We start from the raw sequence: 72,089 nt of genomic DNA on the forward strand, positions 1-72,089 counted from the left end.
AACCAAGACCCACCTCTATGAGATTGTAAATGGCCGATCAAACTATGAAGAGACCCTTGGGGGTGATTGAAGATGTCTTGGTTCGTGTTAATAAATTTATTCTTCTAGTGGATTTTGTCATCTTAGATTGTGAAGTTGATTATGAGGTGCCGATTATTCTTGGGAGACCTTTCCTTGCTCTGTGGAAGGCTCTTTGTGATGTTGAAGTCGGAGAATTTACCTTCCAGGTTGGTGATGAAAAAGTGATTTTCCATGTGTGTAAGTCCATGAGGCAACCAAATAGCAATGAGGTGTGCTCGTTTGTGGACTTGGTGACCGATGTTATTGTTGATGAAACAAGTGCTATGATCAATGTGGGTGATATGTTGGAGGCTGTCTTGCTCAACTTTGATGATGACGAGATGGATGGCTTCATGGAATGTGTGAACTCTTTGCAAGGAATGGGGTCGTACAACTATGCACCGCAGAAATTGTCCTCAGATCTTGAAAATAAGACAACTCCTCCTACAAAGCCTTCTATTGAAGAGCCTCCTACCTTGGAGTTGAAGATATTGCCTCCACATCTTTGGTATAAATTTATTGGTCCTTGTTCTACTTTACTGGTTATTCTTTCCTCTTGTTTGATTAACGTGCATTTGGATTCCATTTTGGCGGTGCTACAAAAGAGGAAGAAGGCTATTGGGTGGACCTTGGCAGATATTTGAGGGATAAGCCACACATTTTGCATGCATAAGATCAACTAAGAGGAAGGCGCCAAACCATCTATTGAGCATCAAAAGAGACTCAATGAGGCTATGCAAGAAGTTGTCAAAAAGGAGATTATCAAGTGGTTGATGAGGTTGTCTACCCCATCTCCAATAGTTCGTGGACTTCTCCGGTTCAATGTATCCCAAAGAAGGGGGGCATGACCGTGGTCACCAATGACAAGAATGCGTTGATTCCTACAATAAAAGTGACCAAATGGAGGGTGTGTATGGACTATCGCAAGCTCAATAAAGTCACAAGGAAGGATCACTTTCCACTTTCTTTCTTAGATCAAATTCTCGATAGGTTGGCCGGTGTGCTGTCTATTGCTTTCTTGATGGGTATTTAGAGATACAACAGAATTCTGATTGCTCCAGAAGATCAAGAGAAAACAACCTTTACATGTCCCTACGGTACTTTTGCTTTCAAACGGATGCCATTTGATTTATACAATGCACTGGCGACTTTTCAAAGGTGTATGATGGCTATTTTCACGGACATGGTGGAGGACTCCCTTGAAGTTTTCATGGATGACTTCTCAGTGGTTGGAGATTCTTTTGATGATTGTATTGCAAATTTGGCTAAATTGTTGGCAAGATGTGAAGAAACAAATTTGGTGCTCAATTGGGAGAAGTGTCATTTCATGGTCAAGGAGGGCATTGTCCTTGGCCACAAAATCTCAAAGAATGGAATTGATGTTGACAAGGCAAATATTGAGGTGATTTCTAAATTTCCACCTCCAACTTCGGTGAAGGGTGTGCGGAGTTTCTTAGGCCACACGGGTTTTTAACGGCGTTTCATCAAAGATTTCTCTAAGGTGGTGAACCCATTGTTCAAGCTTCTCAAGACGGATGCTAAGTTTAACTTCAATGATGATTGCATGAGAGATTTTGAATTGTTAAGGTTTAAGTTGACAACTACTCCCATCATCACCGCTCCAAATTGGAGTGTCCCTTTTAAACTCATGTGCGATGCAAGTAACGTAGATATTGGAGTTGTTTTGGGGCAACATATCAACAAGATTTTTCATCTGGTCTACTATTCTGGTAAGACCATGAATAGTGCCCAAGTCAACTATATCGTTACGGAGAAATAGCTCATTGCCATTGTGTTTGCAATTGAGAAGTTCCGCCCGTATTTGATGGATGCAAAAGTCATTGTCCACACGGATCATGTGGCGCTTCATTATATTATGAGCAAGAAGGACTCCAAAGCTCGGTTGATGATATGGGTGCTTTTGTTGCAAGAGTTTGATATTGACATCCAAGATAGAAAAGGGAGTGAAAATCGAGTGGCAGACCACTTGTCTCGTTTGGAGGAAGAGGGGAGGCCGTATGATGGCCTTAAAATCAATGGCTCATTCCCTGATGAGCAACTCTTGGCTATTTCAATGAAGAGGTGCCATGTTTCGCGAATCTAGCAAATTTTCATGCTTGTGGAATCATTTCGGATGAGTTTTTGTAACGACCCGACAAGTCGTTTTGAGCTTTTGCACTTTGCTCTCCAGTTCTCAGGCATGACTTGCCCCATGTGATGGATTATGACTTATGTAAATTGTTAGTTTTGGTTTTCAGGGTAATCGGAATGAATTTGAAAGAACAGTTCTCAGTTTGAAGCTTGAAATTTGAAAAGTTAGACCAAGATTTGACTTGTTGGTACATAATCTCGGATCAGAATTTTTATGATTTGGTTAGCTCCGTTAGGTAATTTAGGATTTAGGAGCATGATCGGAATGCATTTTGGAAGTCCGTGAAAGATTTAGGCTTGAGTTGGTGAAATTGAGATTTCGGCATTTTTCGATTGATAGGCGAGATTTTGATATAGCGGTTGGAATGGAATTCCGAAAGTTGTAGTAGTTCCGTTGTGACATTTGGGATGTGTGTGCAAAATTTGGTCATTCGGACGTGGTTTGGTTGAGTTTTTTATCAAAAGCGGAATTCAGAAGATTTTGGGAATCCTAGGCTTGAATTTGATGTGATTTTGGTGTTTTAATGTTGTTTTGAGCATTCTGAAGGTTAGGATGAGTTTGAATAAAGTTATGTGACTTGTTTGTATTTTTTGGTTGAGGTCCCGGGGGCCTCGGAATGATTTCGGATAGTTTTCGGGAAGGTTGAACTTGAGAAAATGCAGCTGATGTTGATGCTTCTGTCATATCCGCATCTGCGGATCGGGGACCGCAGGTGCGAGCTACGCAGGAGCGGAAGAAAATCGTAGGTGCAAGAAGGACCGTAGGTGCAGCTTGATAACCGCATCTGCGATACCGCAAGAGCAATGAGGCGACCGCAGATGCGAGGCCTGGTGACATATGTGAAATCCACAAAAGCGGATGTTATTCCGCAGAAGCGGAAGCGAGATGCACTTATGGGATCGCAGATGCAAAAGTGCTGGGTAGAATGTATAAAAAGGTCCCTTCGCTATTTTCAATCATTTGTTCATCATTTTTGTGTGATTTTGGAATTCCAAATTGTGATTTCAAGAGGGAATCAAGTGTCGATAGAGAGGTAAGCTGCTTGGGCTTTGTATCTTGGGTTTATGGTGATTATTTCATTGTTTAATCATGAAATTTGGGGGAAAAATTAGAGAAAGAGTTGAGAAAATTAGGGCTTGAAATTGGAAAGTTTAGATAGGGGATTTGTGGGGCCATTTGAGGTCCGATTTTGATGTTCTTGATATTTATAGACTTGTGGGAGGATGAGGATTATATTGATGTGATTTTTGTCGGATTCTGAGACTTGGGCCCGGAGGCCGGGTTTGAGCAATTTCGGTATTTGTTATCTAAATTGGATATTTTCGAGTGGGCTTTATTCCCTTAGCATATTTTAATGATTATGTATTGATTGTGGCTAGATTTGGAGCATTCAGAGGTCGATTCGTGAGGGCAAAGGCATCGCGGGCTAGAGTTTGGACCGGATCGAGGTGAGTAATGATTCTAAATGATATTCTGAGAGTATGAAATCCCGGATTGCATATCGTTGTGCTATATTGAGGTGACACACACGCTAGATGACGAGCGTGGGGTCGTGCACTGTTGAGGATTGTGACGTAGTCCATCCCGAATGACTGTTTTACTGCGTATTTGATTGAAAACAATTTGCTATCATCATGTTTTGGGCTGAATGCCATATTTGGGCCTCGTGCCAACTATGTGAACCCTTCGGAGATTTTTATTAATATTTTCTCACTGTTTTGACTTTAAACTTGTACTCAATCATGCTATATTCTACTATTTTCAAAACTCAGCCATGTTCACTCTGCTTTAATACTTGAAATGATATTTTAAATAATATTTTGGGCTGAGCATCATGTTTTACTGTTGCCCGAGTGGCTTATGCGATTTTGACTGAGTAAGGCCGAGGGCCTGTGTTGTGAGGATACTTTTGGGTCGAGCTGCACGCCCCAGCGGTGATACACTGATTATGATTATAAGGCCTAGGGCATGAGTTTTGTACGCCACGAGGTGGCTTGTTGATATGAGGCCGAGAGCCTAGTGATGATGCCACGAGATAGCTTGATATTGCGCTTGGGCCGTAAGGAGCCCCTCCAGGAGTCTACACACCCCCAGTGAGAGCGGGTACCCATTGTGATGTGAGATATAGCCCGAGGGGATGGTATTGTTCTGAGATATTGCCCGAGGGGCGGATTTGTTGATATTGTGCCCGAGGGGCAAACCTTTATGTGTTTATCTTTCTTATTTGCCTGTCGTCTACCTATTTAATTGTGTAGTTATGCCCGAGGGGCGGATTTTCTGTGCTTATCTATTCTAATTGCTTTGCATTCAATTGCTTAACTGTTAAAAAGTCATTTTTAAAGAATTTTAAACTGAGCTAAGCTGCTTTAAAAGATTTCACAGCTTTATTGCTTTCTTACTAGTTTTGTACTACTCTATACAGCACGTTGATGTATTTTTCGTGATTTTCTATCACTCAGTCTTTAGTTATGATTATTACTCACTGAGTCGGAGTACTCACTTTACTTCCTGCACCTTGTGTGCAGATTCAAGTATTTCTGAACCCGGTAGCGGGTATTGGTTGATCGGAGGCAGAGTCATCAGAGTTTAGCAAGGTAGCTGCCGGCGTTCGCAGCACTGCTTTTCTCCCTCTTGATTTCATTAGATTGTGTTTAGTATATTTCAGACTTTTCCATTGTATTTAGACCCTAGTAGATGCTCGTGACTTGTGACACCCCGATGTCGGGCTGTATTTATTTCTGCACTTGTTTATTTTGCATATCTATACTTGTTAGGGATTTATCCCTATAAATGACTTAAATTGACTTACTAAACTGTTAAAACTGAATTTGGGAATTGTGTTGGCTGTCCTTATCTTCACGAGAGGTGCCATCATGATCGGACCCGGTTTGGGGGTCGTGACAGTTTTCTTTAAACTAAAGAAAGAAGCTCAAACGGGATTGTCAATATTATTATTGATATAAGCCATACCTCTTCCAGATTTGTACAGATGGGGTGGTTAGAAGATGTGTACCGGAATAAGAGCAAGGTGAAATTCTTGGGGCTTGTCATTCTTTGCCATATGGTGGTCATCATGGTGGAGCAAGAACGACGTCCAAAGTATTTAGTTTCGGCTTATATTGGCCCACTCTTTACAAGGATGCAAGTGAGTTAGTAAAAAAATGTGATGAATGTTAACAAGCTAGTGGAATCTCAAAGAAAATGAAATGCCTCTCACTACCATTTTGGAGATTGATATTTTTGATGTGTGGGGTATTGACTTCATGGGTCCTTTTATGAGTTCTTGTGGAAACACTTACATCTTGATCGCGATTGATTATGTCTCCAAATGGGTTGAGGTCGTTGCTCTACCCAACAACGAGGCGAGAAGTGTGGTGGCATTCTTGAAGAAGAATATTTTCACAAGGTTGGTATTCTACGGGCTATTATAAGCGATGGGGGGTCATATTTGCAACAAAGCTTTCGACACTTTACTTAGCAAGTATGGAGTTGTTCATAAAGTCATGACTCCCTATCATCCACAAGCTAGCAGTCAAGTGGAAGTCTCCAACCGGGAGATAAAGAGTATTTTGTCCCGAACGGTGAATGCTAATCGGATGGATTGGTCTAAGAAGCTTGATGATGCATTATGGGCTTACCGGACGGCTTACAAAACACCTATCGGAATGTCACCATACCAGTTGGTGTTCGAGAAAGCTTGTCACCTTCCGGTGGAATTTGAGCACAAGGCCATTTGGATCTAAAGAAGTTGAATCTTGATTGTGATGTAGCCACTAACTTGAGGGTTGCACATTTGAATGAATTGTATGAGTTCCGGTACCATGCTTATGTAAGTTTTTCCCTGTACAAAGAAAAAATGAAATATCTTCATGGCAAATACATTTGGAACAAAGAGTTCAAGGTGAGTGATCTTGTATTGTTGTTTAACTCAAGGTTGAGGATGTTTCCCATGAAGCTAAAGTCTAAATGGAGTGGTCCTTTTGAAATTGTGGGTGTGACACATTTTGGTGCATTAGACTTGAAGAACGAAACAATGAAGTATTTCGAGTCAATGGTCACCGGGTGAAGCACTACTTGGGAAAAGTTGGAGATGCCACATTGTGGTGGTCATTCATTTCAGTTGATGGTATTCTGCGTCGTGTCGCGACATTAAATCAAGCGCTTCTTGGGAGGCAACCCATGTTTCTTTTCCTTTTTCTTTGATAGTTAGGTGTTATTTTTGTTCTAAACTGATTTGAAGTGTGCTACAGGGCTGAGTGTGACTTACCAGAATTGTGGACAAAAATCTAGCTAAATGTTGCAGGAATTGCGGACCATGCATTTATGGTTGCTGCAACAAAAGTGAAATGCGGCCACATAATTAGCTTACGGACCGCACAAATGAGAGGTTGAAAATGTCAACTCTCTGAAGTTTAATTTGTCAGAGAAAGGGTCGATGTGCAACCGCACAAGAAATCTGCGGCCGCAACATGAAATCTGCGGCCGCACATAAAATTTTGCGGACCGCAAATGGAAAATTAAAATGAGGCCCCAGGTAACAAACTACGGACCACACATGAAAATGTGCAGCCGCACTCGACATTCTTTCCCTTTTGTAGACCATAAGTATAAATATAAGAGTAGAGGCTAGAATTACATTTTTTTCATCTTCTAAACAAAAATTTGTGCATTGTAAAATAATTCCTTGGTGATTCTATTTGTCCACACACATAGCCAACGTAATCTTTCACTCATTACACTCATTCATCTGGTATGCTTCAATTTCTCGTTAATCTTTTTTTTTTAATTTGTAGCTCTTTAGTCATTTTTATGTCATTTGTCATTAGAATTCAATTGTGTATCCATGTGGGGGTAAATCTGTAATGGGTTAACTAATACATGCACTATGGGGACTGGGTCAACATATTTTCATGCCTTTATGATGTTACCATGTCAAATTTTGCACAAAATTTCAAAACCTATATAGAAAAAAAACTAGACTATTCGTAATTTTTGAATTCTGTGGTCGCACCTGAAATTGTGTGTTCTGTAGATTGTGATTTTAGGGCAACATAGTGAAATAAGGGATCTGTGGCCGCAAGATAAAATATGCGTACCACAAATTTCCCACCGCGGCCTTAGAACAACCCTTTTACTATCATCAGAGAGTCCACACTTTTTGACTTAAATATACGGCCGCAGGTCTAATTGTGCGGACTATAGAAAATAGGTTGCGACCACATATCAGCCAATTATCTATCATCAGAGAGTTGGCACTTTTTAAGATTCAAAGGTGCAGCCGTAAGTGAAATTATATGGACTGCACTTCAATTTTGCGGCCGCAAGACAAAATTTTGCGGTCCGCAAGTCCTTATGTGCGGCGGCGAGAAAAATTATGCAGACCGTAGAACATTCCCCTGAAAGCATGTTCTCATTGTGTACCCTCACTGTATCTTCTGGTTTATAGCTTACTTACATATCTCCTGTGTATGTCTGAACATTGAATTGCAACTAACAATCGCCTTTGATTGATACAGACAATGGTTCGATCTAGAGGACGCAGAGACACATATAAAGGAAGAGGTGAACCTTCTCGGGGACGAGGCAAAAGGGCCTTACATCTTGCCCAACAAAAGAAAATTAGAAAAAAGACTATAGCCGGGAGAGGGAGAGGTGCAGACCTCTCCGAGACGAGTTCATATGCCCTGTATGGGGAAGCATCAAAGGTCAATTCAGCCTCCTAGAGCAGTCGGCCGTACAGTCAAGGCTACAAGGGATATTTTAACTTAGGGACAAGCCATCCTCATATCACAGCACTTCCGAAGGATCAAAAAGTGCTAGTCAGGCTTTTGAGCCTTCGGCCGCACCAGTCCCTACGACACAGGATACACCCATCCAGGATATCCCCGATGATGGCAGAGAGGGAGGTACTACAGCTACCAGGCTTGAAAGAACAAAAAATAAAGAGGTTTGGGAGGACCGATTCGTTAGCCTGGCAGCTTTCACTAGCTTCTACACATGGTGGCCAGCGAGGTCGCTAACACTTGAGAAACAGTTCTTAATGATAGATTTGGAGAGGTACAACCCATCCGTGTTGAGACAGTTCGGGGAATGCAAGGGTGGATGTGGTTTACTCAGAGCGTAGTGGATGCCAAGGAGTACCTTGTCCGGGAATTCTACGCCAATATGGTGCATATCAAAAAGGGGACAAAGGTAACCAAAGTGCGTAAACTAAAAGTGAGATTTGATAAGCATACACTCAACACATACTTGGGGTTCGAAGATGTTGAGCCGAAGGAATATTTGGAGAAGTATGAAATGGGAGATGCAACCTGTCCTTGGTTAGCAGAGATTCTAGCAGCATCAAGGCCACCACCACCATGGATCAACGTGGGGGTTCCTATCCACCAGAACTAGGTCCGTTCAAAATCAAACCAAAATTGTTAACTGAACCGAACCGATAACTTATTGGCTTATTGGTATCGAATTATCGGGGTAATATATGATGAACGGATTAAGATTTTATAATTAATGGCTTAACAATTTGGGGGCGGATTACGCGATTTTCTTATCGGGTAATCCATTAACCTGTTAAGAATTTTTATATTTATACTTTTACTCCTATCTATATAAACTTGTTACTACATTGTTGCATAAGTAGTTTTATTTAGAATGATAAAACTGTCTGTAGCTAATGGCACTCCTCTTTGGCTTCCCGTGAATTATGAGTGGACATGAATTGAATTCCTCCCTAGGCCATTTTACTTAAGTGGGGTTTCTTTCATTACTTCACTTACAATTAGAGTTTGAAGTGTGTCTATAAGTGGGGTTTTCTAATTATTTTGTGGATAACAATGTTAATGGTATTGATTGTTCAAAAATTAACAGAGACAGTTTGAACTATGCATTTGGTCGTTTGGTATTGAATTGTTCAAAAAAATTTTATTTGGTTTAGTCGATAAACCGCCCGATAATCATTAATCAGTTACCAATCCATCTGTTGTCTTATGGATGGCTAGTGGATTACTATATTTGTAATTTGATATCCGATAAGCCAAACCGTTAAGCGTAATTATCTGCCTGATCCGCGTAATAAGCACCCCTAACCATAACTCCTTGAGCTTTGAGGCAAAGGGGTGGCAGACATTTGTGTGCAGCAGAGTAGACCCGAGCCAAAATGAGACTCACCTACCGATCCCTCGGGCAGTTTTGGTTGCTTCTATTATGGTCGGGTACCCTATCAATATAGGTGTCGTGATGTCGGCCAACATCTTTGTGATTGCTCAGCAAGATGACTCATCCTACCTGTATCCTAACACTATCACATAATATCTCACCGATGCATGGGTAGAGTCGAGGGATTATGATACAAAGGTGAGGCCAAAGAAGCCTTTCTCTTGGTACTTACTGATGGATGCGAACAACCCGAAACGTAAAGGTCAGACTTCTACCACCACAAACTAGTCTGATGAGCTAGCTGTGGTAGTAGCAAAGACAGTTGATGTTCTATCTACTTCGGCCGAGCCTTCCTCCAGTGCCGCAGCTATGCCTCCACCATCATCTACAGCCCTTACTACAGTTCCTTCCACAGCTTCCACCTCAGCTTTGAAGAAGGTGCACATGCCTACTGCCCCATTTTCTGCCCTACAAGTCTCCCAAACATTGGCGAGCCTCGATAACTAGATGCAGATAGCCACTACAAAGCTATTTGACTTGTCCAGTACTATTGCAGCATAGTTTTCTATTCAGGCACCTCAGTTTCCCCCGGCTGTTGAAGAGACATTGAAGAAGCTCCTAGAGAACCAGAACACTATTATGGCTACCTTGGTACAATACGGGTCAGTGATAGAAGAGCTGGGAAAGGAAGTAAAGAAGATGCGAAAATCCCAGGCCAGCAAGAAGTTAGTGGATAAGCTCCGGAAAGAGGTGCACGGAATTGCTACATCCGGAGATCTTCTATTTGACATGTTATTTGACTCGCATTAGTCAGCATCAGATCCTGCAGCACCATCTGCACCGGTAGCACTAGCTGGCCAGTCTGATGAGCCAGACCTTGCTGCCAGCACTGCTGAGGCATTGTGCGAGATGTTCGCCAACCCCACCACACCCAGAGTCGAGGATGATGAGATCCAGTTGGCTGAGCCAGAGGGTGATGACATTGCTGGGGACACAGAGATGTCCAAGGAGCTGTACGGAGTTTTCTTCACTCTTTCCTATCTTTTACTCTTATTTTGTTAAACATTAGGGACAATGCTTATTTTTATTTGAGGGGTGGAGTTTATTTGTTATATTTGATACATTTTGAGACATTTGGTCTGTAATAACTTGATATTATTCTCTCTTTTCTTATTATGTATATATTTTGTCTCTCTCTCTCTCTCTATCTCTATCTCTCTCTCTCTCTCTCACACTCATTATGCATATTCATTCTATCTTCAGTAGTTTTGCTTACTAGCTTCTTTATTTTTGTTTCGTTATTAGTTCTTTGTTTGATTTATGTTTTAGTAGATAATAAGCCTTTGGTTTTCTTAATATCACGATTCTTTCTAAAGGTAGTTATTGTGTGAATCGGGTGACTCGTCCTAACGATGGATGGCGTGATAACCTTCTTAAGGGAATGAGTCCGTTTTATGTTTAGGTAATAATAGTAGTAGTGAATAAAAAGACCTGATTAAGTCATGCTCGAAGAGTCAAACATACTTCATTTGGAACCAACACACTAACTACGTGCTTATGGTTAGAGACAAGGTTTTTAAAAGAAATAGCTCTAGTTAGTAACTTTGTGACTCTTATGTTGACTTTAGCAATCATTGAGTGGTTTAATTGAACCATAGTGATCTTTAAAATTGAATGTGGTCGTTGTGAGCCCTCGACTCTATCCTCTTTTACAATCTAGTTGCGTAAGGGGTGAGATAAATTGTTGCTAGTCCAAGTATCCGTGCGAAGGGTCTAGAACTTGACCCGAATGTGTTTTAAGGTGAAATCCTAAGTTTTGCTTGCTTTGAGAAGTGATTGTAGACTTTTCTTGGACCGTTTGAGTTTTCTATTGCCAACCAATGTCATTATCCCTAATTAACCCCTTCGATCCTCTAGCCTTTTCTTGGACCGTTTGAGTTTTCTATTGCCAACCAATGTCATTATCCCTAATTAACCCCTTCGAGCCTCTAGCCTTTCTCATTTGATAACCATGTTACAAGTCTTTATCTGTTTTATCGTGACCCTCTCTTGGCACCCGAGCTTTCCTTAACACGCTTGTGAAACAAATGGCTTAAAACGTAAGTTTGGGGGAGAGATGAGGAAGTTTAAAAAGGTATCAAGCATAAAAAGAGAAAAGAAATGACCACTATGAGAAGAGAAGGCAAGAAAAGAAAATAGCAAAAAAAATGTAAAAAGTGAATAAGTGAAAGAGTTGAATGGATTCAAAAAGAGGTAATGATCCTAAGCATTGAGAAATCAAAAAGGGGACACAGAGAATGAAATGATCAAGAAAGAGTGATGTTAAGTCTCTCTAGTTCCCAATGAAAAGCAAGTGCCTCTAAGAATTGGCAAGTGTGAGCCGAGAAATGAAAGATGGAGTACTTAAGGAAAGGTGTAACCACTTACCCATACTGTATCCGACCCTAATCCAAAAGCCTTCATTATATCCCAAAAGAATTCCTACTTGATTTCAAGCCGAGTGAGCTTATATTAGTGGCGATCTACATGAGGGGCAAACCTATAGTACTTGAAACCGTACTTGTGACATTCTCTTGTGAGGGATGAGTGAACCCTTCATAAATATTTGGATTGAGTGCTAAATTTCTTAAGTGCGCTTGGAAAATGGAAGGTAGAGGGGGAAGAGTTTGGAGTCCACCATGGCCTACATGATAGATCAAGAGTCCTTGATGAGTAAAGTCAGTTCTTGAAGTTTAGATGTCATATAAGAACTATATGTGCATGAATATTTGACTTGTCGCCTTGTTGAGTAGTGTGGGTAATTGTTGGTCCCAACTGATGTGTGAATGGCTCACTTTTGACTCGCTTAAATGACCCTTAACTTTTGAAGGTGGGAACTAATTTATTTGCTTGAGAACAAGCAAAGACTTAAATTTGGGGGAGTTGATAAGTGGAAATTTTGACTGCTTATTAGCACCTTTTAACTTTTGTTTCAGTCCAAAAGTATTGAATTGTGTTCGCGAAACTAATGAAATTGTGAAAAGTGTAGGAATATTGGAAGACTGGTCTCCTAAGATGAAATCCGACTCAAAAAGAAGTGTTCCTAAGCACAAGGCAATAAAGGGCATAGAAGCACAAAAGTGCGGTCTGTAGAAGAAATTCTACAGTCGCAGGAGAAATTGCGGACCGCAGAATTTCATTTGCGGTCGCAAACCAAGAAGCAAAATCCAACAGGACTTTCAGCAATGTGCGAACCGCACATGGATTGTGCGGCTGCAGAACCGGGCTTTTATTGACAAAGATTCAAAGTTCAGAGAATATGCAAAGAGCTCAAGTCCTGAAGCCTTTGTGAAGTGCAGACCGCACAAGAATTGTGCGGCAGCAGAAGTTTGCCTCGCAGTTGGAGTTCAGAAATGTGCGGCCGTAGAACTCTTCTTCCTGCCAACTGAAGAAATCTACGGACAACACATAGAATTGTGCGGCCGCAGAACCTCCCGAGAGGTATTTTTGTCCTCAATTTTTGGCCCTGTATAAATAGACAAGTTTCACAAAATTAGGTCAAGTTTGAACTTCAAAAGTTGTTGTAGTCGTTTTTTATAACTATTTTAGGAAGTTTTATCTTATTTGGGTATTTTAACATTAGATTTCATTATTTTATTCTTCGATTATGAGTTTAATTAGGTTTTCTTCTTTATTTTCTGCAATTCCATTATGAGTAGCTAGATTTTTACTAGGGTTGTGACCCAACTTTAGTGTGTAAGCCTTATGGGTATCTAATTTAGTGCTTGTTTATGATTGGATGTTGATTATTTAGCTTAGTTCATGCTTCAATTGTAGAATTAATGGTTGCAAACATTAATTCATGCCTAATTGACTTAGTCTCTACTTGAGAAAGAGGGACCTAGTTTAGGATAACTTAGCTAACAAGGAATTATGTTAATTGAGAGATTGATTAACCTAATTAAAGGGTTCAACCTAGATATAGTAATAACCCGACTTGAGCTCTTATCAACTGTTTTGGTTGATACCCATTTGGACTTGAGAAAGTCAAATTGGGCAAAATCACTCTTTGACCGAAAGATATTGAGTGGGTAATATAGAGTTGTGAGCTATAATACCCCAATCAACAAAACAAGCATTAACATCTTTATCCCATTAAGCAAACACCTAGGTTATGGTCACCCCTAGGCCTTTAAACCATTTGGAAAAACCATAAAAACATTCATATCTAGTGTATATTCTTTAGCTTGCTATCATTAGATTAACAATAGAAGTAGAAAATAAAACTGTATTGTGGATATTCTTTCTAGATAACTCATTTGCTTATTTCAAATATATACCCCTAACACCCCTCATAACTCTCAGTGGATTCGACCCCAACTCCTAGTTGGATAATTATTATTGCCTACGATCATATCATATCTCTCATTGAGGTGTGTTGTGGACATCATCACTATATAATGTTATTTTCCATTTAATTTACCTTATGGTCTAACACACTTTATATCGTGCGCAAAACTTAAACCAAAAAGGAAACTTACAAGAAGTTTTAAAGAATCAAAGCAAATACCGTCTATAATTAATATTAGAAAAATTAACCTAAATAGTCGTCCACCTAACCATTTAAACTAAAAATAACAGGTGGAGGTATAATATATATGCATTATTTATGTATTATATACACGTAATTGTGTATAATAAAAGTATAAATTATATATATAACTAGAAAAAGTAAATAATGAATATGACCGGCAATAAAAAATAATTAAAGAAGTATCCAGGTCCATACCCGTTACCCGTTTGTTCCACAAAAATCCCGTAATTTCTCGTTCGTTGCCCTTGATATATATTGTTGTAACCAACGTAATTCCCAAAGTCAAAAACTCCAAATTGGCTATGGCGGAAACCACAACAACAATCTCCAATGACTCAATTCCGAACCCAGATGCTGGAAAAGATGACAAACCCAACAATAATCCAATTTTCTCATTACTCTGCAGTTTCCTTCAGCTCTTCAAACCGCCACTACCCAATAAGAAGAAGATAGAACCCACTGCTACTACTTCAGAGGCCAAACCAACTGAAGTTTCAGGTGAAGAGGAAAAGCAAAACCCTGCTGTAGTGAAGTTTCCACGTCAGGAGTTGCCTTCTTTGAAGCTCGAATCAGAAGGGGCTGAACCCGATACTAACCCCGTCGTTTTGTGGCAGGTATTCCAAAAATGTTTAGCACCATTTGGTTTCTATACAACTTGCAAGTATTTAATCAAATTATTTTGTAAACCCTATCTAGTTCGGAGAAACTGTTGTTTTGCATGTGTGAGCTTTGGATGTTTGACTGATTGTTGGAGTATATCCTTGACTTATTTAATGGCTGGGCTACAAATGAGTGTCATTAGTATTGTAAGAATAATATGCAAAAGCAGGTTTCGATAAAGTAACAACAAACAACAACAAACCAGTATAATCCCACAAGCGGAGTTTGGGGAGGGTAGCGTGTACGCAAATCTTACACCTATCTTGTGGGGTGGAGAGGTTGTTTCCGATAGACCCTTAGTACAAAAAGATGAAAAGAGATAATAGAATAGTAACATCAGCAAAGGCCAAAAAGATAGAATCAGAAAAATAAATGGGAAAAGCAATATCAGTAATCACTAACAATGGCAAGGTACTAGGAAACCGGATCGGAAAAATAGTATGAAGTGGTATGTAGAATTCGTGTATAGTTAAGGTCAACTATAGTTGTAAAATGTTTCGAACAACAACTTTTTTTTTGGGGTTAAATGAACACTGTTGTAAGGAAGGATGAATAGCACCCAAGGGTGTGGCCTAATGGTGAATAAAGTGGTGCAAACGTTTGACCAGGGTTCAACTCCCAAAAAAGACAAAAAAAATACAAAAGATGTAGGTGATTTCTTTTCTGTTTAAGTGTTGGTGGCAGTGTTACTCTGTATATGTGACGACACTGTTTTAAGGAAGGATGAATAGCACCCAAGGGTGTGGCCTAATGGTGAATAAAGTGGTGCAAACGTTTGACCAGGGTTCAACTCCCAAAAAAGACAAAAAAAATACAAAAGATGTAGGTGATTTCTTTTCTGTTTAAGTGTTGGTGGCAGTGTTACTCTGTATATGTGACGGCGGAGGCAGAAGCTACCAGGTGGAATGGCTGGCTTTATTACCAATGTTATTAAAAAAAAGGTAGGCTGAATAACGGTGTAAGGTAAATAAATTCGTTTTCCCTTTTTTCGTCTTCATATAGTTGAAATTGCACACATTACTTCTTTTGTGACAATTGACGTGGTCTTAGAATAGATATATATTCTTATAAAGTCTTTCAACTGTATATTCGAAATTTGAATCTGAAGGAAGTGGTAACCCCACACCATCTACCCATAAGGTACATCTGCCCATGTATCTGGCTAGCTTGTCATTTGTACTGTGGATGGAATTTTTGGCCTTTGCTGGGAATATAGGTGGAGATATTGGCATTCTTTGTTCACTGGAAAATCCTTGTGTAATTGAAAATAAAATTTGATTCTTTACCTTGTTCTGGGTATTCCACTCTTTGTGCTTTGAGTCTGTTATTGAATATGTTCAAATGTCTGAGCAGACGAACTTGTGCCTATGTAATACCATGCCTTCTATAGAACTTTTGCTACTAGCAATCTCACCTATTTGTTTTGGTTTTGAGGATACCATACGAAAGAAAATTTGTGGTAAGATGAACTTTTAAAAAGCTTTTGTAGTGGTATGCCATGCTATTTAATCAGATAATCGATGATTATTTTCCATGATACTCTGCTTTCACTTCTGAGTTATGGAGAAACGTTATGAGACACCCCTTCTCACAAAACCAACATTTTGGATTTGGTACTAGCACTGGCCTATGTAACATTGTTTTTTGAGACATTGTGTCAAAGAGAAAGCGTTGAGGACAAAATATGAATTCCTATAATCAGACTAGCCTTCATAATTTGAGACATGTTAGGAAATATTTATTGTATATTATGTTTACAGTAGTAGCAGTTTATATTCTCCACCGTTAAGCACTCTTTTTCTTTTTTGGATAAAGCTCCACAGTTAAGCACCTTTTAAGTGCAGTGTACATTCTCCGGACTAGAAAGAAAAGAGAACATTGTAATCGCTGAGGTCCATAAGTACCTCAACTGAGTAATTTGCAACTTTTCATTGATTTCATTGAAAAATAAAAAGAAAGGTAGTGCTGATATATGTTATAGAACACTAGCTATATAATAAAGAAAGAGGTAAATAAATCTGAACCACTGTGAATAGTAAGACTGCTGTGAACCATACATGGGAATAATAGTAAGACTACTGTGAACTGTATGTTCTATGTTCTAAAACATTAGCTGTATAAATTTGAAAGAGGTGAATAATCATGTCTTCAACAAGTAAAATGTTGTGCCCCTACACATCTCAAGATTTTGCTTCTTTTCTGAACTGCTGCCTTTTCTTATTCTCCTGCCTGAATTTTCTGCACTATATCTGAACTCAGGTTTATGCTATCGGCGGGTTCTTTATTTTAAGATGGGCTTGGACAAGGTGGAATGAACGTCGTGGAAATGGGAGGCCATCCAATGACGAACCTCCTCCCAGTCAAGACTAGACGTTGACACTTGTGTTGCCACAAGTTAGATGGGAGAAAGCGAAGAGTGAATACTTGTGGAGATAGGTTTATGTGAGCCTTGTAAAGGATCAAAGTCACAGTTGTGGTTTTATAATATTAACTGTAAAAACCTGAATCAAGCTACATCAATGTTCTGGTCCGCATTTTATGCAACCTGTGTTGGCTATTTTTGATAATTCTTCAATTGCTAAAGTGAGTCCAGGATTTGCTGATGAGTAGTTGTAAGCTCGTAAAGTGATTCAGCTTGATAAGTGTTTCTTATGAAAAAAAGTAGTGCTCTTGAGCACAGGATATTGGGAGAGCGGAAGGCTTACTCTTATCATCTTGTTCATGGTAAGTGGCTCAGATTGCAGCTCGATTAACAAAATTCGAATATCTTGAAGTTAATTTATTAATTGCCTTCAAATACATGAGATGAGTTGATGAACTCAAAATGCATTACAAAATTTAAACTGTTATACCGCACTTGTGTGAATTCGATGATACAAATCGCTTAACAATCTGACTTTCCTCATATTATGTTTGATTTACATTCAGTAATATACCAACAAAAAAATCGTCCCTAAGTCTGTTCACAGAAAGCCAGGAAATGAGACTGAGAGATCCATTTTCATTTATGACCTTTGCTTTCACCATATAATAAGGGAAAAAACCGAGCTACAAGCTCAAAAGAACATTTTGCAACAAGAGAAGACAAATTGTGTTCCTCCTCAAGACTAAGGAAAAAGGCAAGAAAGAGTTGGGGTTGAAGCTAGGGCGAGACCATCTGACATATCTACGTCTAGGACCCAAAGACAGCCTCCAACATAGCAATGTCAAAGTTCCACAAGATTTATTCCTGAACCACATTATCAACGACAAAATGTTACAGTTCATCCGATGTTGCGACTTGCGACCTGTACACTTGTCGTCCATTATACACTCCCAATCAAAAGAAAGATGAGAAATAAAAACCAAAATTCCAGTTACTTTAAATTAGTAAACAGGAACATGTGCAGAAAATTCAACAGGTGGACAGCCCCAGTATAAAAATAGCAAATAGTTATTAAGCAGAAATGCACCACACAACACACAGATAGAAGTCTGCTGGAACCATTTTATTCAGAACTCATCATTATTTGTCCTTATTTACAAGAATGCAGAAAGAATCCCTATAGAAACTTAGGAAGAGGAATACCTACGTCGTAATATACACTCGAATGAGGAAATTGCAGTGACCAAAATCCTACATCATCAGTCCTAACTCCTAAGCATACAATATCAGTTATAATCATCTTCACGTGAGATTCTCACAATGTCAAAACTATCAGATGGTCCACATGAAAACTCTATCAGTTCCTATGTACAGTTCTGAGACCATCTCATCTAACAGCCACCAGGTTTAAGCTGTGCCTGTTGCTGCTTATCTAATTTGTTTGTCGTAATTTTTTGCCAAAATACAATTGAACCTACTGCCTCCATTCAATTTCTGACTGTACATAGATATCTGACCAGATAAATGAAGTTTGAAGCAAGAAAGTAGGCTTGGTTCAACCGTCTTTTTAAGTTCCGAAATAATTGTCGTATATCGGAAGGCGATCAAATGCATCAAAGTTGGCCTTCAAACCAACAAATTGGCTCCGAAACTTGGCACAACCAGGATTTGGCCACCTGCACCCACTGTCTCTACTGTGCATAGGGCACAACGATTCACAAACTTGGATGAGAGGATTGTCGGAAACATCATCTTGCATCACTGTAACAGGTTCAGAGAGGTCTGATTTCTCACTGCCATGTACTGAACCATTAGAATTTGTTGTAGAAACTGAGCAGACAGAACGCTGAGGAATTTCTGTTGGGTTGCTTTCAATGCATACATTACAGTCTCCATCTACTGAAAAATAGACATTAAAACCCAAAGATTGTACCGCACGCTTTATAGTAGCAGTTTCTTTGCTGGCTCTTTTTACAGCATCCCTGGCAGAGGTGCTCACAAGTTTCTCATTTCTCAATTCTGTAACTAAGGACTCCACTGTGACACTTATTTCGTTCAGTCTTGTTTCTGCTGCTTCTTTTGCCTGTGTAAAAGTTGTTTTTAGACAGTTAATAAAGGAGTGACGAATCAGAAATCAATGTATGCACCAAGTTCTAGCTTGAATTGACAAAATTAAGATGTAACTGTCAAGCGACATCGACAGGCAACACTAAAAGATAGAAAACTATGCTTGTCAATTATTTGTAGGTTGGAAGTAACTTAGCCTAGATTTTGTTGCGAAGTTCATTGTCATAATTAATCTCATGAAACTCTACAAGCCAAATTTGATACGACCATAGTAATTAGTCTGTCAACACTAAAATGGCATATCTGGGTTACGATGCACTTTGCAGTTTCAAGCTGGAAACCTTTTTTTTCCTTTTCGGAGAGGGCGAGAAGAAAGGAGTCTGCAGAGAGAAAAAAAAGAGAGAGTTTACCCTTTGCAGCTCAGAGAATTTTCTCGTCAGCTTCCTGCATTCTGCCTCAACTTCTCCACCTTGTGCCTCCGACGGGCAAGCCCAACGAAGGTGAAACTGAGGCCAAACAGTTGGAGCTAAAGCTGCTGCTGGTGGTAGTAACGGACCATCATGTTTCAACGGGTCATAGAACAGGTTGTAATGCGCATGAGAGCTTCCTTCCGATGCCCGTAGTTCAGCTAAATACATATACAGGCATCCACAAGCATCAGAAATACCAGCTTGCTCTCTTTCCTTCTCGCTGAAATTTGTAGAAGTCAGAAGAAGTGAGCTAAAACTAGGAAACGACATTAAAAAAAATCCTTTCTATCCCATGATGGAGTTCAAAACAACCTAAAGCCAAAAAACCACTGAGGTGTCAAAGCCTTGTACTGTGCTCAATAGCTGTAAATCCTGATCATAAAAGCATAAATAAGACCCCTCCCTCCCCCCAAAGAAAAGGAGAAAAGCAAAGAAGAGATAAGAAAAAAATATTTTTTTCATGCACACGTGACAAATTACCACTCCTTTTATGTCGAACGAGCAATCCAACTTCTAATATAGTGTAATCAAACATGGCAAGGAGGAAAAAAAGAAAGAAAAAAATAAATAAATTCAATTAAACGAAAAAAATAAATAAATTCAATCACAAGAACTACACATCAATACTGAACTAGTTGGGTCATATTATCCTGATCATCCATGTCACTCTATTTAGACCTATCTTAATACAATACTTTAAAATTTTAAGTTCTCTAGCATTAGAAGTTATGTACCTAGATCTCTATATTTTCTATTGGCATACAAATCTCTAACCAGAACAAAAAGCTCCTAGCAAACATTGGACCTAAAATAGACGTACTAGCATGACTAAAGCTTAATCTATACTAATTGGTATAGCCTATAAGGACCCTTTTTTCACTGTCTTTTTGTTTCACTATTTCTGCATGGATTTCAATAGATGGTACGTCTCTTGAGACGATTTTCTTTCATGTGATTGTTGGCCTACTTGATCATTTTTTAACACCTTCAATCACACGGTTTCACACCTATGGACTGGATCTGGAGGTCCACGTAGGACATGACCAAACCATCTCAAGCAACCTTCTCTCATTTCTTTCTGTGGCCGAGTTGCACCTTCTATCGAATGTGATAATTTCTAATATTACCTCATCTTATACCATCTAAACACTTGTATTTCTGGATACTCATCTTGTGGATATTTTGGAACTTAGGGCTTAACATTCACTTCTATCTAACATTGCCGGTTGTACAACCATCCTACTGAACCATTTTACTTCACTGTTCTTCTCAATGCCCCTCTCCAGGTGGCACCCAAAGAGGGTTAGTTTTCCAGACATACCACTTACCTGAAAGAGTGTTCTTCATGTAAGACACTATATAAACCAGACATCATCTCTTCTATATGACTTCTCCACTTGAACAGAAGACAAAAAGAAGAGAACATAAATTTTAGAAAGAAAATGCAATCCCAAAAGACAAACCATGTAGAAACAGAGGGAGAGTCATGACAAAGCCAATAGGGAGCATGCACCTCCCAAGAAATCTAATGTTCTAGTTCAGGTATCATGACAGATGCCTCAGAACAAACACTCTTCTTCTTCAGGTGCATTTACTATAATACGATTCCCTTCTACCAGGAACTCATATCAATGCATCAAACAAGCACCTCAACTTCTAATAGAATGCATCTTCTTCGGGTTCCGCAAACAAACGCATGTGTACGAAAATGAAAGTGAAAAACAAAATACTACCAAAACGAGATTACCTATTGCACAAAAAGTTTCCAAAACGGCAAGAAAGCATGCAATCCAGAAGATCCACCAGGAAAGCCTGTATTGTTGGAATTGAAAGATAGGAAGCTTTAAAAATCTCCAAGGACGTAAATTATCAATTTATTGGAATATGGAATATATATATTTATACTCTTATTTGACTCTCATGTCTTTTAGCAACACGTACCGAAGAGAACTCGAAGGCAAAAGGGTACATCCTTAACAACTGTGCAACACAGTCAACCCACTGCATAAGGCATCCAAATATAACAAGTTAGAGCTAAAAGATTAACGGAAACAAAAAAAGGGGTAAAAGATGAAGAAGCAGAGAGAGAGAGAGAGAGAGAGAGAGAGAGAGAGAGAGAGAGAGGGGATATTTTTGTCAAACACAATAAAATTAATATAAAAAGATCAAATAGATTGTACGCTCGTAAATCTCCAAACAAAAGGTAGAACTCGGAACCGCATGCGGAAGACGTACCTGCAAGAAAATGGGGGAATTTTGGTTCTGTGCATGAGATGAATTTTGAGCTTGAGATGAGGATGACCCTGACACTTGCCGCATGGGTGATGAAGGTAAACTTCCAGTCGAAGCCTGACGAGATAATTCAAACGGCATGTTGCCACTTCCAGATATAGTGGGCATTCCCAGACGATCTGAAAATGGATGACCAAATGCAAGCCAATCTTTCTCTACAAGTGCCTGGATGATTCGAACAACTTAGACAGCTGTCTGTATATAACCAAGGGGTATGGGATGCCCCACTTAAATGTTAAATCCTTCTAGCATTGTCAGGAGTAAAATGACGTACTGAAGCATTAACACAGACCTTAATGATCTCATGTGGATGAAGTATTTTACACTCCAAGAAGAAGAAAAAAACAAGGCTACAAATGTTAAATACCAGGTAATATGAGCAGATAGATCCAAACAAGTCTCAGTACCTGAAATCCTTTAATTGTACGATAGTATGGGTCAAGTAGCAAGCTGGCAAGTGAGACCAATTGCGTAGTTCGATCCCATCCATCGCTGCAGAATGAAATTCCGTTTTTAAAAAGAATAAAAAAAAACTAGATGTACTCTTTACTGATAGTCTCTGACGAAGATATATATGCAAAATCAATTTAAGAACTCATGAGCTTCATACAATAAATCATCAGTTGGATAAATAAATATGAGCTAGGAAAGTTTTTTGGTCATTTGTAAACAAGTACCATTGTCGTGTGTACATTTGCCATTCGGATAAAAAGGAAACATACAAATATTTAAAAGTCATAAAATGTGCTGAAAGCTATGGCCAAAATAGTTTCACAATGCAATACTTGTTGAACCACTTGTCAGTTGAAGAAGTCGATGCAAACCATTTGCAGGTTCAACTGACAATTAGCTTTAATTGTCATCACTGATGTTTTAATTTATTAGATCGACCAGTTGAATGCTATAGGTAATTTCCAATATTTTGAGAGAAACAGATAGAATTAGTACTGTTAAAAAGGTAAAAATTATGGAACATCCACTTCAGTGGTTTTAGCAATAACACCAGGTATATCAGCGAACAAGTTATGCATTCTTCTAATATCTTTTTCTTTTTTCTGATAGGTAAGCATTCTTCTAATATCTTTGCAAACCAATTAACCCGAAGCAACCAGATTTTCAAGTCTTCGAATATGATCAAATCCTTCGACGTCCATGGCTTGCATGGCCTTTTCTTCTAAAAGTACCATGCCAATGCTAATGTACTGCCTGTCACCTTCTTTGAGATTTTTTATTATTGCCGACTCACCTCAAGGATAACGTCATTGATGCTTGCTATAAGTTATATCTACTGTTAAATAGTTTGTGCATCTGAAAGAGTGAAGCTTCCTAAATATGTCTGTAAATAATTGTGTGATCTGGTGGCAGAAATAAAAGATATCATCTGTATTTATTACTATTCCCTATTACAAATAGAATGAACTTTTCAACCTTCACTAGATAAAGATACTAACCCTTGGTAGGCAGAGTTACCCGATACATGTGCTACTAGAGATAGCAGGTACCCGATGAAAAAATAGAGGTGCACACAAATCGGTCCAGTCACCACCATTTTTTTTTTCAAAAAAGAAAAAGAAAGAAGATAAAGAAACTTCAACCTTATAAAATTTATCAAGTGCTCTTAATTTATGTAGGAGGCAGAGACAAAAACAGAAAATAGGATAATAGTTTTTTCTATGAGGGGAATGAGTGAGTGGCCACATCAATTCTTTTTGGCATAAAGATCAATACACCCAAGATGCTCCACTTCCAACTAGTTGGAGGAAGGAATACATACTTATTCATTGTTGCTGTAAAGAATTCCAAGCAAAATGTATTAAACCCCGACAGTCACTAGTTTTGATCAAAATTTATTTTGCCATTTTTTAGTAAATCTGATACGTAAAAAATATTTTTCAACAAGTAAAATGCAAACTAGAACACTCCATTGTATTAAATTGACATGGTATGGATAAAACTTCTGAGAGTATCCAAGCTAAATTAGCGCATTTAAGTGAAGACTGACTTCCATGAAAGTCTCATCCAGAGTTGTCAAAGGCGCGCTTAAGCCTTGAAGTGAGTTGCAAAACATGTTGAGCGCTTCGCCTCGCTTAGCGGGCACTTCAATATCATCATCAAGGCTCTAAGGTATACTTTTCCTTGATAATGAGTGTATTCCTGAGGATGCGACACTAAACAATTGATATTTTACTTTATCGCATTTTTTTTCAATTTCTTTGTCCCTATGTTTGTTATTCATACTTACAATTATTAGTCTTGGACTACACATACATATTTGTATTTTTTTCTCCTTTGTGCCTTTCTTCATTAAAGCCCACGGACCTTAAAGCTCTTTTGCGCTTTTCGCCTTTGATAACACTACTCTCAGCATAATATTTAATGGCATACACATTTGTTTCAGTTCCAGAGGATAATGACAAGTCAAATTTTTCTGAAGATGATAGATAACAACATTTTCTCCTGTTTAACACAAAACTAACGCTTTTAAAACAAATATAGTTAGCTTTAATGTGCTATCAGACCATTGAATTGCAACTACGTACTCCCCACTATTCTCTCTACTTGGGCTAGTTATGGAGAGGTCTTATGGAAAACAAATGCAGAAAGCAATCACATAGAAAATAAGACTCAGAACTGTTTCATTCACCAAATAAAAATGACTGTTGTTGACCCAGATTTTCTCCCTTGCTCATTCAACAAGAAATTTCATTATGTCACAAGTCTGTCTTTCTCTCGTTCTACACTCTAGTTGCTCAACAAATTCCACGGTAATTTGCTGAAAGGTGACCATATCCCTAAGAACCTGTACATAAAACAAGAACTAATACGCCTTAATGCCAAAGCAAAGTTGGGGTTGGCTTCTCTATATCACTGGCATATAAATCTCCAATAGGACTAAAGACTCGTGAAAAAAATAAGTCCTAAAAGCAAACATACTAACGTAACTAAGATATAGTCCCAACTAATAGGTACATAATGATAAAATATCCAAGGAGGAATCAACAGAAACACAAATACAAGGAACTCAAGCATTTAACAAAGTTCTCCACTTAGGCATTTATAGAATATAGACTTATTTATAAGCATAAGAATGGTCCAGAAGACAAGAAACCTGCAATGAACAAGAACGGAAGCTGATTCTAGTGCAACACGTGCAGCAATCCAAGCAGAACCAGCCAGGACAGTTTGAACATGTATTAACCACCCAGTGTCTCCCAGTGTAGAAACTGAAGCAGACATACTGCTGAGATTGCCTCCGCCCCAACTCCATCCACCATGCCTCTGGAAAGCAGTAAAACAATTGACAGCATTAGCTTATCATTACTCGTCCCTCCTCTGCTCACTCTCCTTCTGCCACTAAGCCTACCAAGCCCACCCACCCACCCCCCCCCCCAAAAAAAAGTATAAAGAGAGAAATCTACTGTGCCAGATGGACAGACGCTCCACATCAATTTTGTCAGTTCCTTACCTATGAAGTGGCTTTCTGGTTGGATCACTGATACTGATATCATAGATAATTAGAAGAGAAGAGAAACAGGGAAAATAGTACATCTTGCAAGCATCTAAACTCAAAACTTATTAATGGTTCAAGGACATTGCCAACAGTACTTTTCTTTACTTGGAGATTCCCCTCCCCACCCAACCAGGAAAAAATCCCATTCTTGATTTCAACTCCTTTATATATATTGAATGTGCATATAGCACAGACTGCAAGTTAAAAAACAAAAAAGGAAAAGACGTGGAAGGACAGTAAATAGAGGAGTCCACTGTGACTTGACCATGATTACTTTCAGAATTCAGATTGGCTTCAAAATATGTCTCAAATCTTTTGGAAATTTGTTACACTTGAACTTATCAGACACAAAGACTAATATGATTCAAAATGTTTGGATGCACCCATAGCCTTGGTGTGGCAATAACTAGTCACAAGCAGGTAAATTGAATCACTTTCAACAGAAATTCTCTTAGGTCCTGCCACCTTAATTCAAATCTCTGTTTGGTTTGGTGCCCCGAGTGCATTGATTGGTCAAGACTAAAGTTCTAAATAGTGGGCATTTGGCATGAAAGAATATTTTTCAGAAAGATTAACGGCATACCAGAAAAGATGACATTCCATCTGATGAAGTAGTACCATGAGTATCTAAATAGTCTCTAAGCCGACCAAGACTCTCCCTCATTGCATGTATATTATCGATGCCAAAGAAAACAATCTGACAAGACATGTAAATCAAGCAACATCAGTCCACGAAATAATTAGGGAGAGATATACTCCCTCCTTCTCATTTAATATGGAGGTGTTTGATTTTATATGAAGTTTCAGAAAGTTTGGTTTTTCGGCACATACCAAGAGTACCCTTAGAACTTGTGATCTTAAACATGTCATGACATTTTTATGTCTATAAGAGCATGTCATTAAGGGTAAAATTTTACAGGTTTAAAGTTATAGAGTTCCAAACATAGAAAGTGTCATTCTTTTTGGAACAGAATAAAAAGAAAGAGTGCCATTTAAAACAGAGTGGAGGGAGTATCATGAAGGAAAGAGCAGCAAAAGAGACAGCTCAAAAATTAAACAGACCTCAGACTGAAAATAGTTTGCAGATGACTCTGATCCACCTCCCATTGCCCCATTTGCTAAAGCATTTTTCCTGGGCCTTGCATCAGCAATATATAGCTTCCTGAGAAGACAAATAAAGAGCATATCAATAAATAAGAGAGAGTCAGCTGTGCCATGAAACTATGCAATTATCTAAAAGGAGTGATTCATCAAAAAGGAACTATCTAAAAGGAGTTAAGTAACAACAATAAAAGAAACAAGACAGAAGTATTTTTATGACCAGACCAAGGAAGGAATTGAAAGGGATCCTTTAACTAGCCACATAGCAAGAAACTTACTCATAATGCTTAACAACAAGAAATTTAATCAAGAAGACATCTTAGAGATTAGGTGAAATAAAAGGAAGTAGTAAAAGGAACACCTCCGTTTCTCTCCAGCAGTTTGAGTACACAGTGCAGCAACTAGATTCTCATCTGCATTGCTGGAGAAAAGCACAAGATTTCTTTTTAAAATAACTCGAGGAAACACAAACTACTATAAATTTTTAACAGCCAACTTGTTTTTCACGACAATAAACTAATACAAAAATTCATAAAAGAAAAAGGATCACATAATTTGGAATAACCTTCTCATATTCATCATGAGGCCAACTAGCGGCTGAGAAGAACGTGCAAGAACAGCCCCAGTTCCTAACAGATGCAAAGCATAAGCACTGGCCTAAGAAGATCAAGGCAAATGAGTTCAAACAGCTAAATTTAGGCCCACCTCTGTCACACCATGTTATGGCTGGCAGCCTACACCGTGCACGGAATGTACAAGCCTGCAGCACTTTGTCATCACTATGTATGAAAAGTCATTAGGTAAATGCCAAAATAATCATCACTTAACCCAGAAAAAATGGCAGAGCAAAAAACATCACCTCACCTTATGGACTTTGGTAAGAGTAAAGCAAATGGATAAGTTGGAGACATTGTGTAATTAGAGTTCACACTGCTTATTCTCCAATACTCATTTGAGAGTGTGAATGACCCATCTTCAATAGCACGGATAGAAGCTTGACAGAACCCCATCCCAAGAAGTCGGCAGTACTCATTCAACAGCCTTACTTTGGGATTCGTGTTACTAAACCTGGAATGGCCACCGGCAAATGCATAGAGATCCCATAACCTTGTAGGCCTTGCACACCGTAATAATGCATCATAGACAGCACGCCTCTGGGAAACCATAAGACGGGCAATTATAGCTTGTAAGTACATGCAAACTTGTTTTAGCAAAGGTTAGGAAAGAGTTGTCAACTAAACAGTCTGGGTGACTTTGTTAATGAATACATGCTATTACAGATCTATTCTAAAAATAGAAGTATTCAGATTACTGTCCAGTTTCTACTCCCATAATAGTCTTAAAATGCATCAAGGCATTGAAATCCATATAGTGGTGTTAACACCTACTGACCTACTAGAGACAACATAAACGAGTGTGCTCTTCCACTAATACCCATCCACCTACATAAATTTCATCCTCTGGAAGCTGATCAATATGCAGTTATCACTGAAAAGTTAACAAAGTAACTCAATGTTGCTATGGAACATGTGAAACAGGAGAAAACTTTTAATGAATATTGGTTATGAACATACGTAGGATTCATTATATATGAGTTTTGACAACACGAAACAAGAGAAGTTTCCTAACTAGGAAAATCACTGATATTTTGAGAAGTTCCCCAAAAGAAAAGTTCATTAATAATAAAAATTCTACATCTCCTCTTTTTTATAAAGAAAGAATTCTAATTAGGAATTATACTACACATTTAACCTAGAGTATACGATACAATTCTGATAAACACCCTCAAACTAGAGCATATACATCTGCACTGCAAGATAAACCAAATGTGTACTTGATTCTTGGACTTCAGAGAGTATTTGACAAATAGACTGTGAAAAGGGGAACTGAAAAAAACAGCTTCTGACTCCCAGCAAACACATGCATTCTAGTTTGATGTTGAGGCGTAGTTGATTGACTTGATTCTGCATGCTAGTGTGACATAATAACTGGACGATCTGGTAATGACTTGATAACTGGACAAGACTCAAGTTGACTAACTCGACATGTTGGCTGACATGGAATACTTGCTAGACTAATGTAAACAATAGAATTGACATATCTGCTAAAGTGGATGCTGACTTCACCAGCCGCCTGATGTAGACCAATGACGCAGCAGGGTGATGTTGTGGCAATGATTAGTGGACTGTGCAACTTGTATTCCTAACTTGATTGGTCAGCTTACATGGACTTCTGAGTTCTGATAAGACAAGCTGTTAGCTTGACATATCAGCTGACGTGGATGTTCATGTAATGGTTAAAGTAATAAAGTGAAACTCTATTGTTAATGTAACAGCACCGACACAACAGGGGACAGGGATGGTGTGCTAACAGCTTGTCTTATCAGAACTCAGAAGTCCATGTAAGCTGACCAATCAAGTTAGGAATACAAGTTGCACAGTCCACTAATAAAGTGAAACTCTATTGTTAATGTAACAGCACCGACACAACAGGGGACAGGGATGGTGTGCTGACATGGCTGATAGAAACTTGGCACCTTGGGTGTGTAGACATATATGCCGCTGGAACTAAAGAGTAAAGGCTTCAAGGCGCACAGGCAAAGGATCTCGGAAAAGGTTTCCTTATTGTGTGTTTTGAGACAAAAACCTGATGTCAAAAGAATGAGGAAGAACAACAAAGATATAAGGCCTATGAGTTTTTTATTTTCTCTAGATTGGATATCACTGAGGAAAGAGGTAAAGCGAATGATTGTGACGACAATGTAATGATATAGATGATCACGTAAAGGATAAAACATAAGCAAGGAACAGCAGAATGTGGTAAGAATTTTTTTCCACAACTCAGCGACTAACAGGTCGCTAAATCAGTACTATTACATAGTTATGTGTAAATAATCATTGTCTCATATGTAGTAGGAGTAGAATATGTCTTAGGCCTCATTTGTTTGCACTTAATAAAGGTCTGAATCTTAATCATTCACATCTCAAGACATTAAGTGCGTTTGTTTTTTAAGTCTGAATCTTAATTATTCAAATCTTAATCATTAAGTGTGTTTGTTTTTTTTACTTCACAACCACTTAATGGGTCTGGATAGGTCTGTATGATTAAGATCTGTAACAGAGACTTAATTTCATTAAGATGCTGTCACATATTCATTATTAACTGCCGCCACCACCTAACATTATCAACTACCACCATACCGCCACTACCATCATACTCAACCACCACTCCCACCCCCACTACTACCACCACCTCCACCACCACCACGCCACCATCATCCTCAATTATAGCCGCCACCATTATCGACCATCACCACCCACTATCCCCACCACTCCAACCACCATCATTCTCACCCACAATCAACACTCATCCACCTCAACTACCACACTGACCACCCCATCACCATCAACAACCAAAGCCGGCACTGCCCATTATTATAACCTACCACCACCCACCCACCACCTTCCTCAGTCACAACTACTATCACCACTCGCCATTATTAACTATCACCACCACCATCCTCATTCATAATCGCCACCACTACCAATCAATACTAGCTACTAGTATGAACCACCATCATCAACCAACACTACCACCAACCACCGCCTCTAATCGGCATTCACCTGTTAGTCATCACCACCACCAACTATCATGCATATTTTAAAAAACTATATACTTTATAAATGGAATATTAGATTATTTAGTATTTTATTTGAATTTTATGTTTATTAATTTACAAATAAAGATAAATTTTATACATTCAGATGTTAAAAATCAAACAGTCTTAATTATTTGGTATTCAGATCTTAATATACATCTTAATATATTCAAATGTGTATTCAGATTCAGATGTCTTAAACTTAATACACATCTTGATATTCAGATGTGTATTCAGATTCAGACGTCTTAATCTTAAAAAAACAAATGAGGCCCAATTGTCCTATATGTACTAGACGTAGAATACGTATTATATATAGGACTCATTGTATCATTATTAATAAATAGATTTTTCTCCCGTGCATTCTCAGATGGTATCAGAGCTTCAGTGAGAAAATTATTGTTGTGCGTCATTCCAGCGACATCCGGGAAGAAAGATCTCGTCGACATGCAATTTTCCGGCAACTTTGCATATACCAGTACCACCATTAGATCTGAAACCCTTGTGCGACCAAACCCCAGAAATCCCAGTCCTATCGGAACAGAAAAGTCAGTCATCGTGCGTCTTTCCGGTTGATGACTCAAGATTGATTTGCGTTATCTCCTTATCGGTAAGTGTTGTTCAGAAACGTCAGGCGACAAAACCTCAGTCAATCACTCCGGCAGAAATTCCCTCACGCTCCCCCACTCGCCGCCAGAACTAAGGTTTCGGCGAGCGCTGACACACGCGCAGGCACGTGCAATACTTTCCAGCAAGAATTTTCAAAAATTTCTTTAGGACAGTTGTTTCGTGGGGTGATTCCGAGTCCACCATTACAATTTCCTGCAGATTCCGAGAACTTTAGAATTTCCCCGTGAGCAACAGTAAATTTTTCGGCACGTGTGAGCCATTCCGGCCACTTTTTGACAAAACTTCTTCAGGACAACTTACTCGTCCAGTGAATCCGAACCTACCTATGTAAATTACATCAAATTCTGACAACATTTATTTTTTCGACATGAACAGTGCACTTTTCCGGCGCGAACAGTAATTTCCAAAAAGTTTCTCTCCTTTTTTGTAGTGTTTTAGGACCTATTTTGTAGTGTGGAATTCGGCTTAGTCTCACTATTTCAAATTTCTCCGGCGACTTTTCGGTCAACTTCTGTTTATCAGCAACCACCTGGTTTTGTTGCTCGGGGGGAGTCTAGTGGCTTTGTATGTCGCTTGCGCCGGTCACTTTATGGTCTCTAGAGCAGTCTCCTCGAGTGTGGTTTGGTAAGTTCAGCATAGTTATCCAGGAGTTTGGCATGACTCGTAGCGAAGTCGAATGATCGGCTTGCAGATCTTTTCACCACCAAGTCCCTCACTGATTCTCGTATTAGTTACATATGTAACAAGCTCGGTACATATGATTTATATGCACCGGCTTGAGGGGGAGTGTTAGATAGTTATGTGTAAATAATCCTAGTCCCATATGTAGTAGGAGTAGAACATGTCCTAGTCCCATATATAGTAAGAGTAGAATATGTTTTAATCCCATAGGTAGTAGAAGTAGAATATGTATTATATATAGGGCTCATTCTATCATTGTCAATAAATAAATTTTTTTCTTGTGCATTCTCACAAGCAGGGGCGGATCCAGAGAACTAGATGCGGGTTCTCATGAACCCATTAACTTTTGTCTAGATTCGATATTTGTATTGAAAAATTTATTAAATATATAAGAATATTTAGCTTGGAACTCAGTCCGTTAATTCAGTTATTATTGTATATTAAATTAAGATTTGTGTACGAACCCATAACTTTAAAATTCTGGATCCGCCTCTGCTCACAAGTACCTCTAAAATTTAGACAGCTCAGGTACTGTTGAAATGACAACAAAGTAAAGAAAAACCCACTTATTCAATTGGTCACAAATGACATTCAAGACGATTCACTGTATAGGAGTTTAGACCATCACGAAAAGTTTTTGTTCCTAAATGAGGAAGTTACTGGTAATTAGTGAAGCTTCTAATTATTGTTATTCTATTTATTTATTTTTTGATAACCAAACAATAGCCGAGACGAATGGTGCACGGTTGAACTCAGTGGATGATGGGCCCGCTTCTCTACTCATTTCCACTTAAATACTAGTCTTTAGTCTGCGACAGGATTCGAACCCATGACATGAGGCTAATCCACACATCACTTGAGCTCTTACCACAAGACCAAAGCCCTAGAGCAATTGTTATTCTAATTATGATACACGTTAAAACTGTACACTACAAGTTAATCTACAGACGCACAAAGAATCTAGATATTTATAGCCATTGCAATCTTTAACTCATTATATTTTCAGTGTCTCTAACTCTCTATTCTAACCTGAATTGCTCAGGGCATTGTACTTGGTGAAAAACATGTCAGTTATCAGTAATAGTCCACAAAAGTTATTCAAAAGGACAAAACTCAAACCACCCAGTTGAAGAAGAGAAACTGGGAAATTCTCATGCTATTATTGAAGAACTCAGTCATCAACAAGAGAAATTAAAAGTGCATTGCAATCTCAGCAAGTTCAAGCCACATAAAGCAGCTGGAATTTCATGGACCCCTTCTCCTCCACAAAGAGAAGATAACAAAGTAAATATACGAATTAATGAACAAATCATATTGAGCCCAAAGCATCAACAGTTGAAAAAAGACATAAAATCAGAACATGAGTTCTGAGCTGACCTGCTTGGTTCGAGGACGAAAACCAAAGACAATGATTCTCATATCTTTGCCTGGAAAAAAATGTTAAAGTTAACTTACCATTTTCAGAAGATTGTATAATAACAAATACTACAAGGATGAAGACAGTGCTTTCAACTAATGGCATACCAATGATCTGAAGCAATCGCTGTGAACCAGTCTTTTCAGGCTGACGCTGACCTGATGGAAGCTTCATAACCTAGTTAGCAAGAAAGGAAAGAATTGTAGCCAGAATTGACAAATACAGGATAAGGTTTACACAGTACTGATTCTTAGATGCTCAAAAATAAAGAAAATTGCCAAAGGCAGTTGACTCCTGTACTTGGGTACGGGATGTTGTGATGGCTGAAGAAGCTTCTCACTTATTGGAAAAGGTAGTATTGCAGAAGCAACAGAATAGCTAAATGCACACCATTGTAAGGATTATAATGTGAAGCAGATAAAAAAGTATGTGTTTTCCTGGGTACTGACTAAGGGTGGCAAACGGGCGGGCCGCGTTGGATATGGGCGGGTCGAAAACAGATAATACAAATATGGATAAAATATCCGAGTCGACCCATATTACGGAGAGAAAATAGGTTAACCGGCAAATAATATGGATATCCACATTATCCATGGCTTCTTGAATATAATCACTTTTGGGAGAATTCCTAGTCTCCCAAACTTGAAGAAGCCCCAATTTGAGTCTTTGCAAATGTAAAAGTTAAAACCCATTGGTTATCCATTTTTTAAGTGGATAATATGGATCTTATCCATATTTTTTGACCCATTTTTAGAAAGTTAGTTACCCAACCCATTTTTAGTGGATAATATGGATGGATAACTGTTTTTATCCATTTTGCCACTACCACTAGTACTGACTATGACTAAGAAATAAAGTGCGCCTATTTAGCTATAAAATATTCAGCATCCCTCCAATATATTCCATTAAAACTGATTATATTCAAATCAGCTGGTGATATTCGGAAAACAAGTATTTGAAAATTGAAGTACTTGACAAAAGAAGGTGCACCTTTGCATCAAAGATATATCACCACACTTTGCAACAAAAGGCACATGCATCCAATGGAACAACATGAGGCTCAACCAACCAATTCTTATTGAACAGGAAGAATGGCAAGCACTATTTAGACAAGTGAGAACACGAAAAGACATATGAAGAATGTTAACCAGAGCAACACATGAACAAAAGAGAAGAGAAAGTAGATGATATATGATGCTCCAAGACATCGCTGGCCAAGAGAAAAAGAGCCATTATTCTGGGATCCCCTGGCCTTTGGATGCTACGACCAAAAATTAATAGCCCAGTACTCTCGTGCGAGCTTAATTTCCAATACCACATGTAAAAAAAATGTAACACCCCGACCCTCGAGCATATAGTTCTAGTGAATTTCAGTATGTTATGACGAAGTTGTGCATAAAAAATCATGCTTTGATATGATACAAGTTGATGAAATGACTTGAGAAAGAAAAGAAGGGGAAGAGAAGAAAAACTAAGACCAAACCAGCCACTCTGGCCGTAGTGCAATTATTGCGCCGCAGTGGAGAATCAAAGGAATGAGAAAAGGGCTAAGGACCATCACGGTCGTAATGGTGCAATCGCCCTAAGAGGAATCAGTAACTGTTGTGGTACAGAATCATAAAGATCAGTTTTAAAGAGAATCCGTTGCAGTGGTCAAGATGGACTTCACACAATTTACAAAATTTTAAGGGCTTTTGGCTCTTTTCACTATGCTTTGCACTGTGAGTGAAAAAGGTGAACCGTAATTTGTTTTAGGTCATTGAAAAACGAGATCTTTGACTCATCAACAACATTGGAGGTGGGACTAAACGAACCCAACACTAAATTAAGATTTTTCTTACAAACTAAGATAAGTTCTAGCCCTTCCGCTCTCCTGCTCCAGCTCCTACTCCGCTTCAAGTCCATTCCATATTATCTCAACCAAATCCTCCTAATTCAATTGATGTTTCTGTTCATGATACAGGTCCACAAAGTTTACCTAATGACTCATTGCCTACTTATAAATACCATCAAGCACTCATCGCACGAACTTGATCTCTCTATTACTCTTTGAGAAGGTGCTCGGCCTACTCGCAACCATTATGGCATTATCCTGTATAGAATTCCTTAAGTTAACACAATTTACCACCCAACATCATACCTTTATTACAAATTTATCCATTGTCAAAATATCTAAAATTGTTGCAGAAGCAATGGCTCATCCTGGTTGGTATCAAGCTATGATTAAGGAAATGACCGATCTACTAGGGAGAAAATTTATTTGCCACACGACAACACATCAATTAGATTATCACTGAATGATACGTCAAGGTTAGTGCTGAAAGTTGATCGTCCGACAGCTAGATTGGTGGCCAAGAGATATATACAGATTTATGATCTTGACTATGATGATAAAAAAAAATTGGTGGCCAAGATTGCTTTTATCCGCTCATTTATCTCCATGGCAATCATGTTCCATTAGCCACTTTATCAATTGACACCAAGACTATATTCCTGTGATCTAGCTGAAAAAGTTTACATGGAACAACAGCCATGTAGATTGCACCGAGCTCTTTATGGTCTCAAGCAATCACCACGGATAGGGTTGGTTGTTTTAGCACTACTGTCCAACAATTTGACATGCTTCTAAGTGAAGCTAATCACCCAATATTTATAATTATTCTCATAATGGCAAAAGCATGTTCTTGAATATTTATGTTGATGATATTGTCATAGGATGAATGAAGACATTATTCATAATTAAGTAGCATCTAATTAGTCACTTTTAATCTCAAGACCTAGGTAAATAAAGTACTTAGAGGCATTGAGGTGAGAGTCATTGAGGTGTCCAAATCTAGGGGTGGAAATTTCATTACACTGAGGAAGTATGCTTTGGACACATTGAAGGAAGTTGGCATGATGAATTGCAATCCATTGATAACTCCTATGGATCCGAATGTTTAGATTGTTCCTGTATGGGGGAGCCTTTGGGGTACAGGTACAAGGTAACTTTAACGACTAAGGCTTAGCAGATGGGAAGAAATCACATATGATTTTTAAGTGGGAGGTAGAAAGTAGCTGGTGGATTAATCGAGGTGCCCATAAGTTGACCCGAACACCACCGTTATCCCAAGAAAAAGAAAGTGATACGATAATCAAAAAAAAACAAAAGGAAAGCGATATAATATAACTGTTGCATATATGAATTTTAAGATAAAGAAAAGCAAACCTACAATTTTCTGGAACTTCTCAATGGTCGCCAATGGTACTGTGCCAAGTGCAATGATATCTCTAGACCCTTCACTCTAGATAATACACAGAAGCAAACAACATCCTATTCAGTACAAACTAGCAGAAAAACAGAACAAGATGAAAAAGGTTGTGATAATAAGTATCTCATGTACTTCATGTATGTAACAAGCATTTGCGCTTATTCGATAGTAAATTTCTAAGAGTACGACAGATATCTTTCAGTGATCTTAGCAGGAAATCTGAAACTACCACCAAAACCACAGAAAGTGGAAATGCTACCTGAACATTCAACAAATCACAACTTTTCACAATAATTTGAGCACCAAGAAGGAAGATGTTATAGTACATTCAGACAAATGCACGTTGTTTGCAAGTGATAAAGGCCAAGGACTGCTAGTTTATACTTCTAGCTGGAAGAACCTGCCTTCTTCTTTTTCTTCCTTTTTTTTTTTTTGGAGGGTGGGGGGGTAGGGGACAAAAAAAATGTACTTCTAGCTGGAAGAAGAACCTTTTCATCAGTTATCGCAGAATTTCGAGAATTGATGCTTCTGACTTACCGGGTACAGTTGTCTCCGTATGACATATAGGTCATGGGTTCAAGCCGTGGAAGCAGCCACTAATGCTTGCATTAGGATAGGTTATCTACATCACACCCCAAGGGGTGCGACCCATCCCCGGACCCCGCGTGAATGCGGGATGCTTTTGTGCACCGGGCTGCCCTTTTGTTTTATGCTTCTGATTTAATACACTATCAGTTAACAGAACCAACATATAAGTTAGAACAAATTCCTCCCCAACATCCACGAAAAGAGTCTCTTTGGCAAGAGGGAGGAAGCGGTTCCCATTAGAATACATCTTGAAAGCTCTGTCTGTAGACTAACTTCAAGACTGTTTCAGTCTCAACAAAATGTTTCAGAAGTCACCAACCAAATGAAATTACCCTTGTGTTGACAGTTGATTCCACAAAGATTGGAGACAAATATTTTCTGCCAGAAATACAAACAAGCAGGCCATCCTATGGGCTCAGCTATTTGAATTTTGTGCCAAGTTCAAGGAAATTAGCCTTGCAATTGTGGGAAACTTCTTATCAAACCTTAGGTTAGCAAGAGATCCTAGCCACAACTTGCTCCTTTCTTAAAGGAGCCAGGTAAACTGATGTGAGGCCTCAGAGCTTCACTCTACCACAGCCAAGTGCGCCAGGCTCGTGTCTACTTCGATATAAAGCCATGCTTAGATCTGGTCTTATTTACTAGTCAGTGTGAATTTTTTATACTCTTGGTTCTGCAAATGACTTACAAGGCATGATGAAATCCTCATTTTGGATCTTAGCTATTCATTTCTACTGGCTGCAGCAATCCTCCAAGCAGGTATACTTTACCTGACTCATAATGACATGTGTGCTAATTAATCTTGGGACTAATTATGTGCAGATTTAATTTGCAAGTGACATTACATGCTGCACTGTTATATAATTGTTCTGCACTTCCTTGAAATATGCACTTCAGTGAAATCGAAGCAATTCACTTATTGTTTTTTGGTTCACTTAAGTCCCTTGCAGCCTTGCCACTTTTTAAAACATCGAGTCTCCCTATCAATAGCACACTTTTCGAGTAGGTAGGCAGGTGAAAGAATTGGGATTTAACCAAATAACCAGATCATATCCTTGTGAATATGAAAGGGCTAAGATAACTGAAAGCTACTTCTGCTTGACCTGGGAGAAAGCTTTGGAAATTGAGAAACTTCTTTAATTTCTTTTGTTAGTTTCCTTTTTTTTTTTTTTTGGAGATAAGAATATTAATCATCTTATTACACCTACCCGCAACCATGTAAGTACCACAAACAAGCAATCCTGAACATGAAAAGATAAGATACACAACTAATGGAAAATTAGTCACTACAAGCCTTAAAGCTGTTCCACAGTAGAGAAAAAGAAGATGAAGACAATTTTTTCAGTCAAGGTGCATGCATCCGGAAAAAAAAGATGGATAAAGCAGAATGCAAACTGGAACTACCAAGATTAATTAGCGTTTATGAATTTCGACAACATAAATACCTCATCAGTATAGCTCTAACAACTGACATTAGACCTTCAAATATCATTGTCTTATAAATCATTATATGACATTTATTTGCACTATTTTGAGGACAATTTCACTAGCATAGGTTTACAAACTGGAACTTCCAAAAGCAGAATGCAAGCAAATGTAAGATTTTGGCCATATGCACCATTGAAAATAACATAAGAAAACTACATGCATCACTTACCAAGAAAAGGAGGCGAAAATTAGTCACAAATAAGGTTCCAGCATCATCAGTGTTGACAAGAACTACCCCATAACCCTGGAAAAAATCAGTTAGCATTGAGACTTGCGCTGACTCCAAATTGTGGCAACTGAAGAGAACAGAAACTACTGAAAGCCTCTATGAGATCAAGTTGAGGCTTTTGTACAGAGGATTTTCACCAAAACCTTATTAATAGTTTGCTCCAAGTGAGTTTTGTTTCAATACAGTACATCCTAATGATCTAAATGAAGCCCTATTAAGAAGCTCATGGGGAGATAAATAAGCAATCAATCATAAGAAAAAACAATCAGCGCATTAAGTAATTATAAATGAAATCAACATATAAAGTAATGTAAATGATTTTTTAACACCCTCTTACGCCAACATCATATCTTCCCAATAAATCAGGAAAAATATTAAATACCAAATCAGGATCATTTATAGTTGGCAGTGTATGTGTGGGCCTGTGAGGAGTCATATTGTATCTTATGCATTGGACGATAAATGCTTCTAAAGATAGAAAATGCAGAAATAAATGTCAGCATCCTGTTTGAAACAACAATCTGAGGACTTCACAGGACTTCCTTCATAGTTCTTCAGAATGTCACATAATATGTAAGTCCCTTGGATTTGGAAAGAAGAAAGAAGTCTTAATTTACTACTTAATCTAAAATGTAATTTATTAAAGGTAGGCTTTCTTTAGACAATTAGATAAATGTACCTCAATCAACATTGATTAAGATATAATAATTCTTAAGCTGAAGAGAATTTAAAAAACTTAAAGTAGTCCAAAATTCACAAAAAGAAAAAAAAAAGTTTAGTTCAATTACATTTTTGTCCTAAAGCTTTAGACAAACACAACTTTTTTTGTAAGTAAGTTATGATCATTGTCTCTAAAGCTTTAGGAAAAAAATATGATTGAACTAGAGAAAAAAAATCAAAAATTGCAAAGATGACAAGAATAATGATTACTAAAGGAAACCTAACTTATTCTAAGTTAGGCCCTTAGCATCCTATTTAAGGTTAAAAGGCGGCTTTTTAACTAAATCTAGGAGAGCAGTTCCTATGCAGGATGGGAATAAAGGCTTCTAACATCAGAACTCATGACCTAAGTACTAAGTTACCTTAGAATGGGATGCCAATCTTCTAATAAAAAGAGTTAAAGCCAAACCACTATTCTCGATCGCTACTTTATCCAATCCAAAAATGCAGATACTCATTCGCAATTCACAAAGGATTAATTAATCGTGATAACCCCTTTTAAGTGAGTTAATTTGTCATTTGATTTTGTTTATTTGAGCTTGGGGCATAACACGACCCTCACTTAGCATCGTTAACACTACCTTTACCCTATCATCTTTGGCTGTGATACAAATTATCCTCTAATTAATCTCATGCATATTTCTTTCAAAACAAGTAGCTCAAATATCTGTATCCCATACTCTAATTACACAACAACAATCACTAAAGTCCAAATTCAGCTGCTACGAAAATCTTTTTAAAATGCACTACACATACAAACACCAAGAACGCACAGTACTACCAGCATTACCTCTACTACAACATACTCATCCGCCAGCAAGAATTGTTTCACTCCAATTGGAACCGGCCTGGCAACAGGCTGCACATATTTATATAAAGAAAAACATCAATTTACGCATTCAATAAGAAATATTATGCAGAAATCAACGCACAATAATTGAAATGATGGAACCCTAGAGAAGTAAATTACATCGATTTTAGTCCATTCAAGGGCGTCCCAACCACCGGCACCTTCAATTTTATCGGACTCGGCGAGTCGAATGTCCGGTTCACGGAGGTTCGGGGATCGCGCCGACCGACTCCGATACATGGCGGTGCGGCGACTCGAGTTCGGCGGTTGATCGAGTTTTTTCTGGTTGTTGGTTTTTTTATTTTTTTTAACAGGATTCGAACAAGAAAATTGGAAAAACAGAGGGTTCTATCTCTCGTGACCCAAAGAAATGAGCGAATTTTTGTATGTTTGGTTATTTTATTTGGGTAATATTTTTGAAGAAGACACCTGTGAGATCAGTGGACCCCATCTGACGTGGGACCTAAGGTACCTCTTACTTCATTTTAACCGTTATTGCACACCAAGTTTAATAAGAAGAATACTTTCGAAATTTATAATTTTAATATATTTCATTAAAGATAAATTAAAAAGTTAAATATTAAATTATTTCAAATACATATAAAGTTGGTCGTTATTAAATATTTTGATTTGTTCATAATAGAAGTTTAACTCATGATATATGTTTTTAATGAAACATCATGCATTGACTCAAGCAGAGACACAAGTCGAATTCAATAACTTTTGCTTAAACAGTATATTTGGTGCTTAGAATTTATTAAATATATACAAATATAAAATTTGGAACCCAGTCACTGATACTTGAAGTAATCGTTCTAAAATTCATAATTCATAAGATTGAAATCCTGGCTTTGTCTTTGTGCGTTGTAATTTACCTATTTGAACGAAGTTGGAAGGTACTCCAAATTTTCTAAATGAATAATTAATTTTGATCTAGGAGGACAATATTAAAGAAATAATGAGTTCCGGATCTACACATTCACAAAAATATAGTCTAGAACACTCTCAAATAAAATACAATAATTTATTTATTCCGCCGAAAATAGTGAGTTCATATCCAAACTATGATAAAAATATGGTTGAGAACAACTCTTCCAGAACAATATCCAAACGATTGCAAAAATAAAATCAATGAAAATCACAACCAAACCTAAACAAAGTTATTTTCTAATTTCACATTATCAAAGTTTATGTATAAAAGAAATCTAGCACTTGATGCTATGAAAATAAGTGGGCATAATACATAAACGCCTTCAGTTGGTAAGTATGCCCTCCAACTTTGAGTGTGTATAAGTAGGCACCTCAATTTGTCTTCACTTTATCAGTCGAACACTCCAACTTACAAAATGATCATCTAGATACCTCCAAAATTCATGTGCAACGTCAGTATTTGTATTTACATATTCAACTTTGTATAAGTTGATGTGCCTACTTGTGCACACTCAAAGTTGGAGAGCATACTTGCTAGCTAAGATCAAGTCTGAGGGTCCGTTTATGTATTATGCCAAAATAAATGGGCGTTTGGACATAAGAATTGTTAAAATTCGAAAAAAAGTGAAATTTTTTTCAAGTGAAAATGGTATTTGAAAAACTAAAAGTTGTGTTTGGACATGAATATAATTTTGGGTTGTTTTTGAATTTTTGTGAGTGATCTGAGTGAGAATTTTGAAAAATGACTTTTTGGAGTTTTTTAAATTTTCGAAAAATTTTAAGATTCATTTTCAAGTGAAAATTGGAAATTTTATGGTTAAATAGTAATTTCGAAAAAATGAATTTTTTTCTTAAAAAGGTGAAAAAAAATTAATGGCCAAACGGGCTCATGAAGTTATGGGTAAGAACTAAATTAATTAGTACCTTACGTGGTATTTCACATAACTATTTGTTTGTGGTTGATTTAATTATTACCTTATCCATAAAACATAAGCATCCACCGAGTAGATCAACTCTTCTGGTTTGAACAATTTTTTGTTTCATCATATCAAACTGTTAGAATATACTATAAGTCATGCGTATTGTTATAGTATTCTTTATGAACAATTATTTATTTACTTGTTTAAATTCAATAAAGTTTCATTTTAAATAGATCATGTGTTGGTTTGTGCGTCCATTGCTTACATAGTAGATGATTTAGTGTATAGAGTTTAGCTTATACACGGAAGATTAAATCATCGGTTCTTGTAAGACATAAAAGTTAATGTTCACAATCTAATGATGGAATTGGACAAATCATCGGAATGATTGTAGCACAAGATTAAGTATAATTTATCTTGATTATGGGAATGGTTTAATTCCAACTTCTTGTGCTAGTACATTTTGTATGTATTGAACGGATCAAGTAGAGATGAGTATTTTATACTGACTTTATAAAATAATTTCTCTAGTCCATTTAATGTACTTATACTCGTAATCCTGATATAATTATTATTAGCTGTGTATGTCACTTGTTGTTTTGATTTATTAAAAGGCGAGATTCTTTCGCGAGTCAATAAGCCTGGTAAATTGGATGACAATGATATACATTGGCGAAGTAATAATTAGTTGATGGAATCCATGTCTCAATTTTGAGATTGATGATACTCCTTTATGAAAGCTTATAAGTTTTCATGTGTAAACCCGGCCGGTGGATTTTGTATCCGACACATGAAATAAGTTAAGTGTAAGTCTAAAGGAAGTAATCAATAAATTAAATAGTCAGTAATTTAATTTGATTGATTAGTATCTGAATCTTAACATGGGGAGTTAAATAAGGTTTTATGGAATAATTTCGAAATTGAACTAAGGAGTGCAATTACGAATTTTTAGTGGAATAATTCGTAATTTATTATGATGGAAATTAGTTTCAGAATTTCGAAATTAATATCATAATAGGAAGCCTTGTTAATTAAATTCTGTGGTCCCTACTGTGCCTAAATAATAGAAAATAGTGGAAACTGTTACTTAGTGGGAAAGAAAATGTGAAAACCGTCCCTTAGTGGGAGAAGAAAACCTAACAGGTTTTGAAAACGGTTTTGACCTAAAAAAACGCAGCTATATATATGGATATAAGGGCTGGACATTTTTGACATGATTCTGACTGCGGTTTCTACTAGAATTTTGCCCACCCAAAATTCTTTTTTTTTGGTTATTGTTTGGGTAACACAGTAGAAGACTGTGGAAATCTGCTAGTGTGTTTTCAACTGAGGAACTGGAGAACGACCTAGATTTGTTGTGTTTACGCTTCAAGAGGTAATCCTAAAATCTCCATACATGCTAGTTGTTTAGATTACACGTGAATAAGATTCTGTTATTGCTTCCGCTGTGGTATATATTCCATCAATTGGTATCAGAGCTTACTCACGTCTAATTAAATAATTAGGATAAACCATAAGGATTAATATCATGTTCTATATGCAAGTTTTGAATTACATGCAAAGTTTGTTTTTCTGAAAACCTGCACTGTTTTTTTTGGTGTGATTATCTGTTATGGGTTGTGTTGATTATTCTGAAAACTTGATGTATCTTTTTAATATTGGTGATGTTGAGTTAGAATAATCTGAAAATTGAATTTTATCATGTAAAACGGAAAAACACGTTCTGCTGAATTAGGGCAGAAAATCGGAGGTCAAAAAGTTGACGGACTCCGATTGACCTGAAACTTGGCAGGTCCATGCGAAACGGACCAGTGAGCAATACTCATGGATTTCATGATTGAAGTCGTTTTTTGGGCGTTCGGGGTCGTTTAGATGGTGTTTTTGCTGTTTTTCTAAAATTCTGAAATTTTTTTTAGTTGTTTTTAATTCCAGAAATTGTGGGGATCAATTCCCTTGGTCCCCGGGCTTAAAAAAATCAGTGATATAATGTTTTTACACGTTGACGTAGGTCTTCTTCCATATCGGATAAAAATATTATGAATAATCACTATGTTATACTACTCATTGATTATTTGTATTTACTCTCCATCTGAGTATGCATGTTGGTTCAATGGGACTAATATATGTTGAATGTTGATATTCACTTGGCTTAAATTAACAGTTTACTCTCCATCTGAGTATGACATGTTTAAGTTTATGGAGTGAAAATCTGTCATTATATATGTATATTGCAAGAATAGCTTCTTTCCCATCGAAATTTGTTGTTCAAGGTGCATAGATTGTATATATATAATGTGTTTTGAATTTTAATGTTCATAATACAAACTGATTTGATCTATTTAAATATTTAATGTCTCCCAGATTAACAATGACTGCTTTTAATCCCCTTACTGCCATTCTTACCCAAAACAAACTTGAGGGTCCAAATTATGTTGATTGGAAACGAAATTTGGATATTGTTCTAATTGCTGAAGAGTACAAATTTGTGCTCGATGAGGTGTGTCCAGAAAAACCTGGAGATGATGCCACAGATGATGAACAGAAGGCTTACCAGAAATGGATTAAGGCTGATGAGATGGCGCGGTGTTACATTTTGGCATCCATGTCGAATGTTCTGCAACATCAGCATCAGTCGATGGAGTCTGCTTATGACATTCTGGAAAATCTCAAAGAAATGTTCGGAGATCAGAATCGTGCGGCTAAGCAGACTGCCATGAAAGCCCTTCTGAATACCAAAATGGTTGAAGGTTCATCGGTCAGGGACCATGTTCTGAAGATGATGAGTCTTCTGAATGAACTGGAGGTCCTTGGAGCTAACATTGATAAGGACACGCAGGTTGAAATGATCTTGCAGACTTTGCCTGACAGTTTTCAGCAATTTCGCCTGAATTATAACATGAACAAAATGGATTTGTCCCTTGCGAAATTGTTGAATGAGCTGCAGTCGGCAGAGACTATTATCAAGTCCCAAGCTCCTCCCGTGGCATTGAATTTTGAGGCAGGTTCTTCTTCTAAGCCGAGAGGCGGGCAGAAAAAGAAAAAGGCTCAAAAACCCTCTGTTGGTGGCGCGACTGCTGGTGTGAAAAAGGCTAAGGGCAAGTGTTATCACTGCAAGCAGCCCGGGCATCATAAGAAGCAGTGTCCAACTTATCTGGCCAAGCTGAAAAATAAACCAGGTGATTTACATCTACTTGTCGTTGAAACATTTTTAGCGGCTGTTTCTACCATGTCATGGTGTGTAGATTCGGGAGCCACTAATCATATCTGCACTTATTTGCAGGGGTTTCAGGTAATGCGGCGGCTAAGTAAAGGAGAAATCAATGTTTATCAAGCAGACGGTTCAGCAGCCTCAGCTTTAGCATTAGGAAATATTAGTATTTCGTTTGGTAGTGGTAGAGTTTTAGCTTTAAAAGACACATTATATGTACCTTCCGTTAGAAGGAATTTAATTTCGGTTTCTAGCGCTATGAGAGATGGTTATGATTTTAATTGTCATGACGTTGATAAATGTGTTATTACTCATAATAAGCGTTATCTCTCTTCGGCTACATTGATTAATGGTCTTTTTGTTGTTGACTCTATTCCTAAACCGTTACCACCTAAAGAACTGAATAATGTTGATTTACCAAGCAAGAGAAAACGTTCTTCTGAATTGAGTGAAACATATTTATGGCACTTGCGTTTGGGTCATATAAATCTGAACAGAATTTCCAGGTTGGTCAAGGATGGACCTTTAAGTTCATTGAAAGTGGAGGCACTACCAACTTGTGAATCTTGTTTAGAAGGGAAAATGACAAAACGAAATTTCCCCTCAAAAGGAAATCGGGCAAGTGATAAATTAGAATTAATTCATTCTGATTTGTGTGGTCCAATGAATGTCCAAGCAAGAGGTGGTTTTGAGTATTTTGTGACTTTCACAGATGATTACTCAAAATATGGATATATTTATTTGTTGCGTCGAAAGTCTGAATGTTTTAAAAAGTTCAAAGAATTCAAGACTGAGACTGAAAAGCGACATAATAAACATATCAAGACACTACGATCTGATCGTGGTGGGGAGTACCTCTCTACAGACTTTATTGGTTATTTATCAGAATGTGGAATTACATCTCAATTATCTGCACCTGGAACTCCACAACAAAATGGTGTAGCTGAAAGAAGAAATAGGACTCTTATGGAAATGGTTAGATCAATGATGAGTTATTCCGATTTGCCTTCGTCTTTTTGGGGACATGCCTTAGAAACGGCGAATTATGTTCTGAACTTAGTTCCTTCAAAGTCAGTACCCTTGACCCCTACAGAATTGTGGACTAGGCGCAAGCCTAGTCTGCGGCATATTTGAGTTTGGGGTTGTCCGACACATGTGCTAAAGGGGAAAACGGATAAATTGGAGGCAAGAACGGATGTATGCGTGTTTATAGGTTATCCAAAAGGGACGAAAGGTGGTTTATTCTATTGTCCTAAAGAGAAAAAGGTAATTGTTAGCACAAATGCCAAGTTTCTAGAAGAGGACTATTTGATGAACCATGTTCCTAGAAGTAAACTCGTTTTACAGGAACTCAACAAAGGAATGGAAAACTCAGTCATCTGAAAATCAAAACGACCATATCCAAACCCCGGAAGTCGATTTTGACATACCATTGCACTTTAGTAGTGGGAGAAATGTCAATAGACTTAATGTATCACAAGAACAAGTGCCCGCAGTCATACTACCACAAAGTAGTGGGAGTCATGTTGAGCAGACTGCACAACAGGAAGAAGTCGTTGATATCCCTGTGGATAGCATGGAGACTCAGGTTCCTGATGATGTTGTGGTTCAACCACAAAATCAACGTGATGTAGTTGCAACTGATGTAGTGCGTAGTCGTAGTGGGAGAGAAATAAGACAGCCAGTTCGTTACACGCTCTTGGGAGAATCATATGATAGGATCCCTGAGGAGCCTACCTCCGAACCTGTCAATTACGACCAAGCACTACATGATAAGGATGCCGATAAGTGGGTTGCTGCTATGAAATCAGAGATGGAGTCTATGTACTCTAATCAGGTTTGGGATCTTGTAGAACCAACTGATGGGGTTAAACCCATTGGATGCAAATGGATCTATAAGAAAAAGAGAGGTGTAGACGGAAAAGTATAAACTTTTAAAGCAAGGCTTGTAGCGAAAGGGTTTACTCAGAAAGAAGGGATTGACTATGAGGAAACCTTCTCGCCGGTAGCCATGCTTAAGTCTATAAGGATTCTCTTATCCATTGCTGCTCATTATGATTATGAGATTTGGCAAATGGATGTCAAGACAGCTTTCCTTAATGGAAGTCTTGATGAGTGCATCTATATGATGCAACCAGACGGTTTTATGGAAAGTGGCAAAGAGCACATGTTGTGTAAGCTTAAAAGGTCCATTTATGGACTAAAACAGGCATCTAGGGCATGGAACACTTGTTTTGATAAGGCGATTAAAACTTTTGGTTTTGATCAGTGTCTTAACGAATCTTGTGTATACAAAAAGTGGGATGGGGACAAAGTGGCATTTTTGATCTTATATGTAGATGACATACTGCTCATAGGAAATAATGTGGGCATGTTGAATTCAGTTAAGCAGTGGTTGTCCACACATTTTGATATGAAAGATTTGGGAGAAGCGGCTCATATCCTTGGGATCAAACTCTTGCGAGATCGCAAGAAAAGGATATTAGGCTTGTCCCAAGGTCTTTATATTGATACAATACTCTCCAGGTTTAGCATGCATGATTCCAAGAAAGGATTCCTTCCTTTCAGATATGGAATTTCTCTATCTAAAGATCAGTCTCCTAAGACTGATGAAGAGATAGAAAAGATGAAGGGGGTCCCTTATGCATCAGCTGTGGGGAGCCTCATGTATGCTATGTTATGCACTAGGCCTTATATCTGCTTTGCCGTTGGCGTTGTTAGCAGATTTCAGTCTAATCCTGGGAAAGAGCATTGGACGGCGGTTAAACATATAATCAAGTACCTGAAAAGGACTAGGGATTACATGTTGATCTACCAATCGGATGACCTGGTACCTATTGGGTATACTGATTCGGATTTCCAATCAGACAGAGATTCTAGAAAGTCTACCTCAGGTAATGTGTTTACTCTTGGAGGTGGAGCCATAAGTTGGAGGAGTATCAAGCAAACTTGTGTTGCTGATTCCACCATGGAAGCCGAATATGTGGCAGCCTCTGAGGCAGCCAAAGAGGCAGTTTGGCTCGGTAACTTCCTGAGAGAGTTGGGTGTGGTTCCTTCGATTCAAGCACCAATTACGCTTTACTGTGATAATAGTGGTGCAGTTGCAAATTCAAAGGAGCCACGAAGCCATAAGAGGGCAAAGCACATTGAGCGTAAATATCATTTAATTCGTGATATAGTGCAGAGAGGGGATGTAGTGGTCACCAAGATTGCATCAGAGAACAACTTGGCAGATCCGTTTACTAAGAGCTTACCATAGAAGACTTTTGATAAGCATGTAGAAGGAATGGGTGTCAAAATTGTAGACGCATGGTTATTAGTCTAAGTGGGAGACTGTTAGAATATACTATAAGCCATGCGTATTGTTATAGTATTCTTTATGAACAATTATTTATTTACTTGTTTAAATTCAATAAAGTTTCATTTTAAATAGATCATGTGTTGGTTTGTGCGTCCATTGCTTACATAATAGATGATTTAGTGTATAGAGTTTAGCTTATACACGGAAGATTAAATCATCGGTTCTTGTAAGACATAAAAGTTAATGTTCACAATCTAATGATGGAATTGGACAAATCATCAGAATGATTGTAGCACAAGATTAAGTATAATTTATCTTGATTATGGGAATGGTTTAATTCCAACTTCTTGTGCTAGTACATTTTGTATGTATTGAACGGATCAAGTAGAGATGAGTATTTTATACTGACTTTATAAAATAATTTCTCTAGTCCATTTAATGTACTTATACTCTTAATCCTGATATAATTATTATTAGCTGTGTATGTCACTTGTTGTTTTGATTTATTAAAAGGCGAGATTCTTTCGCGAGTCAATAAGCCTGGTAAATTGGATGACAATGATATACATTGGCGAAGTAATAATTAGTTGATGGAATCCATGTCTCAATTTTGAGATTGATGATACTCCTTTATGAAAGCTTATAAGTTTTCATGTGTAAACCCGGCCGGTGGATTTTGTATCCGACACATGAAATAAGTTAAGTGTAAGTCTAAAGGAAGTAATCAATAAATTAAATAGTCAGTAATTTAATTTGATTGATTAGTATCTGAATCTTAACATGGGGAGTTAAATAAGGTTTTATGGAATAATTTCGAAATTGAACTAAGGAGTGCAATTACGAATTTTTAGTGGAATAATTCGTAATTTATTATGATGGAAATTAGTTTCAGAATTTCGAAATTAATATCATAATAGGAAGCCTTGTTAATTAAATTCTGTGGTCCCTACTGTGCCTAAATAATAGAAAATAGTGGAAACTGTTACTTAGTGGGAAAGAAAATGTGGAAACCGTCCCTTAGTGGGAGAAGAAAACCTAACAGGTTTTGAAAACGGTTTTGACCTAAAAAACGCAGCTATATATATGGATATAAGGGCTGGACGTTTTTGACATGATTCTGACTGCGGTTTCTACTAGAATTTTGCCCACCCAAAATTCTTTTTTTTGGTTATTGTTTGGGTAACACAGTAGAAGACTGTGGAAATCTGCTAGTGTGTTTTCAACTGAGGAACTGGAGAACGACCTAGATTTGTTGTGTTTACGCTTCAAAAGGTAATCCTAAAATCTCCATACATGCTAGTTGTTTAGATTACACGTGAATAAGATTCTGTTATTGCTTCCGCTGTGGTATATATTCCATCACAAACTTCAAATTAAAGCACTGAATTGAGTAAAAACAAATATTGCTTGGTCCATGTTAACATTACTTGACGACATAGACTTCCTTGTAAATGTATATTCCATCATATATTATATTTTAAACGCTTAAGTCTTATAAATAAAATATGAGTTTTATAGGCACTTTCACAATAAGAGATGCTGTAATCTTATTTATTTTCTCACTAATAATTAATAATTAATTATACATAACTACCAAATAATTGGATAAAATGCCCACTAAAAAGCATTATCCGGAAATGGAAAAGTATGTTCAAAAGAAGAAAAAAGTACTAATACCAGGCAGTGGCATTAGTTTGTATTCATACATGAATCAAGATCATTTAATAAGATCACAAACTAATTATTATTATTATTATTACTTATTATCTATTTTTCTATTCTTTAGAAGTTGACTTGAATAATCAAACTAATATCCTCAACCGCCTAATTTTTTTTAATATAATATCCCATTCAATGGTTCAGTTAGATTGTGGAGTTTGAACAGATCAAAGCAAATTTAATAAAATGAAAAATGAAGACGTGTAACAATTGCTTGTGATTATAAGAAGACTATGAATGAAATATATAACAACTTATTTTGTGACTTTGTCCCCACACACACACAAATAACAACACATTTTTATCGTCTTTTAATATCATTATACTAGCTTTAGGGTACGCGCGTTGCGCATGTATTTCATATCAATGAATATAAATTTTTAATAATTACATAGATATTATGTATAAAAGTGTTCGAATTATCAACAAAAATTAAAAAATCTACGGAAAAGGGTTCAAAATGCTCCTAAACTATTGGAAAAGGTTTAAAAATACCCTTCATCCACCTATTAGGCTAAAAATACCCCTCCATCCACCTTTGTGGTTCACTTATGCCCTTTGACCGTTAGTCAATACTGAATTAAAAATAATTATTATTCTTTTTGTAAAACTTTAAAAAAATATTTTACAAATATTTTTATTTTTTTTAAACTAATGCACCAGTAGTCCACTAATTTAGTAAAGTTTTTTCTTTTTTCTTTTTTCTTTCAATTTTTACAAAAAATAATTTAGTTTTTATAAAAAATATATTTTTTTCTTTTTTTCCAGTTTTTTTAGGGTATTTTATTTGTAAAAACAGAAAAAAATTGTTTTTAATAAAATATTTTCGTTTTTTAAAAACTGAAAAAAATATTTTCATTTTTGAAAAATATTCTTTTTCAGCTTTTTAAAAAAACGAAAATATTTTTTCTTTAAAAAAAAACTGAAAAACGAAAATAAAATGGAATGCTTTAAAAAAATGAAAAAATGAAAAAAAAATATATTTTTCAAAAATGAAAATATTTTATTAAAAGCATTTTTTTTCTGTTTTTACAAAAAAAAATGCTTTAAAAAAACTGGAATTTTTTTTGTTTGTAAAAACTGAATTGTTTTTTGTAAAAATCGAAAAAAAATAAGAAGACTTTATTAAATTAGTGGACTATTGGTGCATTAGTTTAGAAAAAACGAAAATATTTTACAAAATATTTTTTTTAAAGTTTTTTACAAAAAGAATAATAATTATTTTTAATTTAACATTGACCTAATGGTCAAAGGGCATAACTAAACTAAAAAAGTGGATGGAGGGGTATTTTTAGCCCAATAGGTGGATGAAGGGTATTTTTAAATCTTTTCCAATAGTTTAGGGGCATTTTGAACCCTGGGGAATCATGAACATTAATAACATTTATCTAACTCAATAAAAGAAGATCTCTTCTCTACAAGTGCCTTGTTATTTGGACTTTCGTTCGGAATAGATTTAGGTTCTCACGCCACTTTCTAGGTAGATTCAATCATTATCATGATAGAAGATCATACTTGCTACGATATGTTGTCAATTCCTTTAACTCGATAGTAATTGGTAATATCAGTTAGCCACACATTCCTAATTTGATATTTATTCGTGATTACATGCAATATCTATTCGTTAGATAAATTTATCTGACACTATAAGAAACTAAGAAACTCTATGATAACACTTTTGAAAATATGTTATTAACAAGTTCTTTTAAAGAAAATCTTAAATAGCTAACATTTTCAATATTACCAAACCTAAATCTTAAAATTTTAATTAGCAATCTGAAAATAATCTTGAGCTCCTGAGTATGACTTCTATACAATTTACTTTAAGTTTTAGTCTCTTGTTATTTTGAAGTGGAAGACTTTTAATGTCACTTAGATTATTGTTGTTCCAGGTAAAATAATAATTTTTAAAATTATAAATTCTTGTGAAAATTAACTTACTAAACTTATATAATTTATCTTATTGTGATTATATTCCTACATATTAGGATTTCCTATATAGTTTAAATAGAAAAGATTTAATAGTCAAAACTTTGGTTAATTTTAACGTCCTGAATATGAGAAGTAACAATTAAATGATGATTTTGTCAAATGTGAAATTTATTATTAAATAATAAAAAGCTCGAACAATTTTGTAAAGTTTCGTGCTTTTTTAATAGTCTAAAGTAGTTGGAGAAGACAAAAAAGGAAAAGTAAAATGTTATTTTTCTATATATTAAGTAATTTCTAATTTTTGTCTCTCATTATTTATCACATACTATAATTAGAATTAAGTTATTGTAAATACTAAATGAAGTAAAATAGTTCTTAAAAGAAATTACTTATTTGATGTTAAAAATTGTTTTGTTCATCATGAATACATTAGAGTGTCATTACGATGTCACTTAATTGCGGAAACTATAAACGTCTACAACTTTTGTACTAACATACCAAATAATTAACTTTTTAAACATTTAGTTAAGGTAAAATTTTAATCAATTTTAAAGTCCTAAATTGTCCTAAATTTTAGGTATGTAGTTTAAATAAGGAAAGATTTAATAACCAGTTTTAATGAATTTTCATGTCCTAAATATTAAGAAATACTTAATTGACTATTTTATCTAGTGTGAACTTTATTTTTAAACGGTAAAAAAGGCGAACAACATTTCGCTAAGGGCCTTCGTGCTTTTAATATAGTACTAGTTTTAGTGTACGTGCGTTGCACGTGTGCATTACATTAATCAATATAAAACATATACACAAATTATTGAAAAATTAGCAATGGAGGTTAAACTAAACTCAATATATGTTTAATGATGAAAATATATATTAGTAAATTCGTACAATATATGGTTGAATTCAACATTTTCTGAATGAATTTAGTGTAATTAGTTTTATAGAATTTATAATTATAAATATCATTCTCTGTTTGCTGTATCTCATCTTGCAACTCTTTGTAAACTTTACGTTCATAATGTCATTATAAAAAAAAAATTGTTCATTCAAAGTTAATCAAAATTATAGACAAGCCAAATAAACCTCTTCGTGTGTAAAAACGTTGCCTGGATTCTTATTGATTAGGTCTAAATTCCTTTCTTTGCACGTTCATCCAATGCCACATAAAAGTTAATACTATTCTTAACTCGTTCTGAATGTACTTTGCTAATAAATACTTTGAAATTCAAGAGTTCACAATGTTGAGGTCAATTTTTCAAAACTATAGGGAAGAAAATGACAAATTTATAGTTATTCGAAAAGTTCCAAATACATTAGTTTACCGTAAGATTAAAAAATTAATTGTAGTTATAATTTCACATAGTATGGCCGTAACATAATTTATTTCTAAATTAACACCATATTAGTTCAGACTTTTAGGAATTTAAAGTTAAAACTAAATCAAAACTCTTAAGAAGTTAACAAGAAAAAAGCGAACATGCATTGCTGATGGATGCTTCATATTTTTAAGTAATCAATTATTGGTAATTTGGAGAAAAAAATACTATTACATACATCATAGACTAAGAATTAAAAAAAAATTAGGGGTCACGTACTTAACTCTAAAAGGATATTTATAAAAACTGGTGAAATAAGGAAAAAAAATTTAATAAGGTAAATTTTGATTGAATTTGAAGTCCTAAATATTAGAAAATAATTAAATGACTATTTTGTCTAGTGTGAAATTAACTTTTAAAGGGTAAAAAAGGTGAATGACATTTCAATAGTGGCCTCGTGCTTTTAGTATAGTAGACAAATTACATGAAATGTGATAATATTACATATTAGATAACATTATAGCAGAAATAAGAAAAATAATTAAAAATTTAAAAAATATATTAAAAATAAAAAGAAAAAACTATTTAAACTTGAGATTAGAAAGTTCTTAAAGTTATGATAAGAACACTTAAAATATGGATATAACATCAATAATATTATTATATTTAATATTATTATATTTCGTGCGTTGCGCGTATATCCTATACTAATAAGTATAAAATTTTAAAGAAACACATAAATAATAATGTGCTTGAGTTATAAAATAAGAAAATAAAAAATATCAATTTATAAAAATGATGAACGGTGATTTTCAGCTATAAACTTCATTTTATATTTGTGGCATTCAATATAATTTTTCTCTATATCATAATGTCATGTTTATCTTACATATGTAACCAAAATTAAATTCATATTGGAATTCAGAGACAAAATTTAAAAAAAAAATTGCATTAGGAAGACATTTAAGAATAGATTCATGCAATTCTTCGTATTATGATTGTTATTGCTTGTTTTTTATTTTTACAAATAAAAACAATATTTTTACTTGCAAATATATGTTTAGAATAGATAATTATTCAATTTCAATTTTTTTGAGCTCGACAGTTTAGAGGCACAGCTTTAAGTCTTTAAAATAAAATATTTTCATAATTTTTATGGCATTAAATATTAAAACATATTTTCATCGATTTCTATATCTTTCGGGCGGGGCTAGCTGGTATTTCAGTTAAACTATTATTTATTGATCTTTACCTTAATTTTAGTTCGATGACATTAAATTATTTGTTTAAGGTAGAATTAGTGTGGCAACAATTAGTAAAAGAGTATAGAGAAAAATTCTTGGGAATATTATATAACATATCCAATAATGGTTAAAGCCATCAAGAAATAATATATATATAAAACGTATGCTTACAGAAAAAAATAAAGAAATAATATATATAAAACGTATGCTTACAGAAAAAAAGTATGTTGAATAAAAGAGGAGAAAGAATGAATACGAGGGGCACCAAACCGGGTCTTCTTCAAGTGCTCTTTAGCACGTGAAAAATAATTCAAGACTTTCAGTGCTCGCTTAAGCTTTACTCCTATCTTTCTCCTTTTATTTCGTGGACCAGTTTATGAAGATTCGGCAGTGCAACTGTCTTCTCTTATCCGACTGACGAAAATAAATAAATTTTAACCAGCTAAAAATAATAATATATTTTTACTTAATAAAACTTGTTTTTAAAATCTTTTCATAATAACATCAATAATTCAAATAACTAAATCATGATAAATAGTAGATTGAATTAAATATTTAAATTTTTCGTCTTTGCGCAGGAATTAGAATAAAGAGTTATAGCTATTTCGCACAATTTAAATAAATAAATAATTTACCGAAACAAAATTTTACTCATTGTTGTGTATATACTTTATTGTTTCAGGTCCAAAAGCTTCTAAGATATGACACTGCAACCTAAAATTGAAAGAAAGAAAGCACAAGAATTAGACTATACCAAGTTAAGAATATAAAAAGAGATGAAAAACATAAGCAAAAAATACTAATAAGCAAACAAACGTATCAAGATATTGGTATGGCAAATTAAAGAGAACAAAAAAAAAAAAATATCCAAAACAAGACTTTATTTCAAATTGAAGCAATAATCAACCATGAATTATGAATGCACCACAAAGTAAAAGATAAGAAAATTGACTCTTAAAAATATAACAAAATCATTAAGCATAACTAAAATCCAAGTTAATAAACACAAATATGTCATAGTTCCTGTCTAAGAATGCTTAGTAAAATAAAACCATACTATCGACAAAGTTTCTGTTGACTAATATGATAATTGACTCCAAAACCCTAATAGGATGATTAGCCGTAAATATAGTTTGTTATAACATACTTCAAATAAAAAAGGGAATTCTCATAAAGTAAAATCTTATTTGATTTTAAAGTGCTAAATTTAGGAATTTTTACCTAGTTCAAATAAGGAAAAATTTAGTAATCACAATTTTAATTGCTTTTAATATCCTAAATATTAGGAAAAATTATTAAATGACTATTTTGTCCAGTAGTATTTCTAATTTTAAAGGATAAAAAAGGCGAACGATATTTCGCTAAAGGCCTTCGTGCTTTTAATATAATATAGATAGATATAAATAAATAGATAGATAGATATAGATATAGATATGTCATCTTAGCTGTGTGAAACGTTCCATCTTTAAATTGATTAGTCAATTTTACAAATTGATAATGTTACCGTATGTTTTCAAAACAAACTCCTAAGTAATTTTAGGTTTGTACCGTTTATATAACCCTCTTGTACTCAATAATCGTGCTTTATCATTTTATTTTATTTTTTGACAAAAATGTTCAGGACCCCCCTAAATTTGTCAATTTTTGTTTAATTTTTCCTTAAACTTCATGTGGCCTTTAGTGCGCCCTTAGACTTAAAAATTTGATAGTCTTGAATCTTGATCCCTCTAGATGCTGATGTGGCAGCGTGAATACACTCTCTTTTAGGTGCGTGAGAGGGACGAAAAATTGAAAAATCAGCTTTCAAGTGAGGTATTTTTCAAATATTAATTGCTACATAATTAATTATAATGATTTAATTGTTCCAATTGTATTTCTCATTGTTTCTTCTTAATATACACTGCATATTTTATCTCAATTATATTTTTTTTAGATACAATGAATATATGTGTTCAACTATGTATTTCTTTTCCTTTTTCGACCCAAATCTACAAAAGTTAGTTAAAACTCCATATATTTTAGCCGAAAAAAAGAAGATTTGGCCAAAGTAATGAAGTTCAAATGAGATATTTTCTAAAACAAAAAAATAGTGTTATTTTTATTTTCATGCAATGACTATTTATTTAAACTATGCATTTTTCTTTTTCGAGTCAAATTCGCAAATATTCGGTTGAAAATTTATTATTTTTAGCTAAAGATTTTATTTAGCCAATATATGGGGTTCCAACATTTTTTTTAGATGCAATGATAATCTAGTCTTTTTTCTTCTGACCAAATATGTAAAAGTAACGTGATTAAAATATTATTATCTTTAGCCAAATAAGAAATTATAGTCAAAATAATATTATCTTTTACAGATTTTGGCACAAAAAAATTATTTAGATAATTGGTGGATTTAAAAATATAATTATATATATATATATATATATATATATATATATATATATATATATTGTAAAGAAAAGGCCACATGAACAAAAAACCCATGTGCTAGCGTGTGTATCACACTACCATGGATTGTTAATGTCCAGGGGGATCGAGACAATGAAATTGCCAAATTCAGGGGATATTAAAGACCATATGAAGTTTAAGGGGGAACTAAACAAAAATTGTCAAGTTCAGGGGAGTCCCGAACTATTCTATCTTTTTTTTTTGGTTTCTCACGGTAAAACATTCCTTAATAAGAGGCGACTCCATATCGAAAGCTTGAATCAAAGACTGATGGTTAATAATGAAGAGATATTTATCACTGCATAACAATCCTTGTTGGTGTGCTTCATCCTTCTCCTTCATTCGTAATCTATGTTATAAAGTTCTAAAATGTCTAAAAATTGAGTAAAGTGGCCATTTTTTATGATGTTTACATAATTACTAAATGTTAGAATTGAAAATTATTGGTTATGCTACAAAAGTACTTGTCCAATCCGAACTACATTATTCTTGCATTTAAACCATAGGATTTTTGTGGGTTCTATAGATCCATGGAAGAAATTATCATGTGGAAATAACTTGTCCTGTTATGGATCTGTTTCAGTGTCACTATCATACTCACAAACCTTGTTTTAATCTTGACTTTTTTCTATTTGTCTTTTTATATTTTTGGTCTGTTGTGGACATTGATTTGATCAAAATTAAAATTTTGGCCCAGAATTTTAGTGAGGTTGTCTGAATACCGAACCAGATGGAAATTGAAAATATCACTTTTATAATTACATGTCAAGTCTTTGGTTCATAAAAAATGAATAAATTATTTTGAGAAATTCAAAAATAGCCAGATTTATAATTGGTCGTTCAAAAATAGCCCATTTTAAAAAATAATCGAAATTTAGCCACTTTTCATGTAAAGATAAATCTGAGCGAAAACACTGTTCAAAACCCGGAAAATACGGCAGTATATTATACTGGAGTTCCAGCATAAGTATGTTTGAACTCAAACATATTATACTGGAGTTCCAGGATAAGTATGCTGGAACTCCAGCATAATATACTGGAGTTCCAGCAAGTATAATTGTCCAGTATAATATACTAGAATTTGGAGCACCCGTGCTCCAGTCTCCAGTATATTATACTAGAGTCAGCAAAGTATACCGGTCCAGCATAATATGTTGGAGTTCATATACAGGTGCACCGAACTCTAGTATATTGTGCTGGACCGGTCTCTGTTGCAGCAAAATAGTGGCTATTTTTCATTGACTTCGTAAACGCTGGCTATTTTTGAATAAACAGTCCGAAAACTGGCTATACCGTGCTATTTTTACTAAGTTAAGGTTCTAGTGAATGTGTTGTAGATTTTTTAATTATATAATTTTCAACTTTTAGATATTTAGAACTGCAAGGATGAAACTATGAGACTAATTAAAGAGGAAAAATAAAATGATACGAGTAATGAGTACATTAGCTAATTTCAGAACTAACATAATTTAACTTACTCCTTATGTAAGTAACAATAATCAATTTAATTTGGAGAATCTATTCCCATTTCACCCATATTGTAATATACCAAAATGAGACTAAAATAAAAATATAATGTAACAATTCCAAATACCCCGGTTGTAATGGTGCCTATCACAGTACTAGGCAAACCAACCCAACAATTACCACATCAAGTTCTTTTTATAAAAATCGTTTTCTAGAACCGTTTAAGTCTCAAATTCTTCATATGTAATATAACATCAACAGAAATATGCGAAAAATAGTACAAAATATACTAACACAGCCCAACCATCTGATGTCACTAGTCATGAGCCTCTAAGTACAACCAAACACGATCTGAATAATACAAAGTAGACTGAGATAATAAAATGCTAAGATAGGAAGGAGGAAGGCAGGTTGCGAACGTCGTGCAGCTATCTTGCAATCTCCGGAAAGACTCTGAGAGTGCTGGAAGCTCTCACTCTGACGCCCGAGCATCGGGATCTACACACAAAGTGCAGGGAGTAACGTGAGTACGCCAACTCAGTAAGTAACTAAAGTACATAAAGTCTGAGTGCAGTGACGAGCATTTAAAAAATCATATGTCAGGAAATCTCAATAGAAATATCAAGTAAAAAATCAGCAGTTCAATAATCAATTTAACTCGTAAAAACTCAAGTCTCAGTTAAAAATCCCTTGAAACATTTATTCAATAATTTCAATAGAGGCTCGGTAAATAAGAAGAGTGAAAACAGAGAAAACGTCATAAACAGGCCCCTCGGGCAAGATATCACTCATAAGTATAGCCCCTCGGGCAAGCTTCTCAATCACTCGTGACTCAGCTCTCGTCACACAGTACTCACACTCAGCACTCCGGCTCAATAAATATCTCATAGTAATAATAATAATAAAAATCGTTGTGGCGTGCAGCCCGATCCAATATATATAGTTGACTACGCTCACTGGGGGTGTACAGACTCCGGAGGGGCTCCTTCAGCCCAAGCGTCATATCGTTGTGGCGCGCAACCCGATCCAATATATCGATGCGGCATGCAGCCCGATCCATAAATATATAGTAATACTGTTGCGGCGTGCAGCCCGATCCATATATATAATATTATTGCAGCGTGCAGCCCGATCCATATATATGATATAGTCCTCATTATCCGGTCCTCGACCTCACTCTTAGTCATCAACCTCACAGCCACTGGGCATTTAGTAAAAAATCAGGAAAACTCATCCCAAACAGTTCTTGTAGTTTAAAAGTAGAGTAATGAAAACCGGGTTAAGCAAATAACAGGTAAACATGACTGAGGTTATGTTTTCAAATCATACAGTATGAGGAAAATTAGTAAAATGCCCCTAAGGGTCTAAAGAGTTCGGTACAAAGACCCCAAACATGGCATTCAACCCAAGGTAACAAAATAACTTCTAAAACACATGGATATCATATACAATATATCAAAATACGCAACTATACAGTCGCTTACGGGACGGACCAAGTCACAATCCCTATGGGTGCACGTCCACACGTCCGTCACCTAGCATGTACATCACCTTATTTATCAAAACAATACAAAATTTCGGGGTTTCATACCCTTAGTCTAGATGTACAATCGTTACTTACCTCAAACCGGATGAAATACTACTCCGCGATGCCCTTGCCTCTCGACTCGGCCTCAAATCGCGTCGAATCTACCCAAAATCAGAATCATAACATCAATATATGCTAAGAAAATGAAGCCCATGCAAAAATAATCAAATTACAACACAAATCCCAAAATTGGCCAAACCCGACCTCCGGGCCCACGTCTCGAAATCCGATAAAAATTATGTCAATAGAACCCTTATCCTCCCACGAGTCCATACATACCAAGAATACCAAAATCCGACCACAAATGACCCCTCAAATCCCTAAATTTAGGTCTCCAATTTCCAAGCCCTAAACCCCCAATTTTAACTGCTAATTACCATAAATTTCAAGCTTAAACAGTTAAAAACTATCATAGAAATAAGTTTAGGGTCCAAAAACCTTACCTCCACGAAATCCCCTCGAAATCCCTCTTCAATTTGCTCCCTCAAGCTCAAACCCGAATAAAAATCGTGAAGAACAACTCAATTTTTGCAAAGAAGGGTTTATATACCTTCTGACCCAGGGTTTTCTCACATGCGATCCCTTTAAGTACCGCTTCTGCGACCAAACAATCGCTTCTGCGGTTTACACTTAAACTCCCTAAGTCGCACCTGCGCATATCCTTCCGCACCTGCGCCTTCAACTCCTCTCGCCCACTTCCACATCTGCGCCTACTCTTCTACTTCTGCGGTCCCGCACCTGCGGACCCTAATCCGCAGGTGCGGTTACGACAGCAAAATCAGCAGCTTCAGCTGCACAATTATAACTATCAACCTCCCGTCAACCATCTGAAATCACCCCGAGGCTCCCGGAACCTCAACCAAAAGTACGAACAAGTCATATACCACTAACCAAACTTATACCAAACTTCAAAACACCTAAAACAACATCTAATCAACAAAATACCCTCGGATTCAAGCCTAAGGGTTCCAAAAACTTCCAAACTTTGCATTCGATCAAAAAGTCTATCAAACCTCGTTCGAATGACCTGAAATTTTATACACACGTCACAAATGACACAACGGACCTACTGCGACTTCTGGAATTCTATTCCGACCCCGATATGCAAATTTCCACTAACGACCTCAAAACGCCAAAATTGTACTTTCGCCAATTCAAGCCTAAATCTACCCCGGACCTCCAAATTACATTCCGATCATTCTTCTAAGTCCCAAATCACCTCACGAAGTTATCCGAATCATAAAAACCAAATTCCGAGATCGATTACTCACAAGTCAACTTCCGGTTGACTTTTCCAATTAAATGGCTAACTTAAAAGACTAAGTGTCTCAAACATTTCCAAAACCATTCCGAACTCGAAACAACCAACTCGATACCATACAATACGACTGAACAAGACATAAAGAAGCAGAAAATAGGAAAAACGGAGCGGTAACTCATGAAACAACCGGCCCGATCGTTACACATAAAAAGATAAGAAAAGTGAGAACCTCAACCTAATATATCATTTTATTCTTGGAGACTTGCTTTAAAATATTTACCTACAGGTAGCCTATATAACAAGCGCCTCCTTTTAAATATTTTTTTGGGGCAAGGAACTCACTTACCTGATCCTACATTTCTGCAAATTTTTAGTTTTTCTTTACTTAAATAACTTAATTGTTGAGAAAAGTAAAGACTAAAGTGAAAGACGGTTCTAGAAGGGAGTCAAGATGACTATAATTTTAATGTTCGGGCCAATGAGCCAGTTCAGCCCAACCTATCAGGTTGACAGGCTGATATGGGCTGACTTAAAAGCCCCAACATTAACGGGCAAAAAGATTGTGTACTCCAAATTTAACTCGCCCAAAAAATATTTGGGTCATTAATTGAAAGATAGATTTTGGCATGGTATGACAACCTACCCACATAATTAGCAAAAATTATAAATATTGGCGCTAAGTAGCCAATAAATGTATATCACAACAATAATATGTATATCGTAACCTTTTCTCTTCTTTGCGTATATAAACATGTATATAAAATTTTATTTTCCTTCTTAGTATATCCAAATATGAAATTATAGTATAGTTATTTAAAATTTATTGTTGCCTCTGTATCAATGTATATCACAATAAAAATAATTGTATTGTTTATGTATCGCAGTGTGTAACACATAGAATATGTGTATACCAAAATGTATATCCTAAATTTATTTTTCTTCTTTATGTATATCAAATTTTCTTTCTTTGTATGTCAAAATTTTATTTACTCCCATAATTAATATTTATTAATTTTATTTTATTCCTTCTTTGATCAATAACAAAATTAAAGTAAGTCTATTCAGAATAAATTTCGCCCACTTAAAATCAATTGGACGATTTGATTCAAATCTAAAATTATATTGCTAAACCTAATAGTGTATATCACGATATACCATATGGTATACACATGAGTATACATGACGATATACATAGATGTACACCACCTCAAATACATATATTATCTTTTTTACTATGAAAAAAGAATATAGAAGAAGAAGAAGAAAATTGGAATCCCCAAAGAAACACGAACCAAATCAGAATCTACGATTGCTAATTGACGTTGTCGTCATTATCATAGCAATCTACCAAAGAAAACCGAAATCTGTCATTGTTAACTGCCATTGCCATCATCATCATGGCCACTTTTAGGGCTTTATCTTATTTGTATAGATGGGAACATGAAAGGGTGAGAGAGGGAGATGGAGGATAAATAGAAAAATATATTCAACCATTACAACTTTACAAACATTATCAAAGAACACATGCCCTTCAAAATCTAGATTGAAGAGAAAATAATGCTAGATTGAAGAAGAAAAAAGAAGAGGTTGAAGAAGAAAAGTAGAGAAGAAATATGGGGTGAGAGAAGAAAAAATATGAGGAGAGAGAATATATAAGAAATTAGGGTTATTTAATTTGGCTATGTAATGCCAATTATTTTGGGTTACCTTTGCCAAACCTAATATAAGGTTAAAATATTGCCAATTCTCTATGTGTTGTTATACTATGCCATTTTTTTCTTGAAATTGAAAGATACCTTATGGCTTATTTTCACCATGCATATGACCTTTTTTGAGACCATTCTTCTAAATTCTGATTCGTTCTTTCGGTTAACCAAATGTCGTTTTTAAAATTAGTTGGATGCGTTGTTCTTTTTGCAGATAAATTTAATCCATCGATCGAACACATACAATATTTAAATAGTAGCCTCATAATAGGCCATTTGTGCAAATGCGCCATACCTTAATCGCAAAAACCAGTTCATAAAATACCATAGTAGAAGTACCAAAGCAACCAGGAGGTGAAAAAGGACAGGAAACATCTGATACATAGAAGAAATTGGAATTACCAACACAACCAGCAGAAACGACAAAATGGAAGAACCTTTTCGCTGAGAACAAGATGGCTACGAGAGGTATGAATATACAATTCATTGCACCTACTATTAAGAATGGAGTCAAAGTTGCAAAACTAGACAAATAGGTGGTTGAATGAGCCACTAAGCGATGGAAATTGGCCTTAATTGTGTATATAGTGGGAGATACCCATACTATAGCTGCCTTTGAAAGATTTGTCACATTTTAATGGAAATTTATTGCTAAACCTACAATATACTTGCATAATGATGGGTATTTTGTGGTCAAATTTGCTAGTATGGAGGATAGAGATGTTGTTCTTTATTTAGGGCCTTACACGATAAATATCAAACCAATTATTGTTAAAATGTGGAATGCTGACTTTGATTTTAATGATGAAGTATTGAAGACCATCCCACTATGGATTCAATTTCCAAATCTACCACTGAATTGCTGGGAGGGTGATTCATTGAGCAGAATTGGAAGCACATTGGGAGTTCCTGTATATGCTGATACTTGCACCACAAAGGTAGAACGTATATCCTATGCTAGAATTTTGGTCGAGCTGGACATCACAAAGTCACTTCCCAAACAGATCATGGTGGATGATCCTAATGGAAGGGAATTTGAACAGGAAGTATGGTATGATTGGATGCCTATGTACTGCAATAAGTGCTTGCAATTGGGGCATGTGTACTAGGAACCACAGGAGGAAGTTATTCCTAAACAACAGAAGAGGAAGCATCAAAAACCTCAACAATTCTGGAGGAAGATAGGACATGAGGAGGGGGGACTACAAAGAGATCGACATACTTAAGGCTGTTGTACCACAAATCCAAGTACATGTGTGGAGCTGAAGTGAAATGAAACGATATAACATCAAAGTCTCTCAAAAGCTCTAGATATGCCTACAGAGGAAGAAAGTTGGAAGACTTCCAAGAACAACCGTGTCTCAAAAGGGGCCAAGATTGTGAAAAGGAACACAATGGTGAGCACATCTAATGGTTTCAACACTCTTGCTCATTTGAGCTCTCAAATGCTAGCACCAGTAAATCAGACAGGTACCTGTGGTATAAATAGCAGGGAAGTGATGCAGGATACAATGATCAATTTCATTTGGAGAATCTATTGATACCAACTTGTCACGACCCGGATTTTCTACCCTCCAGAATCGTGATGGCGCCTACTAGTGAAAGCTAGGCAAGCCAATTATTCCAAATATTTAACCATTATCATTTTTAATCCCTTAACAATTGCAAGTTAACATTTTATAAACATCGGAAATATTAAAGCAGAAGAATGAAAGTTAACAACTTAAGTTAATACTGATACAAATCCATAACATAAACCACCCATAACTGGTGTCACAATCTCATAGACTATCTAAGAATACTATAAATAGGGTCCGAACAAAATAGATACATGTATGTCTCTGAAATAGCAAAGAACAGAAGAAAAACTAGATAGGAAGGGGACGCCAAGTCCTGTAGACGCCTGCAGGACTACCTCGGGTCTCCTGATGGACTGAAGGCAGCAACCTCACTGTGGCCTAAAAGCTCAGCATCGGGATCTACATACAGTGCAGAGTGTAGTATCAATACAACTGACCCTATGTGCTGGTAAGTGTCGAGCCTAACCTCGACGAAGTAGTGACAAGGCTAGGACAAGACTACCAAATAAACCTGTGCAGTTATATCATATACAACAAGTAATAATGACGGAAACTAGCAGTTAAAGATGGGAAGGGGAAACATGCTCAGGGAATATCATGTACAAACAGGAATTCAGTAAAGAAGCATACGGAATACAAAAATTCAACTATAAGCAAGAATAAGGAAATCAATGACAAGTGCACGACATCACCCTTCGTGTTTTTACTCTCGTTCTCACCATAAGAATCAATATAATCGGCACAGCATCACCCTTCGTGATTTTACCTGAAAAAATCATGGCACGACATTATCCTTCGTGCATTATCACTCATATCATTGCACGACATCACCCTTTGTGCTTTTACATTTACAATATCAGTACGACATCACCCTTCGTGCATTAACACTCACTCACAAATATCACGTACGGCATCACACTTCGTGCTTTTACACTCTTCCTTACCCAAACAACAATCACAAAGCAATGCGGGCAAGGGAATCAATAAAACCATAATAGAATTCCGGCAAGGGGAGAACAGTATAACAATAATATTCCGGCAAGGAAAATAATATCATGAGTAATAACATCCCGGCAAGGGAGATAATATCGAAAGCAATAATATCCCGGCAAGGGAGACAATATCATAAACCTTTTCTCTTTTCCACAAATTACTTTACAATTCAATTCTCAACTTGAGCCAATACTCTACAGTGTTCAATTACCAAGAATACTTCCATAAGCCTTGTTCAACATTAGAATCATCATATTAAGCATGGACAATACAAAACAGAATCACATAAATCATAGTATAAGACTCACGGGCATGCTTGACACCGACATATAGATACTCGTCACCACACCTATACGTCGTACTCAATAATTAACACATAGCAAATAAGACACAACTCCTAATCACTCAAGCTAAAGTTAGACCAAACACTTACCTCAATGCCACGAACATAATCAAGCATCAACTACCGCGTTATCCCTCAATTCCACCACCATTTTGCTTGTATCTAGCCACAATTTACTTAACGATATCAATAAATACTAAACGAATCAATTCTAATGTATGAAAATAGGTTTTCTAATGATTTCCCCCAAAAGTCAAAAATCGACCCTGGGCCCACATGGTCAAAACCCGAGGTTCGAACCAAAACCCGATTACCCATTCACCCACGAACTCAAATATATGATTTATTTTGAAATTGGACTCCAAATCGAGGTACAAATCCCCAAAAAACGAAAATCCTAAGTTCTACCCAAAAACACCTAATTTTCCCATGAAAACCCTTGATTTTGAATTGAAATCATATAAAAATATGGATTTGATTGAAAGAGATAAGATAGAAATGACTTACAAATGATTTGGAAGAGTTGGTGCCTTTGAAAAATCGCCCAAATATGATTTAGGGTTTGAAAAGTTGTAAAAATGAATGAAATCCCGTCTGAAATTCCACTTAATAGGTCTTTGATGTCGCAATTGCGACCAGGATTTTGCAATTGCGAACCCTTAAGAAACCTGTCACCTTCACATTTGCGATAATTGCGAACCTTAGGAATTTCTACAGTTTTCACAATTGTAAAGAAATGGTCGCAATTGTGACCCTGCCCCTTCCGCATTTGCGACCGTAGTGTCGCATTTGCGATCATGGCCTGCCCAGGCTTGGTTCGCATTTGTGATGCCTGGGTCGCAATTCCCATGCCCGAGAAATTTGCAATTGCGAAGCCAGATCTCGCAATTGCGAGAACAGAGGCCTAGGCAAAAATCCAGATACCAGCAATCTTTCCTAAGTCCAATTTAACTCCGCGGCCTATCCAAAACTCACCCGAGCCCTCGGGGCTCCAAACCAAACATGCACACAAGTCCAAAATATCATAGACTTGCTCGTGCGATCAAATCATCAAAATAACATCAATAACTATGAATTAAACCTCAAATTCATGAAATCACTCAAGAATATCAAAATTTTCATTTTCTCAATAAAGATCCGATTTGTACTAAACGAACTCCGATTCTTACCAAACTTCACAAATTCAACTTAATTATTATATAAGACCTATATCGGGCTTAGGAACCAAAATACGGGCTTGGGACCTTGAAATTCGATTCTGGGACCTTCACAAATTTCAAACATCTTTTCATTTCCAAAAACTCTTATAATTTCAGTTAAACAATTTCTTTCAAAAAATTATTTCTCGGGCTTGGGACCTTGAAATTCGATTCTGGGCATATGCCCAAGTCCCATATTTTACTACGGACCCTACGAGACTGTTGGATCACGAGTCCGGGTCTGTTTACCAAGAATGCTGACCAAAGTCAACTTTAATCAATTTTAAAAGCCAATTTCCTTATTTTACTTAGTTTTCACATAAAAGCTTCCCGAAAATGCGCCGGGACTGCGCACGCAAATCTAGGTAAGATAAAATGAGGTTTTTAAGGCCTCGAAAAATAGAATTTACTTTCAAAACGATTGACAACCTTTTGGGTCATCACATTCTCCACCTCTAAAACAACCGTTCGTCCTCGAACGAACATAAGAAAAGTACCTGAGTCAGAGAAAAGATGGGGATATCGGCTCCTCATATCGGACTCGGACCGAAGGAAAACACCTCCACTAAACACGAACCGAAGGAAAATCTTCGATCTTAACTGACGAACCTACCGGTCTAGAATAGCTATCGTCTCCTCCTCATTGGATAAGTCCTTGTCCAACTGGATAGTGCTGAAGTCTAACACATGGGATGGATCGCTGTGATACTTCCGAAGTATGGACACATGAAACACTGGATGTACGGCTGATAAACCCGGCGGCAATGCAAGTCTGTAAGCCACCTCTCCCACTCGATCAAGAATCTCAAATGGGACAATGAATCTTAGGCTAAGCTTTCCCTTCTTCCCAAATCTCATCACGCCCTTCATAAGCGACACCCGAAGCAACACCCACTCGCCGACTATGAATGACACAGCACGAACCTTATGGTCGGCATAACTCTTTTGCCTGGACTGAGCTGTACGAAGTCTATCCTGAATGATCTTAACTTTGTCTAAGGCATCCTGTACTAGATACGTACCCAACAACCGAACCTCTCCCAGCTCAATCCACCCAACCGGCGACTGACACTACCTACCATATAAAGCCTCATAAGGAGCCATCTGGATGCTCGTTTGGTAGTTGTTGTTGTAGGCAAACTCCGCTAAAGGCAAGAACTGATCCCACGAGCCTCCAAAGTCAATAACACAAGCTCAGAGCATTTCCTCCAAAATCTAAATAGTACGCTCGTACTGCCCGTCCGTCTGAGGATGAAATGTTGTGCTTAACTCGACCCATGTGCCCAACTCAAGCTGAACTGCCCTCCAGAAATGCGAGGTAAACTGCGTACCTCGGCAAGAAATGATAGACACGGGCACACCATGAAGACAAACAATCTCCTGGATATAGATCTCTGCCAACCGCTCAGAAAAATAGGAAACCGCCACAGGAATGAAATGCGCTGACTTGGTCCGCCTATCAACAATAACCCATACTGTATCAAACTTCCTTTAAGTTTGTGGGAGTCCAACAACGAAGTCCATAGTGATACGTTCCCACTTCCACTCAGGAATCTCAATCTTCTAGAACAAACCACAAGTATCTGATGCTCGTACTTTACCTGCTGACAATTCAAACACCGAGCCACATATGTGACAATATCCTTCTTCATCCTCCTCCACCAATAATGTTGCCGTAAGTCCTGATACATCTTAGTGGCGCCCGGATGAATAGAGTACCAGGAACTATGGGCCTCCTCTAAAATCAACTCTCGAAGTCTATCCACATTAGGACCACAAATTCGACCTTGCATCCTCAAAACTCCATCATCTCCTAATGTAACCTGCCTGTAAGGACACACAAATAAGGATCATCATACTGCCGATCTCTGATATGCTCAAATAATGAAGAATGGACGACTGTACAAGCTAACACACGGCTGGGCTCAGAAACATCCAACCTCACAAACTAATTGGCCAAAGCCTGAACAACCAAAGCAAAGCGGTCTCTCACCGACTGGAATATACGCAAGACTGCCCATGCTACTCAAAGCATCGGCCACCACATTGGCCTTCCCTGTATGATATAAGATGGTGATATCAGTCTTTCAATAGCTCCAACCACCTCCTCTGCCTCAAATTTAGATCTCTCTACTTGGACAAGTACCGTAGACTCTTGTGATCCGTGAACACCTCACATGACATGCCATACAAATAGTGCCTCCAAATCTTCAGCGCGTGAACAATGGCTGCTAACTCCAAATCATGAACTGGATAATTCTTCTCATGAATCTTCAATTGTCGCGAAGCATAAGCAATGACCTTGCCATCCTGCATCAGCGCCGCACCAAGTCCAATACGACATGCGTCACAATAAACTGTATATGGCCCTGAACCGGTGGGCAAAACCAACACCGGCGCCGTAGTGAAAGCTGTCTTGAGCTTCTTAAAACTCACCTCACACTCGTCCAACCACCTGAACTAGGCACCCTTCTGGGTCAACCTGGTTATCAAGGCTGCAATAGATGAGAATCCCTCCACAAACCGACGGTAATAGCCTGCCAAACCCAAGAAACTCCGGATCTCTATAGTTGACGTGGGTCTAGGCCAGTTCTTGATTGCCTCTATCTTCTTCGGATCCACCTGAATACTCTCTGCTGAAACAACGTGACCTAAGAATGCTTCTGAACTTAACCAGAACTCACACTTCAAAAACTTAGCATACAACCGGCTATCTTTCAAAGTCAGAAGAACAATTCTCATATGGTGCTCATGCTCCTCCTGGCTGTGGGAATAGATCAAAATATCATCAATGAAGACTATCACAAATGAATCCAAATAAAGCTTGAACACTCGGTTCATCAAATCCATGAAAGCTGCTGGGGTATTTGTCAACCCGAATGACATCACCAAGAACTCATAATGCCCGTACCGAGTGTGGAAAGCTGTCTTCGGGACATTGGATGCCCTAATCCTCAATTGATGGTAGCCAGATCTCAAGTCAATCTTTGAAAATACCTTGGCACCCTGAAGCTGATCAAACAAATTATCAATCCTCGGCAATGGATACTTTTTCTTGATTGTAACCTTGTTTAACTGTCGATAATCTATACACATCCTCATCGATCCGTCCTTCTTCTTAACCCCAAGGCGAGATAGTAGGTCTAATAAAGTCTTTATCAAGCAAGTCTTGCAACTGATTTTTCAATTCTTTCAACTCAGGCGGGCCATACGATATGGCGGGATAGAAATAGGCTGAGTGCCCAGAGCTAAATCAATGCAGAAGTCAATATCCTTGTCGGGTGGCATGCCCGACAGGCTGAAGGAAATACCTCAGGAAACTCACGAACAACAGGCACAGAATCCATAGAAAGAACCTCGGCACTAAAATCACGAACATACGCTAAATAGGCCAAACATCCCTTATCAACCATACGCCGAGCCTTCATATATGAGATAACCCTAAGGGTAGAATGACCAGGAGTCCCTCTCCACTCTAAACGAGGTAAATCAAGCAAGGCTAAGGTCATAGTCTTAGCATGACAGTCTAAGATAGCGTGGTAAGGTGATAACCAGTTCATCCCCAATATGACATCAAAGTCAACCATGTCCAAAAATAACAAATCTGCTCGAGTCTCAAGACCCCCAATCACAACTATACATGAACGATGGACACGATCTACCATAATAGAATTACCCACCGGTATAGACACATATACAGGAGCACTCAAAGAATTACTATGCATGACCAGATACGATGCAAAATAAGATGACATATAGGAGTATGTAGATCCTGGATCAAATCGAACTAAAACATCTCTACTACAAACCAGAACAGTACCTATGATAACTGCATCAGAGGCCTCAACCTCTGTCCTGGCAGGAAGAGCATAACGTCAGGGCTGGGCCCCACCACTCTGAACTATATCTCTAGGACGACCTCCTGCTGGCAGGCCTCCACCTCTAGCGGCCTGACCTCCACCTCTAATACCTCTACCTCCACCTCTAGCACCTCTACCTCCACCCCTAGTTGGCCGAGCGGGAGGTGGAACACTCGGTGCCTGAACCATGGCACGAGAACCCTAATACTGAGAGCTGCTCAGTGCGCGAGGGCAAAATCTAGCAATATGCCTCGTATCGCCACAAGTATAACAAGCCCTCGACTATTGAGACTGCTGACCCTGCCAGCCTGAATAACCACTCTGAAAACTTTGGAGTGGCTGTGCACTGATAGGAGCTGGTGGTGCACTGTAGGGTAGCTGATCAGAATATTGCATATGAGAATTAGGGCCACCTGGAGCACTGTGAGAAGCCTAAAGTGCTGAATGAAACAGCCTGGAAGGATGACCCCTACCAAAAGAACCCCTACCTCTAGATGAGGCACCATTGAATCGGCCCGAATGACGGGGCCTCTTGTTAGACCCCTAACCACTCTCTTGTGGTAGAACCATCTCAACTCTCCTGGCCATATTGGTCGCATCCAGAAAAGAAATCTCGCTCCCCGTCTCCTTAGCCATCTGCAATCGAATAAGTTGAGCGAGTCCCTCAATGAAACTCCTCACTCTCTCTCTCTCTCAGTGGGAAGTATAAGAAGAGCATGACAGGCCAAGTCAATGAATCTGGTCTCATACTAAGTGACAGTCATAGAACTATGCTGGAGATGCTCAAACTGCCTCTGATAGTTCTCCCTCTGAGTGATAGGAAGAAACTTCTCCAGAAATAGCTGAGAGAACTGATCCCATGTCAAGGTCGGTGACCCAGCTGGTCTAGCCTAACAATAATCTCTCCACCAACTCTTGGCGGATCCAGACAGTCGAAAAGCAGCAAAGTTGACCCATCGGTCTCCACTATCCCCATGTTCTGTAGAACCTCATGACAGCTGTCCAAATAATCCTGGGGATCCTCAGAAGATGTACTACCAAAAGTAGTAGTAAAAGGCTTGGTGAACCTATCCAACCTCCACAAGGCACCTGAAGATGTAGTTGATCCATCACCGGTCTGAGCTGTCGCTCAACTGAACAAGCGGTACGT

General features: G+C 37.0%; 3 protein-coding genes across 4 annotated transcripts; 2 read left to right on the forward strand and 1 right to left on the reverse strand.

Annotated features, from left to right (window-relative positions):
- Positions 1 to 14,199: 14,199 nt before the first annotated feature.
- Positions 14,200 to 17,183, forward strand: LOC107813423 (uncharacterized). Its single transcript, XM_016638698.2, has 2 exons — positions 14,200 to 14,554; positions 16,860 to 17,183. The coding sequence occupies exons 1-2, from the start codon at positions 14,243 to 14,245 to the stop codon at positions 16,968 to 16,970; spliced, it is 423 nt and encodes a 140-aa protein (XP_016494184.1). The 5' UTR covers positions 14,200 to 14,242; the 3' UTR covers positions 16,971 to 17,183.
- Positions 17,184 to 18,065: 882 nt separating this feature from the next.
- On the reverse strand, positions 18,066 to 40,292 carry LOC107813422 (phosphatidylinositol-3-phosphatase myotubularin-1-like). Of its 2 annotated transcripts, none has more exons than XM_075224835.1 (19): positions 40,039 to 40,292; positions 39,859 to 39,927; positions 38,289 to 38,363; positions 36,005 to 36,076; positions 32,900 to 32,969; positions 32,753 to 32,802; positions 27,271 to 27,560; positions 27,112 to 27,185; positions 26,972 to 27,035; positions 26,768 to 26,827; positions 26,368 to 26,467; positions 25,889 to 26,002; positions 24,904 to 25,073; positions 22,202 to 22,286; positions 21,738 to 21,959; positions 21,444 to 21,503; positions 21,250 to 21,314; positions 19,443 to 19,722; positions 18,066 to 19,048 (listed from the first exon to the last, which is right to left on the reverse strand). In XM_075224835.1, exons 1-19 carry the CDS (start codon positions 40,156 to 40,158, stop codon positions 18,533 to 18,535), a joined length of 2,556 nt encoding a protein of 851 aa, XP_075080936.1. In that variant the 5' UTR covers positions 40,159 to 40,292; the 3' UTR covers positions 18,066 to 18,532. The 2 variants fall into 2 exon arrangements, with proteins under 2 accessions (XP_075080936.1, XP_075080937.1); XM_075224836.1 differs by having other exon boundaries at positions 32,900 to 32,950; positions 40,039 to 40,282.
- Positions 40,293 to 63,671: 23,379 nt separating this feature from the next.
- On the forward strand, positions 63,672 to 64,073 carry LOC142165752 (uncharacterized). The gene has a single exon (XM_075224122.1). The coding sequence runs from the start codon at positions 63,672 to 63,674 to the stop codon at positions 64,071 to 64,073; it is 402 nt and encodes a 133-aa protein (XP_075080223.1).
- The last annotated feature ends 8,016 nt before the right edge of the window (positions 64,074 to 72,089 follow it).

This window comes from Nicotiana tabacum, chromosome 11, assembly GCF_000715075.1.
Source record: "Nicotiana tabacum cultivar K326 chromosome 11, ASM71507v2, whole genome shotgun sequence".
NCBI lineage: Eukaryota > Viridiplantae > Streptophyta > Magnoliopsida > Solanales > Solanaceae > Nicotiana > Nicotiana tabacum.

Coding starts and splice junctions, on each gene's coding strand:
- LOC107813423 (XM_016638698.2), top strand. CDS start 14,243: ATGGCGGAAACCACAACAACAATCTCCAATGACTCAATTCCGAACCCA. Junction 14,555..16,859: donor ACCCCGTCGTTTTGTGGCAG/GTATTCCAAAAA, acceptor ATCTGAACTCAG/GTTTATGCTATCGGCGGGTT.
- LOC107813422 (XM_075224835.1), bottom strand. CDS start 40,158: ATGTATCGGAGTCGGTCGGCGCGATCCCCGAACCTCCGTGAACCGGAC. Junction 25,074..25,888: donor ATGGAATGTCATCTTTTCTG/GTATGCCGTTAA, acceptor ACTGCTTTCCAG/AGGCATGGTGGATGGAGTTG. Junction 21,960..22,201: donor GTACAATTAAAGGATTTCAG/GTACTGAGACTT, acceptor CGAATCATCCAG/GCACTTGTAGAGAAAGATTG.
- LOC142165752 (XM_075224122.1), top strand. CDS start 63,672: ATGGAGGATAGAGATGTTGTTCTTTATTTAGGGCCTTACACGATAAAT.